Source organism: Schistocerca cancellata, chromosome 5 (genome assembly GCF_023864275.1).
Source record: "Schistocerca cancellata isolate TAMUIC-IGC-003103 chromosome 5, iqSchCanc2.1, whole genome shotgun sequence".
Taxonomy (NCBI): domain Eukaryota; kingdom Metazoa; phylum Arthropoda; class Insecta; order Orthoptera; family Acrididae; genus Schistocerca; species Schistocerca cancellata.
Genome location: NC_064630.1, coordinates 234,796,018 through 234,868,106, shown reverse-complemented (window position 1 = coordinate 234,868,106; position 72,089 = coordinate 234,796,018).

The following is a 72,089-nucleotide window of genomic DNA, read 5'->3' as shown; positions in this document are numbered from 1 at the left end:
ATGTCTGGCGCCAGGCACGGCGTTTCTTCGCAGTAAGCAGGTTGCGGATGTGTCGTTGTAATTGCCGGTGGCGGGTAAGTGTATCCCAGTCACGAGTGTGGAGAAAAAAGCAGTAGAGACGGCGGGAATCTCGAAGGAGAAGGACGGCCTGTGGAGGCAGGGCGGGGTGGTGAGGGTGGATGGCTTTGGTGGGGATATGGGTGGCGACTGCGTCAGACAAGGTCTGGTGCAGGAAGGCAGCAGTGCGAGAGATATCATCAGGAGATTGGAGGGTAAGGTCGTGCCCGTCAACCTGGGTGTGAATGGAGTCCCGGTAGGCATCACAGTTGGCATGGGAGTAATCATGGACAAGTTTAGGAGGAACGTCAGGGCGAGGAGCATTGAGGGGATGGCGACCATTAGAGATAGTAAGGAGAACAGGAGCATGGTCACTGCCAATGAGGTCAAAGACATCTGCGGTGATGCGTCCAAGGAGGTTGGGAGAGGCAAGGACCACATCAGGAGTGTTGTTGGATTCGGGTCGGGTGTGCTGAGGCAGGGGAACCAGGTCTCCCTGGAGGGTAGTGAGAAACTGATGCCACCGCTAGAGGTTGGCTGGATCATGGCTGTGGATATTGAGTTCAGCGGCAATCACATAGGTGGAGAAGGTGTGGTAAATGTGGGCCAGGAAATCGTATGGGATGGGGGTGCGAGGGTGGACATAAATGGTGTCACAGGTTATGGTAAGGGTGTGGAAGAAGAGGCTGAGGGTGAGATGCTCGGCAGGATTGTTAAGGAGAGGTTGGGGCCGGACAGGGAGGTGCTTGAGGTGGCCTATAGCAACTCCGCCACGCACCAGAGGGTATGGGTTATCGGTGCGGTGAAGGGTGTAAGGAGCCACGGAGATGGAGATACGGGGTTGAGGGAAGGTTTCATTTAGGACGAAGGCATCCACACGGTGCTGATGGAGGGTGTGGAGGAAAAGGAGTTTGTGGGTGGACAGGGAGCGAATGTTGTGGTGCAGGATACAGTAGGGTTGTTGTACCATGGGAGGGGAGAGTTATAGGAGGGTGGTGAGGGTGGTGAAGGTGAAGTGGGCCTGGTTGTGGGAGTATGTGGCATAGGTGGTAAGATGGAACGGGCAGCGAGGGCGATTTGGGAAAAGGTGTGGGAGCGCTGGAAGGGGTGGATGTTTTGGAGCACAATGGTGATGAAACGGATGATGTCCTCGGCAGTAGGTGGAGGGCAGAGCGAGTTGTTGGGGTGGATGGGGACATCAACTGGACGGACAGGGACAGTGAGCTCAGGGGTGACTGGGGGAAGTTTCGCTTTACACTTCGAGGAGTAGGTAGGATGTGGTTCGTTGCAAGTGTTGCAGGAGGGGGGAGAGGTGAGGTTGGGGCACTTCTTGAGGAAGTGTGAAGCTTTTCAGTGGGGACAAGTAGGCCGGTTCTTGCAGGCAGAGGTAACGTGGTCGTTGTATGTGAGACAGCGTTGGCAGCGGTAGAATTGGACTGGGGAACGGGAGGGGTCCACCTTATGACGGCGATTGTAGATAAGGGCTCCCTCGGTGAGGAGGCGGTCAATGGAGGAGGAGGATTCGGTGAATATCCGCATGAGAAAAGTCGGCCCGGCATCATTGAAGATGCGACGGGCCGAAAAAACGGTCCGTTTTAACATGGGTAATGTATCACGAAGCAAATACCGTTCACACACGCGGAATATTATATGATACCACGTACTTATACGTTTGTGAGTATTACAGCGCCATCTATCACAAAGTGAAAAAGTGGTCCAGCTAAAACCTTCATATTTCTTTACGTACTACACGAATATGTAAGAAAAATGTGGGTTCCTATTTAAAAAAACGCAGTTGATATCCGTTTGACCTATGGCAGCGCCATCTAGCGGGCCAACCATGGCGCCATCTGGTTTCCCTCTTCAAGCTAGATAAGTTTCGTTCTTTGTAGTTTTTTCGTTTGATGCTTATTTCGTGAGATATTTGGCCGGGTCACAATCAATCGACCACCCTGTATAATGACATTGCAACAAACAACACTACCATGATAGCTTTGTCTGTTACGTTATGTCGTTACATTTATGTTCACGAACATGGTGACGCCAGCCTGAAGATGAGTTCTATCCGAAACGCGTCAAATAAAGTTATTGGTTTATCAGCTCGTGATTTCGTACTTAGTGACCAATATGCAGTTGTAGACTACTCCTATTGATTTGCAGTTGTAACCTCCCCACAAATATATTTGTATAAAAATATGAACCATGAACCAAGTGTAACCTCCCCACAAACTATAATTTAAATGAATTTTTTAATATTGTAACCTCTGAACAAAATTGGCTCCCATTTATGATCTCTATGCTGAAATGCATTCACATTTAATGTAACCACAAAATTCAATTCGTAAATCCGGAAATAATAAAAAAAATTCAGTAACCTGGTTAATTTTATGACGACAGCAGCGCTGCGCCTCGGCCCTGTATTCTGAATATAAAAGGAAAAATTCTTACCTCAATAAAAACTGCGAATATATATCTGCTCTTACGTAAAAACTTTTCGGCACAGCTTCGTGCAATGGTGGCCTATATTTTTTTCTGATTCTTGGAAGGAATAATCATGCATTGGAAATAGTCTTTAAATTGAAACGAATGCTTTTCTTAAGAAAAAAATTACTTTATATTATAAAAATTATTATTGGGGCATTTTTTTAAAAGGAAATTAATTGCAGTTAATATACATTACTAGATATGCGCAAGGCTGCTTCTTTACCTTCTACAATAATACTCATCCTCCGAAGTCCCGACCAGAGCAGACTGCCGACATGCGCAGGCACGCGCTGACTACTGTCGACTACTCATGACTACTGCAGACAACTGAAGACTAACGGCGACAGACGCCGACTCGCGACAAGCAACAACTAACTACATACTACTCTCTGGTCAGAGACTTTGCCATGGCTCGCCCATCGCCGGTAACGCATACGTCTTACATAACCCTCCACTGGGGGGCAAAAATTTGGCAGCGATGGTGAGTCATTGGGACTTGCCATGAACAACAAATTTTTCTTAATTAACTAAGTTTACAATCCCAGAATATATACATATATATAAGTGCAGAACATGAAAAAATATAGTGCACATGCACTGAGTACAGAACATATCAAGCAAAGACAAAATGTATACACAATGAGTACAAATCATATTAACAAATGACATAAAGTGCACACGCACTGTAGTACTGAACATATCAGGAAATCACAAATGTATAGGCAATGAGTACAAATCATGTTAACAAAATGACAAAAGTGCACACGCACTGTATATACTTTTTTTACTATTTTACAAGAACTAGGATAGGAAAGGGAAGCACTGCATCATGGTTGTAGCACTTTAGGTTGCACGCAGCTGCATTGAAAGTCCATATCTTTCTACAGAAGCATAACACCAAGTGAGACAATCTGAAGTTCTTTTCCTTGAAGTATTAATCAGTGTAGCCAAGACACTGAAATGTCGTAGTAATATTCCATGTTATCATTTTGGTAGTACATTAGGTACACCAAACAGTGGGACCATAATAACATCTCCATCGCTCAAGGTGGTGGACAGCATGTCGTGTCAACACCACGTTCTTGTAAGGTACACCAACGTAGAATTAGAGCAAAAACCAAATATAGTGCTCCATGATCATGAGGATAGACAGGACAAACGGATATGGCAGTAATTTCTGGTAATTAGGTCAGAAGGTGAAGGACATTAAGTCACATACTAGTCTTCATTGAGAATTACACTAGTCTAACAACTGATTTGAGTGATTGGTGGCACTCGTCGCCCAGTTACTGAACATTTCTGTACCATGTATGAAGTATTACAAAATAATGTTCATAAGTAATCTGTTTACAGAGAACATTGGCACTCATTGGCCAGTTACAAACCATCAGAAGTCATCATTCAAAACAGGAGCTAATGAATGGCATAGTATTAACATAATTCACTTAGTTATAGTAATCATTGGTACTCATTGGCCAGTTACAAAACATATAGCAAGTATTGAATAGTATAAAACATTTTTCATCATTCAAGTGACATACGACATATTTAAAATAATAATTGGCACTCATTGGCCTGTTACAAAGTATGCTTATATTTTTATAAAACTTTATTCAGTATTATTCAGACGTTATCATTCAAAATGAGAGTCAATTATTGGCATAGCATTTATAGAGTATAACAAAAATATTATTTACAGAAATTATTGGCATAGTATTTATGCATTATTACAAAGCATCATTCAGTATTACTCAGAACTGATCATTGCAGTGACATAGGACATATTTAAAATGTAACACACTCTAACTATTACTCAAGGTCTGTGGTTAGAAAACATTACGCAGAACTCACAATTCAAGTGACATAGCACATAGTGAAAATGTAACATACTGTAACTATTACTCAAGGTCTGTGGTTAGAAAACATTATTCAGTATAACTCAGAATTCATCATTCAAATGACATATTACTCAGAACTGATCATTCAAGTGACATAGGACATATTGAAAATGTAACATACTGTAACAATTATTCAAGGTCTGTGACTAAAAAACATCATACAGTATTACTGAGAACTCTCTTAAACTGGTAGCATTATTTGGGATTGGTAATACATTTTTTTGTGCTAGCAATGCATTGCGTTGAGATCGATAATTTATTACTGGGGCATAGCAATATTTGCTTTTGAGTTATTGCTGCAAATGAAGATGTGTAACGTCATTCGTCATGAGTCAGCTGTAGCAAGGTTATGAAACAAATAGAGTATATGTGATCACATTCATGAATGACACACACAAATGGGTAAGAAAAAATGCAAGTACTAGAACTGGTTTAATGATTAACTGCTTATAGTACATTAATTTCATGAATAATTTCTCCTGCAAAAAATACAAAATGGATTATTAAACTGAAAGAAGAAACGCATATTATGCTGAAAAGTAGTGAACTTCGAATTAACAGGTAGTGAAATGTGTATAAAATATATATGTTCTGTAGCTGTCCTTTCCAAAACCTTCAGTCATCATACCATGCGACATAAGACATACTGTCAAAACGAACTGCAACAAATACTTAAATAACTACATAGCATTTCTTAACTAACAGTAAATATATAAACTTCATCATTATTTTCAACTGCAAAGAAAAACTTCAGTATCATTACTATCATCACCTGCAAAGAAAAACTTCATTATCCTTATTAGAATATTCTGCATCACTATTCATCATCATTCATTATCATCTGCAAAAAAATCACTTCATTATTCAGTATACAACTATTTCTTATTTCTAGCATATTTCATTACTAAAACTGAGATGTGTAGTTCTGTCTGACAGTCTGCATCAATCGCCTCGTATTCTGAAAGAAAAAATTAGTTAAGACTGCTATCATACGGTGTGTATAGTATATTCTTGTTAATGCTTGTTAATTCTGATCCATTTACTCTTCTTGGCGAGGTATTTCATCTTCTCTCGTTCATTTCGAACGTGAAATTCCATTTCTGTTTAATGTATTTCTTTTACACGTTATTTCTTTCTGAAAATAATGAACAATGATTAATGTCTTGCATTTAAATCATATACCCATTAAATAAAAACTGGTTTCTAGTGATAATTGAGCATACAGCATAGCATGACAGAAAACGTAATATGTCAAAAACATAGACAGTGTTCAGAGGCAAAAATGTACACAGAGTATCACAATGTAGCAACAAAAAAAAAAAAAAAATGTAAAGTAGTCACAATGTTGAGCTATCATAAGGCATAATGTCAAAGTCAACTGGTGTCTGTTACATCTGAAATATTTCATAATGCATACAAACAAAACAGTAAAACAATCATACATACATGAAAAATGGAAAATGTGCACAATCTGATGTGTAACGACAAGAAGAGCGACCTGCTAACCTTACCTTGCCGGGCACTTGCCAAGAAAAAATACGATAATCATCAGTAAGTAGTCATGGTCATAAAAAATTAGGAAATGGCATTACAGTAAATCATAAAGTATGTTCATTCAATAAAGTGTTTGATGTTGGAGACATGGTGATTGCCCTTACTTTTTCTGGTTCTCAAAGTTTCTACGTGTACTACATTGGGGTGAGGAATGCTGCGAATTCGATATGGACCTGCCTATAGAAACTCTAATTTACTGCATCTACTCTTTCCTCTGTTGGATAAATAGTGTGTACGTACTAATATCTTCTGTCCACTGTGAAAGTCACGGCGTGTACAAACCTGTTTTTGCTGTCTTCTCCGGCGCTGTGCGGCTCGTTTGATGTTGTTCAGCGCAATGTCAATTATTTCATGGTGTCGTAGTCGACGAGATGTAGGAAAGGTTACTAATTCTTTAATTTTGTTAGGTGGTTCAACATTTTTCAGTATAACAGACGGAGATAGCATTGTAGATTCATTTGGTATGGAATTAATTACATCCTGGAATGAGAGTATGTATGTGTCCCAATCAATATGTTTTTTATAGCAGTATATTCTACACAATTTACCAATTTCTTTCATTAATCGTTCACAAGGGTTCGAAGAAGCATGGTACCTGGATATATAGATCGGAGAAATGTTTCTAGCTCGTAACATACGTGTCCATATAGCAGATCGAAACTGTGGTCCATTGTCGGAAATTACTTTCAACACATGCCCTACACGAAATAGAAAATGTTTTACAAATGCTTTCGAAACAGTTTTAGTAGTAGCTTTGCGTAACGGAGTGAAGGTAACAAATTTTGAAGTGAGTTCAACAGCGACAAAGATGTAGCAAAAACCTCTATTAGTTCTGGGAATCGGACCAAAAATGTCTACAGTGGCCATATGTCTCAATTTAACAGGTACAGTGGGATATAATGGAGGAATATGTGAAGTCGTGTCTGATTTAGCTTTCTAGCAGATTTTACATGACGCTAAAACTCGTCGAATACTTTTCTCCATGTTGGTAAAATAACAGTTCTGTCTCAGTGTAAGAAAACATTTTCTGGCTCCGTAATGTGCGTAACTTAAATGAGTATATCAGATTAATTTGTTAACAAGCTCGTCAGGAATGCATAATAACTAATTGTTGCTGTCAGGGTGAGAGCGGCGAAACAGAATGTCATTGCGTACAGTGTAATGGTTTCTCATGGTAACATTATTCCTACCTTGCCAAAGATGTTTAATCTCTTTCCATACGTTGTCTTTACTCTGCTCTTGTGCTATATCTTATAATGACGACGAAATGAAATTTTCAGATGCAACTTGTTGAATGTACATGACGCTGAAATTTGCTTTGCAGAAGTTGATTGCAATGTCTTGCTAATTGTTGCTGAGAGAACGCGATAGTGCGTCAGCTACAATATTTTGTGTACCGGGCATGTGAACAATTGTAAAATTAAATTCCTGCAAATAAAGTTTCCATCTTCTTAATCTGTCGAGTGTAAATTTAGCGGAAGGTAAAAACTGTATAGCTCTATGGTCTGTGTAAACGGTGGTGTGTCTTCCATAAAGAAAATGCCGAAATCTCGTAAATGACCATACGACACATAATGTTTCAAGTTCTGTAACAGAATAATTGCGTTCAGCAGGTAACAGAATGTGACTCGCAAAGGCTATGTTTTTAATTACTATAGTCCCATCTTCTTCAATTTCCTGAAAAATGTGTACGCCTAATGCGGTGTTAGAACTGTCGGTGGCAATGGAAAAATTTCTAGTAAGATCTGGATGCGATAAAAATGGTGCATTCAACAAAGCATGTTTCAGGTTCATAAATTCAGAATGTGCTTGCTTATCCCAGGACCAAATAGTGTTTTTACCTGTCAATTGACATAATCTAGGGGTGTCTAAAGCAGAGTAATGAATAAATTTACGAAAAAAGTTAATTAAACCCACAAAGCTGCGTAGTTGTTTCTTCGTCGTAGGAACAGTAATGTCACGTAAAGCTTGAAGTTTTTCCGGGTCAGGCGTAATGCCCTCTGCTGAAATTACATGTCCAAGAAATTTTATAGAAGTTTTACCAAAGTGCGATTTACTGAGATTAACTGTGAGTCCTTGTGCACGAAAAGTTTGCAACAGTTGTTCAAGAATCAGATTGTGTTCAGACCAGTTAGCTTCTGCAATAAGAATGTCGTCTACGTACGTTGTGATTCTGTATTTCGATGCAAAAGCGTGTATCGGATGTCGTCAAAAGTAATAACATTTTCGTGAACAAGATTCTCTGTGTCAAAAGTATTGTTTGCGTTACTGGAAGATGCAACCTGTACTGTATGTAGTCAAATTCTATCTGATGTGCTATTATTTTCGGGAGGATGCTGTGGCATTTCAACTATTTGTACGGTTCTGTTATTTCTTCCTGACGTATTACGTTCGGGATGATATCTACTGTCTGGTTCATTCATGATAATCTGTTGTTGCGGATGAGTCTGCTGCTGATAAGACCGACTGTTAGTAAACGTACGCTGAAAATTGTGTTCATTACTTTTACGTCTATCATAATACTCATTTCTATACGGTGCATTGCGATAGGAATTGAAATGATGTGTTTTCTGTACGTACTGATTTCCTTGTTGCTGTGCGTTACCATTTGTTGGAGCTGACGCTATACGTGTAGGTGGTGAAACATTAAAGCTTGGTTGACCTTGTACATTACATTGTTGGTTAGGTATGCTAACCGGCTGGTTTTGTTGCTATTGCGGTGAGAAACCTCTATTGTTACCAAAATGCGTTCGCTGTTGCTGATAATTTTACTCATACTGATGATTAAATTTTTGTCTGGTATTAAAGTTCTCATGGTTGTCATTTCTGGAGCGTCTAATGAAAACTGTCACTTTCGGTAAAACTTGTCTAATCGGGTTTTCTTTACTCATTCTTAATTATAGATAGATCGATAGTTAAAGAGCTGTTTTAATAGATATAAAGGATAGTAGAAGAGAAGGCAGCAGTGCAGAAAACTAAAGATGAAATAGCACTACTACGGCTCGGGGCCCTGTGCACGCTACGGCACATATTCATTAAAGCGTAATGAATCCCCTGAGGTCGATTACGCGCTACAAATAAATTTTGGTTTCTGTGTTACAGGCAATGGCGGTGAAAATTCAAAAGCAAGTTGTTGTATCCAGTCCAATGCTAGTTTCTGCATTACAGGCCAAACTGATGAAAATACAAAAGCAAATTGTCGTATCCACTCTAAAGCGTGACTGTGTGTTCTGTCATTTTTAAATACTTTAAATTTTCTCAGGGATAGATAATGCTTGTAATCAAAATTATCGTCTCTGTATGTCTGAACAGGTTCAGGATTGTATGAGAATCTATTTGTCTGTGATTGTTCGGAATCTAAGTCACGTACTCTCTGTAAATTACCTAAATTATACTGGTTGTGTGAGGGTGACAAATGTTCGGAATGTGCCGTATGCTGTGACGTGTTAGTGAGTGAAACTATTTTCATTTCTGTCACTTTAAAACATTCGTCAATTTGGCTATTCTGTTGTTCAAATTTCTTATCGACTTCCGTATCTAGAGTGTGTGAAACTTCTGCTGACATTAAACTCGTCGCGTAACTGTGTCGCAGTTTCAGAACATTGTTCAGTGACTGCACTACTTTCATCTCTAACTGATTCTGTTGTGGCTGCATGTGTGTTATTTAATTCTTGTGCAACAGATCTAATTTCTTCACTACTGTTCGTAGCACAAGTCTTTGTATCCTCACGTAATTGTTCTTCAGTATCATGACGTTGCACAGTAACGGCTGTAATCTGTTCATTAAGTTGTTTGTTCTGTTCATTAAGGTTGTTGTGTTTTTCGTTCGATAGTTTGAAACTCTCATACCACTGTTTGAGCATTTCAATAAGTTGTTTGAAATTGTTGTCTATTATTTCATTCAACTGTTTGGAATTGTTGTCAAGTTTTTCATTAAGTGGTTTATTCGATTCATTAAGGTTATCTTGTTTTTCATTTCCCAATAATGCCACAACTCGATCCGTGCCAAAATTACCTACTCTATTCTCTGTGCTGTTTGATGGTGTATCTGCTTTTGTCGCGTTTTGTGTAACCAGTTGGTCATTCTCTGATTCTTGAAAAGTTTCGCCACTTGGATGTGCACTGTTATTCACTACACCGGAATTAAATAAATATGACGTATTCTGATTACACTGTTCATTTTCGTTAGAAATATTTATCTGTTCGTTACGTAAGTTTTGCAAACCGGGTGTGTCAAACTGGGCAGCGTTCATTGTAACAGAACGTGCCGCGTCATCAATTGTCATTAAATTAACAGAGGAAACAATTGAATTTGTTTGTTCCTCATTAGCATTAGAATCATTACTAGTGGTCGGTACGCACTGACTGTCTGTATTTGAAGGATTGTCGTCGCATTTTTCATTGAGTTGTTTGCACGATACATTAAGTTGTTTAATATGGTTGTCGTGTTTTTCATTCAACTGTTTGGAATTTTCATTAAGGTTGTCTTGTTTTTCATTAATTTGTTTGAAATTGTTGTTTAGTGTTTCATTCCACTGTCCGAGATTTTCATTACGTTGTTTGTACGATTCATGAATTCGTTCGAGTTTTTCATCAAGTTGTTTGTACTCATTGTCTATTTTTTTATTGAGTTGTTGTAATAATGCCATAACTTTACCCCACCCAAAATCATCGGCTCTGTTCTCTATACTGTGTAATGGTGTATCTGCATTTGTCACGTTTTCTGTAAGCATTTGGTTATTCTGTGATTCACAAAAAGGTACATTGTTCATTTTCGTTAGAAAAATTTTGTTCATTACGTAAATTTTGCAAACCGGGTGTGTCAAGCTGGGCAGCGTTCATTGTAACAGAACGTGCCGCGTCATCCATTGTCGTTAAATTAACAGACGACACAATTGAATTTATTTGCTCATCACTAGGATCAAAGTCAATATTAGTGGTCGGTACGCACTGATTGTCTGTAAATGGAGGACTGTCACTATTACACTGAGTGTTGCAAGTACTATCGATCAAATTATTCGAGTCGGCTATTTCGCTCATTGCACATCGCGATGTACTGTTAACAGTTTTTCGCGGCATTTTTCACAAATGAAACAAAGACAATGCAAAAAATCCAACAAACACAATTACAAGAAAGAGCAACAAATTACCGATGATCTGTGAAAGCAAGAGTGACAAATTAGTAAATGCGTTGCGCCAGATGCAAACTACATTTAACTAAATGAGAGCAGATATATGACTACTTCTCAGAGATTCACAAAGAAATACGATCCTTGCCGGATGTCGCCAAGTGTAACCTCCCCACAAATATATTTTTATAAAAATATGAACCATGAACCAAGTGTAACCTCCCCACAAAATATAATTTAAATGAATTTTTTAATATTGTAACCTCTGAACAAAATTGGCTCCCATTTATGATCTCTATGCTGAAATGCATTCACATTTAATGTAACCACAAAATTCAATTCGTAAATCCGGAAATAATAAAAAAAAAATTCATTAACCTAGTTAATTTTATGACGACAGCAGCGCTGCGCCTCAGCCCTGTATTCTGAATAAAAAAGGAAAAATTCTTACCTCAATAAAAACTGCGAATATATATCTGCTCTTACGTAAAAACTTTTCGGCACAGCTTCGTGCAATGCTGGCCTATATTTTTTTCTGATTCTTGGAAGGAATGATCATGCATTGGAAATAGTCTTTAAATTGAAACGAATGCTTTTCTTAAAAAAAATTACTTTATATTACAAAAATTATTATTGGGGCATTTTTTTTTAAAGGAAATTAATGACACTTAATATACATTACTAGATATGCGCAAGGCTGCTTCTTTACCTTATAGAATAATACTCATCCTCCAAAATCTCGACCAGAGCAGACTGCCGACACGCGCAGGCACGCGCCTACTACTGTCGACTACTCAAGACTACTGCACACAACTGAAGACTAACGGCGACAGACGCCGACTCGCGACAAGCAACAACTAACTACATACTACTCTCTGGTCAGAGACTCTGCCATGGCTCGCTCATCGCCGGCAACGCATACGTCTTACACAGTATGATGGCATTCTTCCTACGTGATCTACTGAAAGAAAGACTCTAATACGATACAGTTCTTGCAGGCGCAATTTGAGCACTCTGTCACAGCCGAGAAACAATGCACTAGGCACGCTCGGTGCAGGCTGCAGTGAGGATTTCGTAGGTTCTGAAGTCGTACGGTGCACTCGGAGATATATACTTATGGCACTTGCGATGTCTCTGGGCTCACTGGCGAGCGCTGCGTTCTGCAAGTACGAAGGCGACACTTCCGATGCTAAGTCGAGACGTCGCTCTGGCTGGCGACCTGCTTCGGTCCTATAAAGGCTACCCGACGGAGGAATACCAGAAAATTGTCTGGCATGATGAGACTCGCGGACGCAAGCTAGTACCGGCTGCATTCGCTGAATATGGCGTCCACAATACGGCTTCGGATCTCGCAGGCAGTGATGAGACAACGTGCAGGAGTGCGACAGCGTGGCAACCCGCAAGACTATTGTTGTGGCATGTTGCTAGACGACGAGGCACCAGAACGCGACGGAATTGGCTAGCAATGAGTTCGTATCTCGTAGAGCTTCGAATGAAGAATGAAAACAATCATGAGGTGAGTGAGAAAGAGATATCGTAAAGTAATGGTAAACTCACCGGAGACATTATGAGTCACTCCCTTAAACGATCATGTACTGTGCCGCACTGGAGCACTGCGCATGTGATCGTCCTCAGCTGGCTTTAAGTCATGGCAGTGAAGCGGTGTTTATACGGCAGTCGGTTTGATGGATTCAGTCCAGTAGGCTTGCTCATGGTGGGGCGTGAGAGAATATGGCCGAAAGGAGCTATTGCGTTTATACGAGACCATGATCACACCACTTTGCGCAGTTTGAACACCCTCTTCTTTATATAAGCTGTTAGAGGGCTCCTCGTTGACTAATCTTAAAAAAAAACTGCAGAGGAAGGGAAGTCATAGCGCCGAATTCCAAGAAATTCGGACACAGATGCTGGCGTATTGACTGAAGTAAGACACTTAACTGAAGAGTGGAAATGTAACACAGATCTATTTCGGGACAGCACACACGGTCGTTAGACGAGTATCTGACACGGTAAAATTTTTGTTCGGTGGGGAGTTAGTTATTTTGTTGACAACAATGTCACTGGCCACCATTTTGCAGAGCCTGTTTCATTGGGCTGCAGAAACTGCGCAGACTTGTAGAGAGGAGACAGAAGTTTGTCTTAAGTCGGAATGCCTACAGCCGTCCTTACGATGTTATTTATTATATGGCTACCAGTTTCGATGCTTCAGTGCACTACCTTCAGGCCTTAACTGATGATGAGGGGGTTAGCTCCAGTCGTGTACACGAGTAATCATTGTCCGACGTCTACTATTTGGTTTTTGTAGACTTCCTGTAACAACGATATTTGTCTCCAACTGTCAACTACTAGCTGACTAGAGAAACACTTAAAATAAAACGCCCAAAAATATATTTGGCCAAATCATTCGTTCGATTTGTCCAGAATGTTCTTGAAACAAGTCGCGAACAATTGTGGCAGTTGACAGGGGGCATTGCCGCGCGGTAATAGCCGAGCGGTCTAAGGCGCTGCAGTCATGGACTGTGCCGCTGATCCTGGCGGAGGTCCGAGTCCTCCCTCGGGCATGGGTGTGTGTGTTTGTCCTTAGGGTAGTTAAGGTTAAGTAGTGTGTAAGTCTAGGGACTGATGACCTTAGCAGTTAATTCCCATAAGATTTCACACACGTTTCACACACACACACACACACACACACACACACACAGGGTGCATTGTCTTCCAGAAAAGTTCTGTCGTTGTTTGGCAACATGAAGTTCATGAATGACTTCGAATGATCTCCAAGTAACCGAACACAGTCTTTTCCTGCCAATGGTCGGTTCAGTTGGACCAGGAGACCCGGTCCATTCCATGTAAACACAGCTACCGCCATTATGGAGCTACTACCAGCTTACACAGTACCTTGTTGACAACATGGGCCCATCGTTTCGTGGGGTCTGCGCAACAAATGAACCCGACCATCTGTTGTAACCAACTGAAATCGAATGTTATCTGATCTTGTCACTGTTTTAAACTCGTCTAGGGTCCAACCGAAATGGTCACGAGCCCAGGAAAGTCACTGCAGGCGATTTCGAGCTTTTAGCGAAAGCACTCGTGCCGGTTGTCTGCTGCCATAGCCCATTAAGTCCTACCGGATATGTTCAACATACATCCCACATTGATTTCTGTGGTTATTTCACGCAGAGTTGCTAGCAAACGCCGCTGCTCTTGGTCGTTAATCGAAGGCGGTCGGCCACTATTTTGTCCGTGGTCAGAAGTAATACTTGAAACCCGGTATTCTCGGCACACGTTTAACACTGTAGATCTCGGAGTATTGAATTCCCTAACGTTTTCCGAAGTGCAATGTTCCATGTCTCTAGCTCCAACATTCCATGTCGTGCCACCGTAAACACTTCGGAAACCTTTTCATATTAATCAGCTGATTATAAATGACAGCTCCTCCAATGCTCTGCCCTTTTATATCTTTGTACACCTTACTACCTCCATATGTATACGTGCATATTGCAGTCCCATGTCTTTTGCCCCGTCAGTGCGTATTTCGGTATGGAACATTCTAGTAAATATGGGTTAATTTGGAACAGTGATTCATTTCATAGTAATATGATACCGCTATTTATTATCATGTGTAAGCTGCAAAACTCATGTCTTATTTCTTCTATGGGTACTTCTGTCCTGCTAGTTATCTGTTGCACTAAAGCTTTATTGAAGCCTATGGGGAGCAAACTGACCAGTCCAACCGATGCAGTTCGTTTTTGCATCCAAAGGGATACGTCAAAAACTCAGTGGACTTTGACGGTACTACATACTTATTGTTAACTTTTCTTTCGAAATACGTTGACACCTTGTTGGAAATCTAATTTGTTTTCCAAATTCACCTTGCACCACATCTTGCTGCTGGGGTAATCTCTTTTGTAAACCTCTCAGACTAGAGATGCCCAGGAAAAATTTATGGGGTTGCTTCGTCACCACTTTCGACGAGATAAATAAATGATGAAAGTGTAGAATCGGTACATTAGACAACTTTAAATTGCTGTGGACTGCCACATAAATACAACTCGTGATGGTTGTGGTTACTTCTGAGCTGCATATGAAATCAGCACTGCTGGATATCTTCCTACTTAAACATTCCTCGCAATGTGGCGGCAAGAATGCTTACCTCTTCAATCCCTGCGCTCACCGCTGGCGTGGCCCAAGAAAAGTTGGACAGTCAATACTGTAACTCATTATACCAACCTACTGTGCTACTGAATTAAGTGCAAATTTTCGTTTAAGGACCAGACGGTGACTGGATTATCTGCGGCACAGGGAGCAGGGGTGGACTCAACTTCGCAATTTATGCTGGCATTTACGGCAAGTGTTCAGGTCATTTCACTGACGCGGTGATAGCGGATGCGAGTGCTGCGCTTTGCATACTGTTACGACAACGCTAAAAGTATAGTAGTGACGTCTTCCGTGAGCAGAGAAATAAGAGCGATAGTACAGCACCATCTTGTGGTCTGTAGAGCAAAATACACTCCTGGAAATGGAAAAAAGAACACATTGACACCGGTGTTCAAAATGGCTCTGAGCACTATGGGACTCAACTGCTGTGGTCATAAGTCCCCTAGAACTTAGAACTACTTAAACCTAACTAACCTAAGGACAGCACACAACACCCAGCCATCACGAGGCAGAGAAAATCCCTGACCCCGCCGGGAATCGAACCCGGGAACCCGGGCGTGGGAAGCGAGAACGCTACCGCACGACCACGAGATGCGGGCGACACCGGTGTGTCAGACCCACCATACTTGCTCCGGACACTGCGAGAGGGCTGTACAAGCAATGATCACACGCACGGCACAGCGGATACACCAGGAACCGCGGTGTTGGCCGTCGAATGGCGGTAGCTGCGCAGCATTTGTGCACCGCCACCGTCAGTGTCAGCCAGTTTGCCGTGGCATACGGAGCTCCATCGCAGTCTTTAACACTGGTAGCATGCCGCGACAGCGGGGATGTGAACCGTATGTGCAGTTGACGGACTTTGAGCGAGGGCGTATAGTGGGCATGCGGGAGGCCAGGTGGACGTACCGCCGAATTGCTCAACACGTGGGGCGTGAGGTCTCCACAGTACATCGATGTTGTCGCCAGTGGTCGGCGGAAGGTGCACGTGCCCGTCGACCTGGGACCGGACCGCAGCGACGCACGGATGCACGCCAAGACCGTAGGATCCTACGCAGTGCCGTAGGGGACCGCACCGCCACTTCCCAGCAAATTAGGGACACTGTTGCTCCTGGGGTATCGGCGAGGACCATTCGCAACCGTCTCCATGAAGCTTGGCTACGGTCCCGCACACCGTTAGGCCGTCTTCCGCTCACGCCCCAACATCGTGCAGCCCGCCTCCAGTGGTGTCGCGACAGGCGTGAATGGAGGGACGAATGGAGACGTGTCGTCTTCAGCGATGAGAGTCGCTTCTGCCTTGGTGCCAATGATGGTCGTATGCGTGTTTGGCGCCGTGCAGGTGAGCGCCACAATCAGGACTGCATACGACCGAGGCACACAGGGCCAACACCCGGCATCATGGTGTGGGGAGCGATCTCCTACACTGGCCGTACACCACTGGTGATCGTCGAGGGGACACTGAATAGTGCACGGTACATCCAAACCGTCATCGAACCCATCGTTCTACCATTCCTAGACCGGCAAGGGAACTTGCTGTTCCAACAGGACAATGCACGTCCGCATGTATCCCGTGCCACCCAACGTGGTCTAGAAGGTGTAAGTCAACTACCCTGGCCAGCAAGATCTCCGGATCTGTCCCCCATTGAGCATGTTTGGGACTGGATGAAGCGTCGTCTCACGCGGTCTGCACGTCCAGCACGAACGCTGGTCAAACTGAGGCGCCAGGTGGAAATGGCATGGCAAGCCGTTCCACAGGACTACATCCAGCATCTCTACGATCGTCTCCATTGGAGAATAGCAGCCTGCATTGCTGCGAAAGGTGGATATACACTGTACTAGTGCCGACATTGTGCATGCTCTGTTGCCTGTGTCTATGTGCCTGTGGTTCTGTCAGTGTGATCATGTGATGTATCTGACCCCAGGAATGTGTCAATAAAGTTTCCCCTTCCTGGGACAATGAATTCACGGTGTTCTTATTTCAATTTCCAGGAGTGTATATGATGACTAGTGTGTCTTCTGACTACAATTTCTTTGTGAAGACACATTGTGTATAACAGTGAATATTTAATGTAATTAAAATTGCCTTAAAGATAAATCCAGCGCTGTTCTCTACTCAGAACTCTTGCTATTAATATTATTAACTGGTAGCATTTTGATCTGCAATTACACCTATTTCATGTGGGTTTGTTTAAATATGGAAAGGCAACGAAAGGTAGATAGTGAGTGCATATATTTTAAAGATCGATTGGGGACACAAGTATTTCGTGATTGAGTCAAATAATAAGGTAATGCGTATAGTTCGCAATGCAATAATATCACTTCTCAAAGAATACAATATAAAACATCATTATGAGACTTAACGTTCTCAGACTTATTACAAATTGACCGGAAGGCAACGGTTAGAAGTCTATGCATCTTTGAAAAGTGGCTTGAACTTTGTTGTTGTCTAAGAAAGTAAATGCTGGACAAGAAGCAGCAACTCGCGCTGGTTCCCACGTGGCCCTCTAAGTGGAAAAACATGGAAAACCATTTATTGACGTCGATTTGATAAAGTATTGCGTGATTAACATTTGAAGAATTTGCCCAGAAAAAAGCTAATTTATTTAAAAGCATCAGTGTGTCAGCAAACACTGTGACTGAAGAGTAAATGATACTGCTGAAAATATATTAACTTAATTGTCTGAGGAAGCTCGACACTTGTAGAGGTCCTCTTTGGCTCTGCGTGCATGAGTCAACAGATCCTGCACAAGTGTTAATTGTTGTTCGAGGGATAAACATTTACGGAGAGGTCGTGGGAGGAAAAAATTATAAAGAAGTGTAAAATACTGTTAAAAAAAGCTGTCTTCAATGGAAAATCTTAAGGTTTATCAGAAATGATGGTAGAAAACCATATGTGTAAAATATAAAGTTGTCATTGCCCTCGTGTCAAAGGCAGGACGACGGTGGATCAAGACCGTTAATCGTACATTGGTTTATTCAACAACAGTCTTCGTGCGAGAAATGTATATCAGAAGTTTTAAAGCCAGTCATGTCCACTGTTAAGTGTATAAGATCACATGCTCTTAGTCATCGTCAGTTCCACGAGATAGCTTAAGTGATTAAAGAAAGTAACTTACCATACTACTAGCTACTGTCTGATTTGTACTCTCATATTAAATCCTTTCGACAAAATATTGTTTCTTTTCAGTCTCAACTGAACAAACAATGTTTCACACATTTCAATACGTGCCACAGATCCAGTCCGCAATCGGAGACTCCATTTCTTGTAGATTTTGCAATTCATAATAAAATTTTATTTTAATCTCCTTTTCCCGATTTTGATGCAATTGCAAATGATATCAAGATGATTGAAAAATTCTTTTAACACCCATATAGAAACTCTTGCCCCAGAACTTCGGATGAAATGGTTCATTGAAATGAAGCGATTTATGTAAAGATAACTGTTTAATTCCATCATTGCTGAATTTTTGTAAGAAACTACCTCTCACACAGTTCGATGAGTTGCAAAAGTTTGCTTGTGTCTTTTTTCCCGTTTTCGGCACTCCTTATCTCTGTGAAAAAGCATTCTCTAAAATCAAATATACAAAAAATACACTCCTGGAAATGGAAAAAAGAACACATTGACACCGGTGTGTCAGACCCACCATACTTGCTCCGGACACTGCGAGAGGGCTGTACAAGCAATGATCACACGCACGGCACAGCGGACACACCAGGAACCGCGGTGTTGGCCGTCGAATGGCGCTAGCTGCGCAGCATTTGTGCACCGCCGCCGTCAGTGTCAGCCAGTTTGCCGTGGCATACGGAGCTCCATCGCAGTCTTTAACACTGGTAGCATACCGCGACAGCGTGGACGTGAACCGTATGTGCAGTTGACGGACTTTGAGCGAGGGCGTATAGTGGGCATGCGGGAGGCCGGGTGGACGTACCGCCGAATTGCTCAACACGTGGGGCGTGAGGTCTCCACAGTACATCAATGTTGTCGCCAGTGGTCGGCGGAAGGTGCACGTGCCCGTCGACCTGGGACCGGACCGCAGCGACGCACGGATGCACGCCAAGACCGTAGGATCCTACGCAGTGCCGTAGGGGACCGCACCGCCACTTCCCAGCAAATTAGTGACACTGTTGCTCCTGGGGTATCGGCGAGGACCATTCGCAACCGTCTCCATGAAGCTGGGCTACGGTCCCGCACACCGTTAGGCCGTCTTCCGCTCACGCCCCAACATCGTGCAGCCCGCCTCCAGTGGTGTCGCGACAGGCGTGAACGGAGGGACGAATGGAGACGTGTCGTCTTCAGCGATGAGAGTCGCTTGTGCCTTGGTGCCAATGATGGTCGTATGCGTGTTTGGCGCCGTGCAGGTGAGCGCCACAATCAGGACTGCATACGACCGAGGCACACAGGGCCAACACCCGGCATCATGGTGTGGGGAGCGATCTCCTACACTGGCCGTACACCACTGGTGATCGTCGAGGGGACACTGAATAGTGCACGGTACATCCAAACCGTCATCGAACCCATCGTTCTACCATTCCTAGACCGGCAAGGGAACTTGCTGTTCCAACATGACAATGCACATCCGCATGTATCCCGTGCCACCCAACGTGGTCTAGAAGGTGTAAGTCAACTACCCTGGCCAGCAAGATCTCCGGATCTGTCCCCCATTGAGCATGTTTGGGACTGGATGAAGCGTCGTCTCACGCGGTCTGCACGTCCAGCACGAACGCTGGTCCAACTGAGGCGCCAGGTGGAAATGGCATGGCAAGCCGTTCCACAGGACTACATCCAGCATCTCTACGATCGTCTCCATGGGAGAAGAGCAGCCTGCATTGCTGCGAAAGGTGGATATACACTGTACTAGTGCCGACATTGTGCATGCTCTGTTGCCTGTGTCTATGTGCTTGTGGTTCTGTCAGTGTGATCATGTGATGTATCTGACCCCAGGAATGTGTCAATAAAGTTTCCCCTTCCTGGGACAATGAATTCACGGTGTTCTTATTTCAATTTCCAGGAGTGTATTTACGCGCCCAAATTTACTGATGAGCATTTGAAGTCTCTGGTGACCATTTTCACTAGTAAACGTCATATATAACCGCAAACAACTGTAAGTGGAAGATACAGATAAATCTCATTAATCATAATTACAATGCTTAAATTCATTATGTGAATTGCCATATTTGTTACATAGGTACGGTAAATTTCCAGGAAATCTCATATAATTAATTACAATTGAAATATTCAGTTATATTGTACGTGTCAGTTAATGCCTACATCTGCATCTAGGTGATTACTCTGCTGTTCACAATAAAGAGCCTGGCAGAGGGTTCAGTAAACCACCTTCAAGCTGTCTCTGTACCGTTCCACTCCCGAATGGCGCGATGGAAAAACGAGCACTTAAATTTTTCTCTGCTAGCCCTGATTTCTCTTATTTTATCGTGATGATCACTTCTCCCTATGTATTTGGGTGCCAACAGAATGTTTTCGCAATAAGAGGAGAAAAGTGGTGATTAAAATTTCATGAGATGATCCCGTCGCGACGAAAAAGTCCTTTGTTTTCATGATTGCCACTCCAATTAACGTATCATGTCTCTGGTACTGTCTCCCCTATTTCGCGATAATACAAAACGAGCAGCCCTTCTTTGAACTTTTTCGATGTCATCCGTCAGTCCCACCTGATGGAGATCCCATACCGCACAGCAATAGTCTAGAATAAGGCAGACAAGTGTGGTGTAAGCAGTCTCCTTAGCAGAGCTGTTGCACCTTCTAAGTGTTCTGTCAATGAATCGCAGTCGTAATATAAAAACAACTGATTATTGTACGTTTTTTCTATGATTTATATGCATTGTAAGTTTTACACTACACAGTGTTACTTCGATTAATGAGTCGTTTGTGAATTGTACTCATAATGAACACTTGTTAAGTGAGACATTTTTCCCCGTAGCAATCTCTGTAGAATAGGACCCCAGATCATTTCTTATGTGATCTGGGATAGGACCATGCGTACCATTCCGAAGAAATAGATACGCAAACAGGTTTATAACACAGTTTTGCAATTTTTGTTCTATAGCTTAGTTCATCGTATTTTAGAAATTTTTATTTACGAAGGAAGTTGCCTATTTACGCTTGTGCTTACACTATGTCGAAAAATAAAATATAATTACATTTAATTAATTTCGTAAAGTGCGTAGCTACCACCTTATGGGCATCTTTAACGAATTCGTGTTAATTAAAAACAAATCACAATTTGAATTCGTAAATAGATACAGCAAGGGAGAGGGGTACCATACGTTGACGAAGAAAAGGTATTGCAACGTCGTTCTGTAGAATGTGCAACATCGCAGCGGAAGCCCGAGCAATGGTACAGGTGACACTCACTACGGCGCGAGGAGCGCTGCACGAGCAGTATAGGTTGCTGAGCACATTGTCGGAGCTTCTATTTCTCAGGGCGGTGGTTTATAGGAGACGGCTTGACATAGTGTTTATTTATAGTGCCTAAAGTGACCGATGCAAGTCAGAAGAAGGTTTTCAAAATGGTTAATAAAGATGAAAAAATAATTACACAAAATAGACACTTCACGTCAATGATGGATTGTTAAGCGATTTAGTTTCTTACATTTTCGTCTACTCGTTGCGCGAATTACTTGTTATGGGAGTTGCTCGATAAACAAAGTTCGACTGCAGTAAAACAAAATTACGATGGTCCACATTACCGCGAGCCGTATTGACAATGTTTACGAGCCGGTGATGGCCCGCGGCGGTAGTTTGGTGAGCTGTAGACTTCATTTGTCGAACTACACTTCCCTTCCTGAGTGACGGTCATTTTCAACTGAACGCCCACCATTGGTGATGTCCCCTCCGCTAGATGTGCCCTCTGTGCAAGAACAAGACAACGTAATTCGTGCATAATATAAAGGGGAAATGCAATATTCGATTTTTATGCAAAAATGTGAACCGCCTGAGGTCGATATTATCGGTTAGGGCAACATATTGAAGAATACTGTAGAGTTTTAAAAATATTAAAGCTCTCTCGATATCCTACTGTGCGAGAACGGTATCACTAAAAAAGAGGCAGGTCCTGCCGAGACCGAGAGGAGTTCAATTCGCTCCGAAAGAATTTCCGGAACCAACTGCAAAGGGTAAGGGAGAAAAGTTCAGTGAATGGGCTACAATACGTTTGTGGAGGCACCGTGTGGTGCTTTGCGAAATAAAATTCATGACTGATCAGTAAACGCCAGATAACACGCTGTCCACAATAGCAGAGGATATGAAGACCCTGGTATCATCACTGAAAGGTGAAATGTTTTTTGTACTTGTAGTAGTTCTCAAAACTCTTTTTGCGACTGTTGTCACAGCACGGCCATAAGACGATGTGAGGTTTCAGTCAGTAATCAGTAAATAACAGTTTTGTTACGTTTGTACCAGTTGTTATAGTAGACAAATGCGTGGGAAACAGTACATATACCAAGATTACACAGTTCGCTTGATTAATTTGTAATTGGTGGTTGTAGTTTACGAATACATGCTGCCGTGAGGGAGCCCTTGGTCCAAGGGAGCCCATACCCTGAAGTCAAAGTGCCGCCGCGTCCTATCTCCCCTAGCACTTCGGAACAGGAAAAATTAATACAGTGTAGTCAAATGGTTTTCTTTCAAGAAAGTGCTTTAAAAATCGTTATTATGCAGTTTTTTAACAGGGTCAGAACTGGAACATTTTTGTAGCTGCTTGAAAGTCGCCTTTCGGTTGTCAAAGTGTTAAAAAAAACCATATGCTCAGGTTTAAACCCTCCCCTCTCCTACCAATTATCAAATGAGTGACCTTGCCCCAGACCACTGAAATGTTCGCTGGTAGCTTTTCGGCTTGTTTTGAACTATCTGCACAATGCCTGCTTGTATTTTGCAAGACGTGCAATTCAGTCGCAATGTAAGCGAGTGCCCACGTCGCTGACCGCTGAAATGTTCCCTATGTAGCCAGAGTTCTAACTGACGCTTTCCGGACTTAATCATTGCACAATATTTTTGTGAATGGGTAGGTTTCTCACTTGAGCGCAATATACTGACGCAGTGTGATTGTGTGAATAATACTGAGCGTGTAAAGTCGGTTGACTGGTTGCTTGATCTGGGTGAGGGGACCAAACAGCGAGGTCATAAGCCTCTTCGAATTAGATAATGTTGGGCGTGCCCTTTCGAAGGAATCATCCCGGTATTTGCCTGAAGCGATTTAGGGAAATCACGGAAAACCTAAATCAAGATGACCGGACGCTGGTTTGAACCGTCGTCCTGCCGAATGCGAGTCCTGTGTGATAACCACTACGGCACCTCGCTCGGTGTATAAAGACGACTTAACGCTTTGTCGTAGGTATGAGGTAAAAAACTTTAAGAATAAAAAACCGATGATGGGAGATAGGCTTCTGAGAATGACAACCAGTAATAAATTACTTATCTACTTCTATAGGTATACATTAGAAGCAGGACAGATGATGCCTACCTGTGGATGCGACCTGCAAGTATCAAGTCCGTAGATGCAGGTCGCAAATGAATACGAAACAACTATTAAACAAACTGCTATTAGATACGAAGAAAGAAATATCGGACATTCAGATGCAGTGAGACACTGAGCGAACCAAACGGTGCAGATGGAAATATGTGCTGGAGTCTGCTAGTCCACAACAGTTGACTTAACTGCCTCGACTACCGGAGCACATTCCCCGTCCGATCCATCTTCATCTGCTGCAGGCTAATGAGTTGCCCCCTATCCATTAATTAACTTGCTAGCAGTCTAATTGTATTCCCGTAAGAGTTCGTATACTTCAGTGCGTGTACACTGAAATATCATAACGGCGTTTGGTGTATATATATTACATATGCATGCATGTCCGGAAGAACAGACATCATTCATTTACATTGAAAAACCATAAACGACACTTGTACACGTGCTTAATATCGTGTAGGGCCCTCGCGAGCATGTAGAAGTGCCACAACACGACGTGGCGTGGACTCGACTAATGTCTGAAGTAGCGCTGGAGGAAAATGACACCATGAATCCTGCAGGGCTGTCCACAAATCCGTAAGAGTACGATGAGGTGGAGATCTCTTCTAAACAACAAGGTATCCCATACATGCTCAATAATATTTTTATCTGGGAAGTTTGGTGGCCATAGGACATGTTTAAACTCAAAAGAGCCACTCTGTAGCAATTCTGGACGTGTGATATGTCGCACTGTCCTGCTGGAATTTGCCAAGTCCGTCGGAATGCACAATGGACATGAATGGACGCAGGTGATCAGACAGGATGCTTACGTACGTGTCACCTGTCAGTGTCGTATCTAGACGTATCAAAGATCGCATATCACTCTAGTTGCACGTGGCCCACACCATGACAGAGCCTCCACCAATTTGAACAGTCCCCTGCTGACATGCAGGGTCCATGGATTTATGCAGTTGTCCCCATACCAGTAAATGTCCATCCACTCGATAAAATTTGAAACGGGGTCCGACCAGGCGACATGTTTCCAGTTAACAACAGTCCAATGTCGGTGTTGGAGGGCCCTGACGAGGCTTAAAGCTATGTGTCGTGCAGTCATCAAGGATACACGAGTGGGCCTTCGGCTCCGAAAGCCCATATCGATGATGTTTCGTTTAATGATTCGCACGCTGACACTTGTTGATGGTCCAGCATTGAAATATGGAGCAATTTGCGGAAGGACTGCACTTCTATCACGCTCAACGATTATCTTGAGTCGTCGTTGGTGCCATTCTTGCAGAGTCTTTTTCCGGACGCACCGATGTCAGAGAAGTGTTTTACCAGATTCCTGATAGTCACGGTACATCGTGAAATGTTCTTGCGGTAAAATCCACACTTTATCGATTCTTTGGAGATGTTGTGTCCCATCGGTCGTGCGCCGACTATAGCACCACGTTCAAACTAAGTTATACTTTGACAACCTGCCATTCTAGCAGCAATAACCGATCTAACAACTGCGCCACACACTTGTTGTCTTATACAGGTGTTGCCGACCTCAGTGCCGTTTTCTGCCTGTTTACATTTCTCAGTATTTGAATACGCATGCCTATATCAGTTTCTTAGGCGCTTCAGTGTATGATACTATTAGAAAACTACGAACTAGCAAGACGAGAAACACCAATACCGAACAGGCAAAATACATCTAGAAGAGACATTTTGCAGACGATCAGAAACTATACTTGAGCTTTCTTTATTTAAAGCAGTTGTTGGTATCCTATTTTTTTAAAGAATTAGTTAAACATTTGAAATTTTTCAAGTGTATCTAGGTGGTGCCCTTTACGATCATTATGACTGATGTGAATAAGGTAATCTATGTCTCCTATATTATGATTGCTGTTTTCTTAAAATGAGTACAATAGGCTGCAATATAACTTGTCTAAAGCGGACATCAAAATCTACCTGTTCATCCTATACAGTAGTGAAAATCGGTAAATAGGCGGGGTTCCTAGGAAAGTATTGTACAATGTCTGATCCATATGTATATCGAGTTCATTATGAAGGTAGTAGACACATCTAAGACATAAAAAACCATGACGGAATTATGTGCTTTCTTTCATTGCACAAGTAACAAATACGACTGTTTCATGTCCTGGTTGAAAATTGTTATAAAGGCACTCACTGTTCTGGTGTTTTATTGCAGTGTTAATACTTAGTTGAACCTCATTCCTTCCGAATTAGCTCAAAAATTCACTTCGACTTTGTTATGGTTTGCAGTTCTTGCACTGAAACTGTCGCCCAATCTCCGTGTACTTCACTTTTCAGCTCACATAAGGCCTCAAATGGCCTCCCGTTGCGATTAACACGCCTTCCAAGTGTTCCCAAATGCTTTCCACAGTATTTATATCAGGGCTATGTGCAGACCAGGGGAAGAAATAGATATCTTTATCTTCAGACCACTTTTTGGTTGTAGCAGAAACATGAACAGATGCTATCTTGTTGAAACATTAGAATTTCATTCCCTAAGTCCTCTTGTATTCTAATAACTTCTGTCTATTGCATCTCAGTTACAAGTTAGAGCAGTGCAATGCTCAGTCAAGCACTGCGTGATTAACTTTACCGCAGGAGACTGCCCAGATCATAACATTTCCACCACCAAAATTTTTGCTTATTCTTGCCTGCTGCTCTGTTCTCAGCAACACTCAGATCCATCTCACCCATCTAAATCAAACTTCTTCTTATTACTGAAGATCACTTTATCCCATGCAGAGGTACAGAACGTATGTATTTCAGCATACCACAATCTATCCTGTTTATGTTTGGGTATCAGAGAAAGTTTCTGCAGTCGTTTCTTGAATACAAGATATTTTCAGCTGACAAAATATGTCGTACACGTGTGGCAGTTCCTGACAACTGAAAATCAGCAGCAAGTTGAGAAGAGTGACAGTTTGTGGGCCTTTCCTTTCGCGAAAATAGCGGTTTCGAAGCTACAGATAATTTTCTGCTACATTTTCCGTTCTGTTCATATTGAGCGCCCAACTGATGAAATTATAAATCACTGTACTCGAACGATTTGCCTGCTTGACTGCTTGACGATTAGCGTGTCGCATTTCATTCCATGTACCGATTTTTGCGTTTTCATCTCATGGTAACTGTATTCCGTGTGACAACGTCACAATCATGGCTTATGTACACAATACGTACTGTCGCTAATAGTGTCTGTTTCCTGTCAGCAGGAAACGTACGTACGCACACGCAAACTCCACAAACAGCCGACTATCTTAGTACCGAGTCGCACCCTGCACTACCTGAGTCGTTGAAGTTGTAACGTAGCTACAGCCAATATTGCCTACGTTCATCTGTGAAACAGGACTCGATAAGCAACCTGAGCTGTCAGTAAACGGAAACTAACCTGCATAACACTGTCTGCGTGTTGTATGAGTGTCAAATTCACTGTAATTTAAGCCCTCAACAGATCATTCATTAAGAACTAACATTAGGCTAAGCTATCGACGTTTTTGAACAAGAATTTACAAGTGATACAAAATCTGACTCATGCCACGGAATTTACTGGACTGGAGTACATAACATGCTGTGGTGTGTCACTGTCTCTGTTTCGCTCTACGTTTTATACTCACCTCTTTATATGACTACCTTTTTCCATGTGGTTTACAGCAATGCGCAGCACTGTGCAGCGGCAGCGGCTGAAGCTTATTGTTACTAAGAATGAATTTAACAAAGAGGAGTTTGCATGGTTCCTGTTAACTACTAAACATCTTTTGAGAAGGAATTTCCTTAATTAAGTCTAATTAACTTCAGAATCATCATGAAGAAGTAGTAAAAATGACAAAGACAAATGGCACATGTATCATTAAAGGCTGAGTGCCAGATTAACAAATTATTTCAATTTCAAAGTTACAGTAAAATTTAGTAACCAAAACATATTATTTAGATGTGGAGAATAATTACTATTATTTGGAGGATAAGGAGGCTTCTTTCACAGACAAGCAAAACACGGAATTATTGCAAACTCAGACTAACAATCACGAGCCTAATCCTGCAATTGCTTTTGCGCTATGCCTGCAAATTTTATCTTGAATTCCATCTTCAAGCGTAGCTAAACCATCTAAACCACTCCTGGCTATGTAAATGAAATCAGGCCTTGAGTGTGGTAAGATCTGCCATCACCGACGTGAGGGCAGCGTGACACGTCTTCTGTCTCCGAGCTCTCGACAGCCACTACTCTTCCCCTCTCGCAGACGGACCTCGTCTCACAAAAATGTTTACAATCGCTGTCCCCTTTTTCGACCTCACATTGTCAATACCGATATCTGAGTGCTTACTAAGTGCAAAGAATAGCTTAATTTGGATATATTGTTTTATGTAATAGATAGTTCTGACACACTCCTCACAATGTCTTGTTATACAGGGTGCCCATTTGTCTTGACCACCCTAAATAACCATTGGTCCAGATGCAAATTACAAAATGTTTCAAGCATATGTTCTTTAGCCGTCAGGGAGACATCGATCAGCATTATTGCCTTCGTTGTAGCTTTGTTTTTTATAAAGATATGAATAGCAGTATGACTTTTTTAAATGGCACCCTGTATTTTTTATTCGGTAATTCATTTCCACTCCTAAAGACCTATTCAAAAACGTATCACAGTGTACCATTCACTGAAACACAACGTTATTAATTACATAAAACAACATTGGCTTTTAGCCCCGGATCATAAACTCGTCCACTTGCTGGAGTTGTCAGATAACAAATGAAAACCAAGTAAAAACATAACTCAAAATTGACTTCGACTCTTCTGTACCATATAACATTCAAAGGCGCTCAAAGTGGTGACCCTGGACACCGATGCGCTGGTGCACTCGTTGAATGAAAGAATTATTTACTTCTTTCAGTGTTGCCAGCTGAAGAGAATTACAAGGAATTACGAGCAAACACGATACGTTCCTGCATTTCCTCTGGAGTTATTGGAATATCGCGATAAACCACGTCTTTAATGCATCCCCAAAGAAAAGAGTCAAGAGGGTTTAAATCAGGAGACCTAGCAAGCCAAGTAACTGTTCCTCCTCGATCAATCCATCTGGAAGGATACCTTCGGTTGAGAACACGACGTACACGCAAGGGATTGTGTGCTGGACATCCATCATGTTGACACCACATAAGCCTTCTGGATCTTAGTGTCACTTCATCCAGAAGAGGAAGAACAATTCGAAGTTGGCATACGCTGCCGTTTAGACTACCATTGATGCAATAAGCGCAATACTACCAAGCATCCTACACCAGACGTTAACTCTCCATTGATGCTGATGTTCCACCTGTCTAAGCCATCGTGGGTTGTCGCTGGACCAATAATGCATGTTCCTTGTATTTACCTGTGCTTTGTTTGAGAAGGAGCATTCATCGGTAAATAAAACACTGCAGAAAAAGTTCGGTTCCGCGAGGATTTGTTGCTGTGCCCACTGACAGAACTGTACACGATTCTGGAAATCATTCCCATGCAATTCTTGATATAGGTGTACATAGTAAGGATGGAACTGGTGACGTGTAAGAATACCATGTACACTGGTTTTAGGAATTCCAATCTCGTGTTCAAGCTGTCGTGTGCTCACATGTGAATTCATAGCAACGGAATCGAGAACAGTAACTTCGGCACCTTTGTCTGTGTGAGTGCTGCGACGATTGCGTTGTCGTGGGTTGAAAAATGGTTCAAATGGCTCTGAGCACTATGGGACTTAACTACTGTGCTCATCAGTCACCTAGAACTTAGAACTACTTAAACCTAACTAACCTAAGGACATCACACACATCCATGCCCGAGGCAGGATTCGAACCTGCGACCGTAGCAGTCGCGCGGTTCCGGACTGCGCGCCTAGAACCGCTAGACCACCGCGGCCGGCGTGGGTTGAAGCTTCCCGTTTCCTGAAGCGTCGCATCAACACGAGAAAACATCCTATGGGTTCTTGACAGGATATCGCTGCTCTCTGTACTGTTCCGCTGTATACGTAGCATTTCTCTTACCTTCAACAACAACAACAACAACAAAACAAAAGTAATGTCGATGCAGTTTGTAAGAAGGAAAGCCTTTAGTGTATACCTACTCTACACAACAGTATTTAAAAGGACTAAACTACTGTACTAAATGCACTCGTACATAAGAAAACAGTTTTGCAGTTATTGTTCTTCTAACTTACTTTCCCCATAGATGAGTAGCATTTCAACCTTCTCTTCGTTGGTGTACATTCTACTCACACAACTCTTCAACTGACGATGATTGACAGAATAACGGGTGTGCTTTCTACGTATGTTTACATTTGTGCTCTGTTAACGTCAGCACGTGGTTATGTTCCATTAGCCGGCCGGAGAGGCCGTGCGGTTCTAGGCGCTACAGTCTGGAACCGCGCAGGTTCGAATCCAGCCTCGGGCATGGATGTGTGCGATGTCCTTAGGTTAGTTAGATCTAAGTAGTTCTAAGTTCTATGGGATTGATGACCTCACAAGTTAAGTCCCATAGTTCTCAGAGCCATTTGAACCATTTTGTGTTCCATTACCCCGAGTACCTGCACTAAGCACTGGGAGCATCAACGTCAGTGTTGTTTTATGTAATTAATAACGTTGTGTTTCCGTGAATGGTACACTGTGATACACCTTTGAATAGGTCATTACGAAAGGAAATGAATTTAAGAAATAAAAAATAAAGGGTACCATTTAAAAAAGTCATACCGGTGTTCATATCTTTGTAAAAAGCAAAGCTACAATAACGAAGACAGTGTTGCTGATTGATGTCCCTCTGACATTTGCTTGAAAAATTTTGTAATTTGCATCTGGACAAACAGTTATTTAGGGTGGTCAAAATAAATGGGACACCCTGTATACACTACAGGTGACATCAAATGTGATAATGTTTGAATGCATTTGTGAGTGTCCTGGATATCGTACTGTTGCATATACACTGTGCACAACTACTGCGACCGAAAATGTTGATCTTCCTAAAAATATTCATGCATTTATACTGATATCCACTATTGTATTAAATTTCTGGCAGGCACCATATTTAATGTTAACTGCATCTAACGTAGAGTACGTAAGTTTTTTTATGATGAAGGTCATTGACAGTACGGGAGACTATTCTCGTGTCGTTCTTGGTGAAAGATTGACCAATCTGCGCTTTTGTATGCGTTTGGCGATAATTTCAGTGAGTTGTTGTGGTCTTCAGTCCTGAAACTGGTTTCATGCAGCTCTCCGTGCTACCCTATCCTGTGCAAGCTTCTTCATCTCCCAGTACTTACTGCAAGCTACATCCTTCAGAATCTGCTTAGTGTATTCATCTCTTGGTCTCCCTCTACGATTTTTACTCTCCAAGCTGGCCTTCAGTGCTAAATTTGTGATCCCTTGATGCCTCAGACCATATCCTACCAACCGGTCCCTTCTTCTTGTCAAGTTGTGCCACAAACTCCTCTTCTCCCCAATTCTATTCAATACCTCCTCATAAATGATGTGATCTACCCATCTAATCTTCAGCATTCTTCTGTAGCACCACATTTCGAAAGCTTCTATTCTCTTCTAGTCTAAACTATTTATCGTCCATGTTTCACTTCCAGAGATGGATACACTCCATACAAATACTTTCAGAAACAACTTTCTGACACTTAAATCTATACTCGATGTTAACAAATTTCTCTTCTTCAGAAACGCTTTCCTTGCCATTACCAGTCTACATTTTATATCCTCTGTACTTCTACCATCATCATTTATTTTGCTTCCCAAATAGCAAAACCCCTTTACTACTTTAAGTGTCTCATTTTCTAATCTAATTCACTCAGCATCACTCGACTTAATTCGACTACATTCCATTATCCTCGTTTTGCTTTTGTTGATCTTCAACTTATATTCTCCTTTCAACACACGGTCCATGCCGTTCAACTACTCTTCCAAGTCCTTTGCTGTCTCTAACAGAATTACAATGTCATCGGCGAACCTCAAAGTTTTTATTTCTTCTTCATGGATTTTAATACCTACTCCGAAATTTTCTTTTGTTTCATTTACTGCTTGCTCTCCCTTTCGTGCCCCTCGAGTCTTATAACTGCCATCTGGGTTCTGTACAAATTGTAAATCGCCTTTCGATCCCTGTATTTTACCCCTGCCACCTTAAGAATTTGAAAGAGGGTATTCCAGTCAACACTGTCAAAAGCTTTCTCTAAGTCTACAAATGCTAGAAACGTAGGTTTGCCTTTCCTTAATCTTTCTTCTAAGATAAGTCTCAAGGTCAGTATTGGATCACGTATTCCAATATTTCTACGGAATCCAAACTGACCTTCCCCGAGGTCGGCTTCTATCAGTTTTTCCATTGGTCTGTCGAGAAGTCGCGTTAGTATTTTGCAGCTGTGACATATTAAACTGATAGTTGGGTAATTTTCACATCTGTCACCACCTGCTTTCTTTGGGATTGGAATTATTATATTCTTTTTGAAGTCTGAGGATATTTCGCCTGTCTGATACATCCTGCTCACCAGATGGTAGAGTTCTGTCAGGACTGCTTCTCCCAAGGCCGTCAGTAGTTGTAATGGAATGTTGTCTACTCCCGGGGCCTTGTTTCGACTCAGGTCTTTCAGTGCTCTGTCAAACTATTCATCTACATCTACATCCATACTCCGCAAGCCACCTGACGGTGTGTGCCGGAGGGTACCTTGAATACCTCTATCGGTTCTCCCTTCTATTCCAGTCTCGTTTTGTTCGTGGAAAGAAGGATTGTCCGTATGCTTCTGTGTGGGCTCTAATCTCTCTGATTATATCCTCATGGTCTCTTCGCGAGATATACGTAGGAAGGAGCAATATACTGCTTGACTCTTCGGTGAAGGTATGTTCTCGAAACTTCAACAAAAGCCCGTACCGAGCTACTGAGCGTCTCTCCTGCAGAGTCTTCCACTGGATCTTACCTATCATCTCCGTAACGCTTTAGCGATTACTAAATGATCCTGTAACGAAGCGCGCTGCTGTCCGTTTGATCTTCTCTATGTCTTGTATCAACCCTATCTGGTACGGATCCCACACTGCTGAGCAGTATTCAAGCAGTGGGTGAACAAGCGTACTGTAACCTACTTTCTTTGTTTTCGGATTGCATTTCCTTAGGATTCTTCCAATGAATCTCAGTCTGGCATCTGCTTTACCGACGATCAACTTTATATGCTCATTGCATTTTAAATCACTCCTGATGTGTACTCCCAGATAATTTATGGAATTAACTGCTTCCAGTTGCTGACCTGCTATATTGTAGCTAAATGACATGGCATCTTTCTTTCTGTGTATTCGCAGCACATTACACTTGTCTACACTGAGATTCAATTGCCATCCCCTGCACCATGCGTCAATTCGCTGCAGATCCTTCTGCATTTCAGTACAATTTTCCATTGTTACAACCTCGCGATGCACCACAGCATAATCTGCAAAAAGCCTCAGTGAACTTCCGATGTCATCCACAAGGTCATTTGTGTATATTGTGAATAGCAACGGTTCTATAACACTCCCCTGCGGCACACCTGAAATCACTCTTACTTCTGAAGACTTCTGTCCATTGAGAATGACATGCTGCGTTCTGTTATCTAGGAACTCTTCAATCCAATCACACAATTGGTCTGATAGTCCATATGCTCTTACTTTGTTCATTAAACGACTGTGGGGAACTGTATCGAACGCCTTGCGGAAGTCAAGAAACACGGCATCTACCTGTGAACCCGTGTCTATGGCCCTCTGGGTCTCGTGGACGAATAGCGCGAGCTGAGTGTCACACGACCGTCCTTTTCGAAACCCATGCTGATTCCTACAGAGTAGATTTCTAGTCTCCAGAAAAGTCATTAAACTCGAACATAATACGTGTTCCAAAATTCTACAACTGATCGACGTTAGAGATATAGGTCTATAGTTCTGCACATCTGTTCGGCGTCCCTTCTTGAAAACGGGGATGACCTGTGCCCTTTTCCAATTCTTTGAAACGCTACGCTCTTCTAGAGACCTACGGTACACCGCTGCAAGAAGGGGGGCAAATTCCTTCACGTACTCTTGTAAAATCGAAGTGGTATCCCATCAGGTCCAGCGGCCTTTCCTCATTTGAGCGATTTTAATTGTTTCTCTATCCCTCTGTCGTCTATTTCGATATCTACCATTTTGTCATCTGTGCGACAATCTAGAGAAGGAGCTACAGTGCAGTCTTCCTCTGTGAAACAGCTTTGGAAAAAGACATTTAGTATTTCGGCCTTTAGTCTCTCATCCTCTGTTTCAGTACCATTTTGGTCACAGAGTGTCTGGACTTTTTTTTTTTTATCCTCGTACCGCTTTGACATAAGACCAAAATTTCTTAGGATTTCCTGCCAAGTCAGTACGTAGAACTTTACTTTCGAATTCATTGAACGCCTCTCGCATAGCCCTCTTCACACTACATTTCGCTTCGCGTAATTTTTGTTTGTCTCTTCACGCAGTATCGTATCTCCCATTTCATCTTCATCTACATTGTCTTCCATTTTCAGTGAGTAAGTTGCTTTAAAAGAAACTCTTCAGACCGTGAAACGTTGCGTGCTTTGCTCGCGGCTCAGCCTGTCCTCACGGCAGATTATACGCACACGTGCGCACACAGCGTACAGCCACGCCGCCAGTTTCTCGCGCGACGCGCTGTTCGCTGGCGCCGGTCGCGCCGCCGCACGCAAACTTCGCAGTCGGCGGCGATAATTCAGGTCTCGCACTTTGTTTGCCGTGGTGCGGCGCTGCGTCGCGTGGCACAGCGGCGCTTCGCAGTTCATCTGCCTCGCTATTCATCTCGCTGCACACAATGGCCACCCCCGCGGGGTGCTTTTTTTTTTCGCCCTGCTCTGCCACACACACCCTCCACCCACCCCTTTCCATCGCAGCGTTGAAGAAGGTGGTCCGCACTCCACTAACAAGCTCAGTGTGCCGCGGCCCACCTAACTCCGTCCGCCAGGTGTGTGTGCGCCGACTCAGAGCTGCTAACCTGGCGTCCACTCTCGTTAATTTGGTCTGGCCGCGCCATTCTACGTGACGGCCTCATGATGCCACTGCTCCCGGCGTGACCTCGGCACATTATTAAATTGCTGTTATGAAATACGTTCCGTTCCAAAAAAATTATTATTAACTCTTTACACGAGCTGGTAAACAACATTCCTGGTGTAATTTTGAATATATATACACTGAGCAGGTATTAGAAAAACATGTTCTAAACTATGTTCAAGCAAATTCAGCTACGATGTAAGTCGTGTTAAACATGAATTAAATAGTAAAACCAAAGACAAACTGACACAAAAATCCTTTAAAAAATAATGTGCATCGCTCCTTTATCTTAATATAAGTAGTAATGTTTTGAGGCAAGCGTCAGGGACCGCTAAGAAAAAAAGAAAGAAAATAGTTAACAGCAGCTATCCTTTCTAAAAAGTATACTTTCATTATTGCAGGATATAAGCCTCCCCTATTTGGCGTCATCTTTTCCAGTCTTGCGCGCCGCGCATCCGTACCTCAGAATATTTACTTACACTACTGGCTATTAAAATTGCTACACCAAGACGAAATGCAGATGACAAACGGGTATTCATTGGACAAATATACTGTATTATACTAGAACTGACATGTGATTACATTTTCACGCAATTTGGCTGAATAGATCCTGAAGAATCAGTACCCAGTTAATCAATAGTAGTGACTGGCGTATTGTGACGAGCCAGTTCCTCGCCCACCATTGACCAGACGTTTTCAATTGGTGAGAGATCTGGAAAATGTACTGGCCAGGGCAGCAGTCGAATATTTTCTGTATCCAGAAAGGCCCGTACAGGACAGGGATCGAATGAAGGGTAGAGCCACGGGTCATAACACACCTGAAACGCAACGTCCAACAAGACGTGACCGAGACGTGTAACCAATGGCACCCCATACCATCACGCCGGGTGATACGCCAGTATGGCGATGACGAATACGCGCTTCCAATGTGCGTTCACCGCGATGTCGCCAAACACGGATGCGACATCATGATGCTGTAAACAGAACCTGGATTCATCCGAAAAAATGACGTTTTGCCATTCGTGCATCCAGGTTCGTCGTTGAGTACACCATCGCAGGCGCTCCTGTCTGTGATGCAGCGTCAAGGGTAAACGCAGTCATGGTCTCCGAGCTGATAGTCCATGCTGCTGCAAACATCGTCGAACTGTTCGTGCAGATGGTTGTTGTCTTGCAAACGTCCCCATCTGTTGACTCAGGGATCGAGACGTGGCTGCACGATGCGTTAGAGCCACGCGGGTAAGATGCGTGTCATCTCGACTGCTAGTGATACGAAGCCGTAGGGATCCAGCATGGCGTTGCGTATTACCCTCCTGAACCCACCGATTTCATATTCTGCTAACCGTCATTGGATCTCGACCAACGCGAGCAGCAATGTCGCGATACGATAAACCGCAACCGCAATCGCGATAGGCTACAATCCGACCTTTATCAAAGTCGGAAACGTGATGGTACGCATATCTCCTCCTTACACGAGGCATAACAACAACTTTTCACCAGGCAACGCCGGTCAACTACCGTTTGTGTATGAGAAATCGGTTGGAAACTTTCCCCATGGCCGCACGTTGTAGGTGTCGCCACCGGCGCCAACCTTGTGTGAATACTCTGAAAAGCTAATTATTTGCGTATCGCAGCATCTGCTTCCTGTCGGTTAAATTTCGCGTCTGTAGGACGTCATCTTCGTGGCGTAGCAATTTTAATTGCGAGTAGTCTATTATATAAAACATGAGAACCAAACTGTCTTTCATTACCCTTTTTTATTAAAGATTAGAGTTACCTGTTAATCTTATATCCGATTTGCACGCCGGCCGGAGTGGCCGAGCGGTTCTACGCGCTTCAGTCTGGAACCGCACGACCGCTGCGGTCACAGATTCGAATCCTGCCTCTGGCATGGATAAGTGTGATGTCCTTAGGTTAGTTAGGTTTAAGTACGTCTAAGATCTAGGGCAGTGATGACCTCAGATGGTAAGTCCCATAGTGCTCAGAGCCATTTGAGGGGATTTTTACATAAGTACCTACGGACTTTGTTTCATGCGCTAGTCTGTCTTACGAGGCCTATGTCCCACAGTGGTTTGACAACAGAGCACTAACTCATGCATCATTAAACCGTGGTAGTGATTCGCGCGGTACGCGTTATGCGACGTGTGGGGCGTGAGCAAATGCAGCGACGCGAACGGTCAGTCGCATGAGGGCAGGCGCCGTTATTTTACGGTTGTGTCTATATTGCGAACTTTTCGGATAAATTTATGAAGACTACTTAGACTCAGCTATCTGATACTGTTGTTTTGATATTTACCTACGTTGCTAGGTAGCTTAGCACTCCGTCTTCGTACCACAAGTGGCCCATCGGCTGAGGATGCGGATAGGAGGGGCGTGTATTCAGCACACCACTCTCCCGGTCGTTATGGTCGTTTTCTTTGATCGGACCCGCCAACATTTGGTCAAGTAGCTCCTCAACTGGCATCACGAGACTAAGTTAAGTGCACCCCGAAAAACGGCAACAGCGCATAGCAGCCCGGATGATCACCCATGCAAGTGCCGGCCACTCCCGACAGCGCTTAACTTCGCTGATCTGATGGGAACCGGTGTATCCACTGCGGCAAGGCCGTTGCTTGTCTAGGTAGCTTCCTTGTATTTAAATTCATACTCTATCACTTTTAGAAGCATTCTGTTTTTATTTTATATATTTATCGGTCCCTTTTTTGTGTCAAGACTTTTGAAATTTTTAATTTAAGTTTTATTTCGTGCTTTTTAAACTTTGTATTTTACTAGTAGGCACTGAATGATCGACATTCTATCCCCAGCACAACACAAATACTTTCCGTGGTGAAAGACGAATTTGTGACGTGAGATCTTTTTTGTTTTTAAATTACGGCTTACGTGTTTTTTTTTCTTAATTCATACATAATTTAGATAACCTAAGCAAGTCGTGATAATTCCAGATCAAGTCGGAAGAACGTGGGCTACCATGGCGCTCTCTTGTAGTAGGCTGCCTGAACTATTTGGAGAAAATCGTTTGATTTAATATGGAATTGTAGCTCTCATAAAGAATGACAAGAAATTATGCGAGATGATTTGTTTATCTTTTACAGTTGAGTCAATCTCTCTTTTTCTGCTTTGAGGTGCTGAAACGGGCTACTTCAAAAGAGAAAAATCAACATCGTTGGTCAACGGCAAAAGAAAAAAACATATGTTCTCCCGAACTCTTATTTAGACCTTTTTGAGACCTACAATCTGGTACTTTGGGACTTCATGTAGCTTTAATGTATTACGCTGCGTACATCAAGACAGCACGCTGGCGGCAAATGTTTTTACTTAATTTATCTGATGAACTTCAAACTACTGAAAGAGAGGGAGAGGGAGAGGGAGAGGGAGAAGGAGAGGGAGAGAAAATGACCTGGATTAAATTAGAACATTTCGTTTTGGAGCTACAATGCCACACACACACACACAGACACACACACACACACACGTGTTAAACTTACAACACCCCTATGTTTTCGTCGGTGTTAAAAGGAGAGAGAGATAGAGAGATATAAACTATCTGGTCAAAGGTAGCCGCACACGCTGTGTAGTGCAGGACCGGTCACTATATGTCACTAGACGGGGTCGCGCCAAGATACAAGGACGCACGCAATATTTTATTGTCATTAGAGAACCAGTAGTCACAGAATGCTCGGTCAGCATACCTCAGTGACGTGAAACGTGGACCAGTCGTTGGTTGTCTCTAAGGCCGCCCCACTCAACTAGTGGTGATGTGATCGTAAAATGCTCGTCGGAAGATCCGTACCTATAGCCTGAAAGTTGTCCAAGTCACAACAGTGCCCAAGAAAGGAAATACGAGTAATCCGCTAAGTTACTGACCTTTATCGCTAACTTCGACTTGCAGAAGGATTTTGTAATAGCTACTGTTGTGGATTACTTCGAAGAAAACGATAAATTGACAAACAGCCAACGAAGATTCAGAAAATATCGTTCTAGTGAAACTCAAATAGCTCTTTTTTCAGTGATATAGACAAGGTATGTTAAGTGGACTCCATGTTTTTACATTTCCAGAAGGTTTTTAATACCGTTCTTCGCAAGCGACTTCTAACCAAATTGCATGTCTATGAAGCACCATCTCAGACGTGCGACTAAGTTCGTGATTTCCTGTCAGAAACGACACAGTTCGTAGTAACTGACGCAGAGTCATCGAGTAAAACAGAAGTTGGCCTAATGTCAACCGTTCCCCTAGGAAGTGTTGTAGGCCCTCTGCTATTCGTAACCTACATAAACGATTTAGGGGGCAATCAGAGCAGCCCTCTAAGATTGCTTGCAGATGATACTGCGAATTACTGTCTTTTAAAGTTATCAGATGATCAAAAAAAATTACAAAACGGTAAGCTATCTGTATGGTGCGACAAGTGGCAGTTGACTCTAAATAATGAAACGTTTAAACTTATCCTCTTGTGTGCTAAAAGGAATCCGCTAAATTTCGGTCTCGGGATACAACACAAAACTCTAAAGGTTGTTAATTCAGGTAACTGCTTACGAACTACAGTGACGAATAACTTAAAATGGAACGATTACATAGATAATGTTGTGGGGAAAGCTTACCATAGATAGTGATTATAGACAGAACACTCATAAAATGAAGTAGTTATGCTAAAGAGACTGCCTACACTGCGCTTGACCGACCTCTTTTGGAGTACTGCTGTGCGGTTTGGGATCCGTATCAGATAGCAATGACGGAGGACATCGAAAAGGTTCAAAGAAGCGCAGCCTCGTTTTGTATCACCTCAAAAGAGAGGAGAGGGTGCCACGGATATGATACGCGAATTGAGGTGGCAGTCATTAAAGCAAAGGAGATTTCAATGCAAAAGGATCTTCTCAACGCCGGCCGCTGTGGCCGAGCGGTTCTAGGCAGCCACGAGTGCTGCACTTGAGTTCCAGTACAGCACTCGCGGCTGCCGCATCATGGTCGCGAAGTGGCGCCGAGGCAGTTCCAGGTAAGTTTTATAGTCTGACGATAAATTATGGATTTGTAATTTTAGCTTGACAATGTCCACAATGGACAAACGGTAGTTACTGTTTCTCTGAAGAAGGTTGGATTATCCCGACTGAAAGCTAGGTAAATTCTAGGCAAATGGTGCAACTGGGGCTATTAATTATTAAAATTAAAATTAATACTTTCGTGAATACCACAGTTATATTTTGATTATTTCAGCTCCTTGTCTCTTTTAGAGGTGGAAATGCGTGTCTTTACCTTACAAAGGGAGTTTTCTTTCTTTACCACGCTACCAACGACAAAATTTATTGAAAAATACACTCCTGGAAATTGAAATAAGAACACCGTGAATTCATTGTCCCAGGAAGGGGAAACTTTATTGACACATTCCTGGGGTCAGATACATCACATGATCACACTGACAGAACCACAGGAACATAGACACAGGCAACAGAGCATGCACAATGTCGGCACTAGTACAGTGTATATCCACCTTTCGCAGCAATGCAGGCTGCTATTCTCCCATGGAGACGATCGTAGAGATGCTGGATGTAGTCCTGTGGAACGGCTTGCCATGCCATTTCCACCTGGCGCCTCAGTTTGACCAGCGTTCGTGCTGGACGTGCAGACCGCGTGAGACGACGCTTCATACAGTCCCAAACATGCTCAATGGGGGACAGATCCGGAGATCTTGCTGGCCAGGGTAGTTGACTTACACCTTCTAGAGCACGTTGGGTGGCACCGGATACATGCGGACGTGCATTGTCCTGTTGGAACAGCAAATTCCCTTGCCGGTCTAGGAATGGTAGAACGATGGGTTCGATGACGGTTTGGATGTACCGTGCACTATTCAGTGTCCCCTCGACGATCACCAGTGGTGTACGGCCAGTGTAGGAGATCGCTCCCCACACCATGATGCCGGGTTTTGGCCCTGTGTGCCTCGGTCGTATGCAGTCCTGATTGTGGCGCTCACCTGCACGGCGCCAGACACGCATACGACCATCATTGGCACCAAGGCAGAAGCGACTCTCATCGCTGAAGACGACACGTCTCCATTCGTCCCTCCATTCACGCCTGTCGCGACACCACTGGAGGCGGGCTGCACGATGTTGGGGCGTGAGCGGAAGACGGCCTAACGGTGTACGGGACCGTAGCCCAGCTTCATGGAGACGGTTGCGAATGGTCCTCGCCGATACCCCAGGAGCAACAGTGTCCCTAATTTGCTGGGAAGTGGCGTTGCGGTCCCCTACGGCACTGCGTAGGATCCTACGGTCTTGGCGTGCATCCGTGCGTCGCTGCGGTCCGGTCCCAGGTCGACGGGCACGTGCACCTTCCGCCGACCACTGGCAACAACATCGATGTGCTGTGGAGACCTCACGCCCCACGTGTTGAGCAATTCGGCGGTACGTCCACCCGGCCTCCCGCATGCCCACTATACGCCCTCGCTCAAAGTCCGTCAACTGCACATACGGTTCACGTCCACGCTGTCGCGGCATGCTACCAGTGTTAAAGACTGCGATGGAGCTCCGTATGCCACGGCAAACTGGCTGACACTGACGGCGGCGGTGTACAAATGCTGCGCAGCTAGCGCCATTCGACGGCCAACACAGAGGTTCCTGGTGTGTCCCCTGTGCCGTGCGTGTGATCATTGCTTGTACAGCCCTCTCGCAGTGTCCGGAGCAAGTATGGTGGGTCTGACACACCGGTGTCAATGTGTTCTTTTTTCCATTTCCAGGAGTGTACTTTGTGAGATGGTTGCTTATCTCTCACTTCCAATTAAGAAGAAGATAACCGTCACGAAGTGTGGGAAGTAAATACCGGCTGTTTATGATTAAAGTGAGCTACTCGCGGAGATACAGAGTGGGCTGTAATTGTCGTATCACCGCGAAACTTGGTAGATATTTTAAATCACTATGCAGAGCCGATCTACTCTGGATAAAAGTCAGTTCCAGCTTTGGCAACAAAGTGAAAATCCTGTGCTATGAATGCAAGGAAAACGTACAGAAATGTTTCCATATGTAATCGATTAGGAATGGTACGTGGGTAGAAAGCGTCATAAAGTATGGGTCAAGCATAATATTGATATTATTATTAACTGCTGCTTACACAGTTTGTGCAGTGTGATCATTCGTTGGCAAGTTGCTGTACAGCGCCACATCTGCAACTTGTGGCAAAATTGGAACTATTTATTTTTCAAGCATGAAATGGTTGTGCATTACCGCATTAGCATATCTACTGAGTTTCTCTGTCATACGATGATTACGGCCATATTGGAACTCCATGAGTAGCTGAGTTTCAGTCATAACCACCCGGTATGTCTGACATCAGTGTTACCAACATATTCCCTATCGCATGAACTCACTGACTGCTATAAAATTGTCTCGAGGGTCACACATGATCTCTTTGTCACTGTCACTGCCACACTCGGCCCACCTTCAGCTGAGCTGCCTTGTTTTCAATCAGTAGTTCGCGACGTAATTATTAAATCATTAGAGTGGGTATACATTATAACGACGTAGTACCTATTAATTTGCTTCGTGTAACGTTCGTTCACACTATAGACATATTAACTGTGTGACTCAGTGCATCGTAATAGCATGAGCAGACACTCACCAATAATTCTTTTGGGACTCATGCAAATTAAAAGTTAATGATTACTTGATGAATTAATGTGAGGACGGTTGTGCTACGAAAATAAAGAGTTATTATACAAGTGTCAAAACGAAAATTCAGTGGAATTTTACTCTCATACAAATCTAACTATAATATTTAATCTGGGAAAAGAAATATGGAAGCACTTCCCTTAGGCAATGTGTTTGAATTGTGTATGATGTTGTCGTACTGATGCTTTAATTATTTTATAGTAATTAAAATATCGTGTCGCATAAGGTGGGAGCTATTAGACTCTCATTGTTTGGACGTTCTAATCGACTGAGATACAGTATGTGATCGAAAGTATTCGGACACTCCAAAAAACATAAGTTTTTCATATTAGGTGCATTGTCCTGCCACCTACTGCCAGGTACTCCATATAAGCGACATCAGTACTTATTAGACATCGTGAGAGAACAGAGTGAGGGCGCCCCGCGGAACTCACGGACTTTGAATGTGATCAGATAGTTGGGTGTCACTTGAGTCATAAGTCTGTACGCGAGATTTCCACACTCCTAAACATAGCTAGGTACACTGATCCCAATGTGATAGTGGAGTGGAAACGTGAAAGGACACGTACAGCACAAAACGTATTGGCCGACCTCGTATATTGACTGACAGAGACCGCCAACAGTTGAAGAGGTTCGTAATGTGTAGTAGGCAGACATCTATCCAGAGCATCTCAGAGAAATTCCAAACTGCGTCAGGATCCACTGCAAGTACTAGGACAGTTAGGCGGGAGGTGATAAAACTTTGATTTCATGGTCGAGTGGCTGCTCTTAAGCCACGCATCACTCCGGTGAATGCCAAACGACGCCTCGCTTGGTGCAAGAAGCGAAACCATTGGACGATTGAACAGTGGAAAAACGTTGTGTGTAGTAACGGATCACGGTACACAATGTGGCGATCGGATGGCAGGGTGTGGGTATGGCGAATGCCTGACGAGCGTCATCTGCCAGCGTGTGCTGTGCTCAAAATGGTTCAAGTGGCACTAAGCACTATGGGACTTAACATCTGAGGTCATCAGTCTCCTAGACTTAGAACTACTTAAACCGAACTAACCTAAGGACATCACACACATCCATGCCCGAGGCAGGATTCGAACCTGCGACCGTAGCAGCAGCGCGATTCTGGACTGAAGCGCCTAGAACCGCTCGGCCACAGCGGCCGGTGTGTGTAGTGCCAACAGTAAAATTCGGAGGCGGTGGTGTTATGGTGTAGTCGTGTTTTTCATGGAGGGGGCTTGTACCCTTTGTTGTTTTACGTGACACTATCACAGCACAGGCCTACATTGATGTTTTAAGCACCTTCTTGCTTCTACCTGTTGAAGAGCGATTCGGGGATGGCGATTGCATCTTTCAACACGATCGAGCACCTGTTCATAACGCACGGCGTGTGGGGGAGTGGTTACACGACAATAACATCCCTGTAAAGGACTGGCCTGCACAGAATCCTGACCTGAATCCTATAGAACACCTTTGGGATCTTTTGGGACGTCGACTTCGTGCCTGGCCTCACTGCCCGACAGCGATACCTCTCCTCATTGCAGCACTTCGTGAAGAATGAGCTGCTATTCCCCAAAAAACCTTCCACCACCTGACTAAACGTATGCGTGCGAGAGCGGAAGCTGTTATCAAGGCTAAGAGTGGGCCAACACAATATCGATTTTGAGCATTACCGATGGAGGGCGCCATGAACATAAGTCATTTTCAGTCAGGTGTCGGATAATCTTTATCACATAGTGTATTTTAGGTACTTCAATATCCTATTTTTAAAAAGTGTTTGAAAACGTGTGGTACAGTTCTGTGTAAGATGTTTGATTTAATTAACTCATGGACGCTATTTCAATGTTGATCCATTATCTTACTGTCATTCAGCGTGCGTTCTGACTGTCGATAAATGGTAGCTATGCCAACTACGTGATTGCTAAACAGGGGAAAACATGTATCCCTTGTTCACATCTGATGGGGGAGAACATTGGTCGAGCCACAACTGCACCTCCAACATCTCGACTGTTTTTAAGAGGAATTTCCTGTTTATTTGAATGACCGATACTGAAAGGATAAAGTAGTGCGAGAGTATCGTCACGGAGAGTGTTCCCTACTGCAGCTGTCATTGCAGCCACCAAATTCTTCTCGTCTTCGCAGTAACGACAGACAAATGAGCCAATCCCCGTGTCTTCTCTCCCATCCGGCGTCTTCAGTGGTGCGTAGAATATCTCCTAAATTCCGCACTGAATTATTTCAAACAGGCTGCATGCCGCAGTGCCTGGCGTTCAGTTTGTCTCTTTTTGTTTTCCTTGTACCTTCGCAGTCTTCGTCGTTTTCCTCAGAAACAGAATGCACCCTGCGGCAGCTGCAAAAGAGGGCTTTGAACCCGGCAGGCAGATCGGCAACAGGCGGCGACAGGGAGTGGCACGGGGTGGTGGTGGGCGTGTGGGTGAGGGTGGGGGGTGGAGGTGGAGGCGGTGGCCGCCATTAAGATTTTATGCGGCCCTGAACTGAACTGCCGGGCCCTTCCAGACGTCGCCCGTGCAGAAAGGGCGGACCCTTCCGCCGACGACACGTCGCCCGGCACTGCCCGGAATGTCGGATGAGGTGGAGAAATCTGAGACGGGCAAAGCACTCGCAGAAAAGGGCCAAGCGCGATAGTCCGTCCTCCACTTGCGAGAACCTCTGGGGAAAGGCCTTACGCCACGTGTGCTCCACGAATAGCAAACAGGTAAAAAGTTAAGCTGTCGTCAACCTGAAGGCTTGTTTCAGCTCCGCACATCTTTACTCACTGCTGAAATATTTGATATGCCTAAACCCATTTTCGTTGTTTAGCGAGAAGGCCATTCTTTCTCTGTTTAAAAGCGTTTGATACCGTCAACTCTGGTGTACTATTCAGAAAAATGCGACAGCTAAAATTATCAGCCAGTAAGTTGGAGTGCTTTGATAACTACTTAAAAGCAGACAGCAACGTATTCCCTGTTGGAATGAGAAGTGGGCCTGGCAGCATCTTCTCTCAAGAATGGCACCCAGATGTGTCCTGGGTCTACTATTCTTTTCCTCATATGACGATGAACTCTTGTCGGTTCTTTCCTCCCCCAAATATAATTTCCGCAAAGCATTAAGTGCGGTTCAGCAGTATGACTTGGGTGTCGGGATTCTTGAGAGGCAAGCCGCTGTAAGATTTTCTCTTATTTGTTAGATTTCACAGAAAATACTCGTATGCTTTGTTCTTGAAAAAAACAATCGAAGAATTAATTTGTCGTAACCTTTAAAACAAATGCAGCCGCTGCAGTTGTAAATCTTTACTTAATAAACTAGTGTAATTTCTCAGAAATCTTTGAGGAACTGGCACCAGTAAATTTTCCAATTTAGACAGGAAAAATGAATTTCAGAACCTTCATCCGCAACAAATATTTTTAAGACCAAAGAACAAATGAAGAAAAAATTAACACTTACGAGTGTAGAATTCCAAATGCGTTAAGTAAAGTAGACGACACCATTGCCAGTTCTAGAGAAAAAGATTTAGCAACACCAGACGTGATTAGAAATGTTTTACAAAACTTTAATTTCAATAACAATCAAACTGGCTCAATTCAAAAACAACTGACAGTTTACCCAGGTCGATGCCCAAAATACAGCGTCGTGGCCTTCATGATCTGGCCAGATCCAAACACCTTCACTCAAATGCAGCATTTTCAGTTACCACGTTACTTGAACAACTGTTAATGAAAACGGGGAGACGCCACTTGCTCGTGGCGGCGGCCTACCATACCGAAGTTACACGCACAAGAAAACACGCCGGTGAGACACGCCTCGTGCCAGAGCGCCTTACGATACAGAGACACACAAGTTAACCTCTATAACAGAGAAAATAAAATAAATTACACATCACTTTTAGTTTTACTTTTTATGAGTGCAGCGCGCAATGAAAGTCACAAGAACTGTAAATTAATTCAGTGGTATCAATTTGAAAAACAGTAATGCGCAACTTAACACACATATAATTGACGGCCGCAATGACTTCTCGCACAGCCGTGAAACTGGAAAATTAGCCATTAAGTAGCTTTAATTTAAATGCGAGCTGAGTTTCCACTTTGCGTGGGCACATTTGAACTTCTATAACAGTAAGGTCGACCGCGCAGCTTTTGCTCAAAGTTTTCGAAAAGCGGTCCTCAGGATGGCACTTAACTAGATTGGCCGTAACAACACTGTCTTCGTAGTAACTAATAAACCTAACTGATGCTCACAGTTACCGATCAGTATAAAGCCGTTAAACCCACTCCCAGGACGACGCCTTCCTTCGTCAGAGCGTCGGCAGCTGTGTATTACGGTGCACTTCCCCGGCTACGAAGGTAAGAGCTCCTTCCTTTTCGGCAGACGGCTCTCTCTATCTCTCCCCTGCCCAAGGAAGCTCACGTGTCCGACATGCAAGTCGCTCAGCACACATCAGGCACGCCCTGTCTCTTTGTAGGCCTCTGCTGCAACGCAGACATCAGTTCTGCACTAGTTCATGGTTTAAAAAGGCATTTACATACCGTGTGAGCGCTCTCTGTCGACAGTTATCCGGTCCAAAACTCTCAGCCGCGTTTACAATCTACGTTTAAGAAACGACCGTATCAGTTTCTATGCTGACGAGACTGCCGCACGCTCCTCGGTACCTGTCCTGAAGATATCTGATCTGAACGTCCACATGAATAGTGATTCGTCTACAGCTGTATGATCGACACAAAACTGGTTCAAAATGGTTCAAATGGCTCTAAGCACTACGGGACTCAACTTCCGAGGTCATCAGTCCCTTAGACTTAGAAGTACTTAAACTTAACTAACCTAAGGACATCACATACATCAATGCCCTAGGCAGGATTCGAACCTGCGACCGTAGCAGCCGCGTGGTTCCGGACTGAAGCGCCTAGAACCGCTCGACCACAGCGGCTCGCTCACAAAACTGGGATTTGAACTACATAAATGCGACAAAGTCTTAATACCTTTAGTATTCCATCGTATATTATTGCCGGCCGAAGTGGCCGAGCGGTTCTAGGCGCTACAGTCTGGAACCGCGCGACCCTACCGTCGCAGATTCGAATCCTGCCTCTGGCATGGATGTGTGTGATGTCCTTAGGTTAGTTAGGTTTAAGTAGTTCTAAGTTCTACGGGACTGATGACCTCATATGTTAAGTCCCATAGTGCTCAGCAGCATTTGGGATGAACATCTCAGCTGAGTGGAAAATGCTATCGTCACTTGCAGGAAGACTTCCGCTTGACTCTATACACTTAAAAAGTATCGTAACATACAATGAGAGGATAAAAGTCACGGGATAGCGATATGCACGTATACAGATGGCAGCAGTGTCGAGTACACACGGTATAAAAGAGCAGTGCACTGGCGAAGCTGTCACTGGTATTTAGGTGAAGCATGTGGAAAGTGTCCGTTGGATTATGGCCACACGACGGGAGATAACGGACTTTGAACGTGGAATGGAATTTGGAGCGAGAAGGGTGGGACATACCACTGCGGAAATCGTTAGGGAATTTAACGTACGCAGATCCAACGTGTTACAGTGTGCCGGAAATACCAGATTTCTGGAATTAACTCACACCACGGACCACGGAATGGCCGATGGCTTTCACTTAACAACCGAGAGCAGCAGCGTTAGCGTAGATTGGGCAATGCTAACAGACCAGCAACGCTACATGAAATAACCGCAGAAATCAATGTTAGAGGTACGACGAACGGCGTTAGTACAGTGCGGCGAAATCTAGCGTTAGTGAGCTATGACAGCAATGACAGGAGTGTCTGCCTTTGCTAATAGCACGACGTCGCTTTCGACGCCTCTCCTGGGCTTGTGGCCATATCGGTAGACTCTTCGTGACTGAAAAACAGTGACCTCGTTAGATGAGTCCAAATTTCAGTTCATACGAGCTAATGGTAGGGTTCGAGAGTGATGCAGATCCCGCGAAACCATAGACGCATGTTGTCAACGAAGCACCGTGCAAGATGGTGGTGGCCCCATAATGGTGTGGCCTGTCTTTACATGAAATGGACTGGGTCTTCTGGTTAAACTGAGCCGATCACGGACTGGAAATGGTTATGGTCGCCTACTTCATTCGCAGACATGTAAGTGGATACATATTTCCAAAGAACGATGAAATTTTTATGGATGACAATGTGCCATTACACGAGACCGTAATTGTTTGTGACTGGTTTGAAGAACATTCTGGACAGTTCGAGCGAATTATCTGACCACCCAGATCGCCCGACACGGGACATAATCTAGAGATCAGTTGTTACACAAAATCCTGCACCGACAACAATTTCGCAATTATGTACGGGTATAGAGGCAGCATGGGTTAATATTCCTGCAGGGAACTTCCAGCGATTTTTTGAGTCTTGATACGTCTAGTAGCGGCTCTGCTCCGGGCCAAATGATGTCCGACATGTAATTATGAGGAATCCCATGTCTTTCTTCACGTCTGTTATGTCAACAGACTGGAAAGGAAAACTTGTGCAGTCACTCGTTCCACTGAACTTTCGGTATTGCGAAGTAATCCAACAAGACAAGAGTAGTAATACTACAGAATTAGAACAAACCGTCACTGAATAGTGCTCGCCGCGGTGGCCGAGCGGTTCTAGGCGCTTCAGTCCGGAGCCGTGTGACTGCCTCGTGCATGGATGTGTGTCATGTCCTTAAGTTAGTTAGGTTTAAAGAGTTTTAAGTTATAGGGGATTGTTGACCTCAGAGGTGAAGTCCCATAGTGCTCAGCATCATTTGAAGCACCTGACTGAATAGTAGCGTGTGTTACATCTTCTACGTGCATCTATATGACATTGCCAGTGCTTCATACGCCTAGTTAGATTTGTTGCGGACACTTACGTAACTTTCACGCCCTATGTGGACATCGACAGCTCCTCAATGGAAAATGATTTTCCTGCAAAGCGAACTCAATACTGCCCTGTAACAGGGAAAGTATGAACTTACTTAGTTCGGAACCGCACAGCTGATGTTACCGAAGCCATGCTGTATCCCCACTGCACGGAAAGGCGAAGAGCCGAAGAGCCCCTCTTCCATGCTCAACTGCCAATCACTTCGTTATTCTGATGTAAGTATACATCCGGCAGACCTTATACAACGAAGAGACAAAGAAACTGGTATAGGCATGCGTGTTGAAATACAGAGATATGTAAACAGGCAGAATACAGCGCTGCGGTCGGCAACGAGTATATAAGACAAGTGTCTGGCGCAGTTGTTAGATCGGTTACTGCTGCTACAAAGGCAGGTTAACAAGATTTAAGTTCGTTGTAGTCAGCACTTGAGCGATGGAACTCAGCATCTCCGAGGTAGCGATGAAGTGGGGATTTTTCCATACGACCATTTCACGAGCGTACCGTGAATATCAGGAATCTGGCAAAACATGAGTCCTCCGACATCGCTGTGGCCAGAAGAAGATTCCGCAAGAACGGTACCAGAGACGACTGAAGAGAATCGATCACCGTGGTAGAACTGCAACTCTTCCGCAATCTGCTGCAGATTTCAAAGCTGGGCCATCAACAAGCGTCAGCTTTCGAGTCATTCAACGAAACGAACGATATGGGTTTTCGGGGCCGTAGGCCCAATAGTGTACCCTTGACGACCGGACGACACAAAGCTTTACATTCCGGCTGGGCCCTTCAACACAGGCATTGGACTGGTGATGACTGGAAACACGTTGCTTGGTCGGACGAGTCTCATTTCAAATTGTATCGAGTGGATTTAGGTGTATGGATGTGGAGCCAATTTTATTAATCAAGCTTGTGGAGGCTGCGTAATGGCGTAGGACGTGTGAAATTGGAGTGGTGTGGAACCCCGGATACGTCTATGTACGACTGACAGTTGACACGTACGTAAGCATCCTGTCTGATCATCTGCATGCATTCATGTCCATTATGCATTCCGACGGACTTTGGTAATTTCAGCAGGACAATGCTACACCCAACATGTCCATAAGTGCTACAGAGAGGCTCCAGGAACACTCTTCTGAGGTTAAACACTTCCGCAGGCCAACAAACTCCCCAGAAACTAACATTATCGAACATACCAATGGTGCCTTGCAACGTGCTGTTCAGAAGAGATCTTCACCCCCCTCGTACTCTTACGGATTATGGACAGCCTTGCAGCATTCACGGTGTCAGTTCCCTCCAGCACTACTCCAGGCATTAGTCGAGTCCATACCACGTCGTGTTGCGGCATTTCTGCGTGGTCGTGGGGGCCGTACGCGATATTAGGCAGCTATACCAGTTTCTTTGGTTGTTCAGTGTGTATCAAAAACTATCGATATTAATAAAAAATCCAAAATTTTCGGTTTATTTAGAGTAACTGATGCCATTTAATCCCTAGTCGTCGCAGTGATGATAATGTATGACTAGGATACACGTTGTACTGTCAGATATGGGTGTGGATGAAGGAGAGTAAAAGTGGTACTTAAGTGTAACCTAGGAATGGACAGAGAAATTTCAAATAAACATAATACATACATGGAGTACCACGTAGCAAAAACATGATCTGGTAAGGATGAGACTTACGTCGTGTTTCTGTAAGAGCGTGCAAGAACTTAACAGGCCATAGGGGATGCACCACTGAACAAACTGAGGTAGGGAACCTGGGGTCAGAGAAGCCAGCTTAAGGAGGTAACAGGAATAAAACGCATTACTGTATACTTTTCTATTTACACTAGTAACGATTAACTCCAAACAGCATCACTGCCACAACTGACATACCATTTGTATCGCATCTTAAAACATGTGCGGAAAGTGACTGCCATTTACCTCAATACAAGCATGACATTGTCGACCAAGATTCTGATGCACTCTAACGAGTATCCCTGATGAATTTCGAATCATATCACAGGCATCTCCAATTCTGGCCACTAATTCCATCTCCGTATCCGCTCGTATCTCATACTCAAGTGACTTTTGATATCCCTATACGAAATAGTCAAGGGGATTCAGGTCAGGTGAACCCGCAGAACATGAAGAGGATCATCACTTCCAATCCAGTGACCAGGAAATACAGCATTTATATGGTTGCGGACATCCACACGTAAGTGAGGCGGCGCACTGTTATGTTGTATCAACATGCTCTCACGAACAGGCGAGGGTACGTTCTCCAAAGACTCTGGTAGAACTCTTTGCACGAACCTCAAGTACAGACAGCCAGGCAGAAGATGTAGCCCAGTAAAATCGTCGCCTACAATACCGGCACAGATATTAACAGCAAAAGGTACTTGATGGTGTGACTCTACTACAACGTGACTGCTTTCTTCGTCCATCACAAGGCTATAGCTGCTGTTCGAAATACCATCACGATTAAATGAGCCCTCGTCAGTAAACAGGGTGATTTGGAGGAAATCACGTCGATCAATGAATGCTGCAACAACCACTGACACAATGCGACTCTTAGTGCAAAGCCAGTCAAAAGCATTGCATGGACTCGTTGCAGGTGATATGAGTGTAATTGTTGTTCGTGGGGTACTCGCCTTACTCTGGTACGTGCAGCGCCCGTTTCACGTGCAATATGACGAGTACTTACAGGGGGATCCGCAGCAACAGGTCGCGGCACCTCCTGTTCCAAATCATGTGTGCGATCGGTCCTCACGTTGCCATGTCGCTTGTTTTTACTTTCCAGGCAGCCAGTCTCTCGCATTCATCGATCGAGAGAAATGAACTCTCTTTGTGACACATCATGCCTGTTAGGAGTTCCCTGTGCCGTCTTTCGGCTGCGAGAACATTGTTATGTACTTCCCTACACACAAGATGCATGTCAATGAGTTCTGCGGAACTTTAACAGTACTGCTGCACCGTATTGTACTGTACGTCTCTGAATAGCGTTGAGTAATGAATGGGCCTGTCGTTGGTTCATAGGACTTTATGTCATGGAACAATATAAATACGATACAACAGAGACACCTTATGGACAAGTAAAGTAAAAAAAGAAAAAAAGAAAAAGAAAACTAGCATCATGATTTGCTAGAAATCAGGTTCTTCCTCCTTCTTTCCTTGCAGGAAATAAAGAATGTACATGTAAATAAATAGCACAGTTTGTTTAAAAGTGTATGTATGTTAGTTGTGAATAAGCAGGAGAACAGTAATACTAGACAAAGCGGTACACAAGTTTGCTTCCATATCTCTTTATGTTGCCGGCCGTACTGGCCGTGCGGTTCTAGGCGCTACAGTCTGGAACTGAGCGACCGCTACGGTCGCAGGTTCGAATCCTGCCTCGGGCATGGATGTGTGTGATGTCCTTAGGTTAATTAGGTTTAATTAGTTCTAAGTTCTAGGCGACTGATGACCTCAGAAGTTAAGTCGCAAAGTGCTCAGAGCCAGCCATCTCGTTATGTTGGCTTCTCTGACCCCAGGTTACCTGTCTCAGATTGTTCCGGATGTCAGTATAGAATCCGCTGTTTTCGGCGTTGCTGGGCCATCCGGTGAGAGTCCCGACGAAGTTTCGTCCTTAGAGTAACAGCGTAAAGGGACGGCATATGCGATCACCAAAAAAGTCTCTGATAGACAGTTATATATTGCGCTTTTAACGCTTATTGTTGCACGTATTGGGGGAACTGTAAATTCTGTATATAGGTAAATTTCGTACTAAATTAATTTTACCACGAATTTACAAATGGCTTTATTTAATAATTTCTAAACCCCATTCACATTCTTAAAACTAGTACGTAAATAAATTTTATGCTGTGCACAGGTTTGATTAGCCTTTTGTGTCTCATAGAGTAGACTAGATGAAATGTACCTTAAGATAGACAACTTAACTTACGTCACCTATACCCTAGATGTGGATGGTGTGAGTTCTCTTGGCTGTCTTAATTTACAACAAATATTCTCCAGGCCGGGTCTATTTTAACCATCTGATGTAAGTCTGGGATAAATATGTTACCTGGAAGTCAGATAGTTTGTAATAACATCCAGTACAAAGCACCTCGTTCTGGGTACGGACGTAAAGCGAGAATTTCATTATCGATTTTGGGGTGTGTTTCATTTCATAGCCGTAAAGTTGACCGTCTCTACATGTTTGTGACAGTCAAAGATATGTACAGGATGATTCACAAGTCCTCCTGACATCGCCTGCAGCGCTTTTCCTGGGCTCGTGATCATATCGGTTGGGCCCTAGACGGCTGGGAAGCCGTGGACTGGTCAGTTGAGTCCCGATTTCAGTTGGCAAGAGCTGATGGTAGGGATGGAATGTGGCGAAGACCCCACGAAGCCTTAGACCCAAATTATCAACAAGGTAGTGCGTAAGATGGTGGTTGCTCCATAATGGTGTGGAATGTTTTCGCTTAGAACTGTTTGGGTTCTCTGGTCAAACTGAACGGATAGTTGACGGGAAGTTATTATGTTGCGTTACTTGGGGACCACTTCCAGCCATTCATTGACTTGCGTGATCCAAAACAACGACGGACATGCGGTTGACATTGGGCCACAGTTATTCGCGATTGGTTTGGAGAACATTCTGAACAGTCCGAGAGAATGACATGACCGCCCACATCGCCCGCAAAGAATGCCATAGAATATTTGTGGGACGAAATCGAAAGGTCAGTTCGTGTACAAAATCCTGGGCCTACGACACATTCGCATTTATGGATGGCTGTAGACGCAGCATGGCTCAGTATTTCTGCAGGGGAATTCTAAAGACTTGTTGAGTCCCTGGCACCTCGAGTTGCTGTTCTACGCTGGAAAACGGAGGGTCCGGCACGACGTTAGGAAGTATCTCATGACTTCTGTCGCCTCCGTATATTCAAAGACAGTTTTGGAAAATTAGCTTTCATCGCCAGGGTTATAATTAAACGATGCCTGTAAGGCCAAATACGTAAGAAAATGGTCTAGATAAACCCAAGTACGCTAACACTTTAATTAATTCGGTGTGTTGAATACTTCTCTATTGATATGCTTTGTTTGAATGGACTATTTTGCTGCAGCTATCACTACAACGTTTTGCAACAGTTCTGTTGACGCTCCCGTTCTGAGAAGCCGTGGTCGATTCATGGAAGCATATTCCAACGTTTCGTCCTCGTCCACAGAGGACGTTTTGAGAGCTGAAACACTGGCATCTGAGCCCAGAAGTCATTACAGAAGTAAATACTGCTGGATAATGCATTTACTGTATCATTGTCACAGTTACCTCACCAGAGATCGAATTTGCTTCAGGCTTATGAGAACAATTTAATTATTATAGCAATTGTACCTGAATATGGAAACTGGCCTCGTGACGGCACTGGTATTGCGAATGAATTAAGCTGCAATGGGAGACAGCCAGATTATTTTCATGGTGTCTGTCAATACGTGTTTTAAGTGATGATAAACGATACTGACGTGTAATTAATTGTTTTAAGAGACCACATTCGTCGCCTGTCACAGAGTTCACAACATTATTTGAGGAGACGGATGAAAGGCAACACTGGTCGGCAGACAGTAAAGAAGGCCGCGCCAAATGGAAGGTGAAGTGAAGCGTTTTGTTTCACAAGTGCCATCCTGAGAGCCCATCACACTCAAGGGCCCTTCCCGACACAGTGCGAGCGTTAAAAGAGGGGAATGGGGCGGGAATTGCTGGGTTCCATCCTGCCTCTGGAAACGGGTTTCTCCAGCGAGCAACTGGAAAGCTTACGGCTGATGGGAAGTGGCACGTTATTGTACAGCTGCAAAAATTTTTTTATATATATTCCAAATGTCACGAATAGAGTAATGTCCATTTACACAAAAAACTACTGTGCCCGTTACCGTTATTCAGAACTGAATGTCGTCAGAACTAACCGTCTGAAAAATTAATCAGTTGTTGGATGCTATGTGCTTGATGAAAATGAACACATGTTCACTTTGTTTACCCACAATGCCCTAAAAGCATATATACCTGACAACCTGGTCGATATAGCACTCATTACTTCCTGGCAGCTGTTGCATACAGTTCCAAACAGCCGCCTCATGATCAAAATACTAGCATACGGAATATCAGATCAGCTATGTGATGGTAGTGAAGAGAACAGAAGTACCGAGTACAGCGTGTTATTCATAATGAAGAGGAATCCGCAGACATAAAAGTGACTTTGGGCATACCCCGTGATGGTGTTATAAAACAATTACTGCTCACCATATGCACGACTAAGCTAGCAGATAACGTCAGAAGCTCCGTGAGACCGTTCGCGGCTGATGTTCTTGTACACAGAGGCATGATCACGTCAGGAAGTTTCTGGGAAATGCTGGAAAACCTGCAGAGGATGTCAGCTTCGCACGAGGTTCGCAGTTGCCCTCAACGTAAAGAAATGCATCGTGCTGATCACAATTAGGGGGAAAGCTTGATTACTGTACTATCGCAGGAATGAGTATCACTCACTGAAAGCAGTCACATTCATTAACTATCTAGGATTACGGTGACGGAGTGATGTAAACTGAGACGAGAACATATAATCTATCGTAGAAGAGCAGATGACCGACTAACACTCATTGGTAGGATCCTTGGGAAGTGTAGTCCTCCCATAAACGAGGTAGCTTACAGAACACTTATTTGACCGATACCTGACTATTTCCAGTCACTCTGGGGTCCTTACGAGATCAGATTGACAAATTAAATGGAGATGATCCCACAAAGAGCAGTGCTTTAGGTCGCAGGTTGGTCTATTAAGTTTGACAGCATAGCGGAGGTGATCAACTTCAGCGGCAGACCTACAAGAGAAGATTTATACACTAGGATATAATTTTCAGTTAAAATTACAGAGCGTACGTTCCTAAAAGAGTCGAGCAATACATTTCTTCCTGCATCGTACTCGTATATCACGTGAAAAGACCATGAAGGCACGATTAGTTTTGAGCACGCAAAGAGATATACTAACAGTCATATTTTCCGCACCTTTCACACAAATGTAACAGGAAAGGGAGGAAGTTGTGGCGATACACAAAGTATCCTCCATCACATTCCATATGATGACGTGCGTAGCGTACAACATGTCCATTCAAAAAAATAAAGTTGGTGGTTTTATGTTTCTCGGTTTTCCAGTCGCGTAAGATTTGTTTGTGTGCTCAAGCTTTCAACGAATTCCTCTGTCGCCGTCAGGAGTTAACTGTCGTACTAACACGCTGTGTAGTATTTTCGTAATTGGCAGAATTACGCCAAGGTGACGTCATGGAGACAGGAAATCTCAATATGCTACTAGAGATTGTACCGATCCCTGTGGTGGAGGAATGTCAGTAGTAATGCTGATTCTGTCAGATGATACATAGCTTATTTCTCTACAGCCCTTCAACATCGGTCGCCCGTTTCCCCCCAGCATCAGAATAAGCTTCACCAACTTTAACCGGGCCACGGCTGCCCCCCCCCTCCCCCCGCTCACGCCCTCCTAAGTAGTGCATTTAAACCCAGAACTTCTAGAGGGAATTTAGCTGAGTTATCTATCTGCCATCTAACACAATCGGCATCACTACAAATGTTTCTCCATCACAGACTTTGATATTACGTCTGGTAACTTATGGAAGTTAGGTGACCTGGTGACGTCTCCCTGACATAGGTCGACCAACTCTATGTGAAAGTATTACTCGGCCTGTTAGTGGAGCAGCTGATTCCTGACAATGAACACAAAGGAAGTCATTAAAAGCCTAAGTAGACAAATAAATCTGACACGGGAAGAAAATCGGGAAATATTCATCCAACATAGTGCTAGAGATCTCTGACATGTTGAGTACCTGAAACTACGTTTTAAAAGTATATGACAGTGTTAGCAGACACATCTGGGCCTCACCAGAGTTCAGCAACAACTGCCATTTCCGACAGAGGCGTATTTGTTTTAAGACAACACACTGCGCGTAATTAGTAGATGGCGAATAGGAATTTTGGATAACACTATTTTTGGGTGAAGACCAACTTAAAAAATAAATCAAAAGAATACAGTTTTAAATAGCACGTCACGCAGAACCACTGTTTAGTATTAACTGATTGAATTTTGTTGACAAGTAGAGAATTTTTATTATTTATTTATTTATTTTTTGCTACTCTATTTAAAACCTTCATATGTTGTGTATTTGTCAGACACTCAAAGAATTAGGGCTATCGCTTTTGTGGCGTTTCTCTTATCGTGAGGCGTGTAGGAATAATTAGAAAATACTCGTATATGTCTACTCACACATTTCCAGTATGAGCGTTCCTGAAATTATGAGACTCTTTCGGTCAGGTGAAACTACCCGCTTATTTAAGTCCCCAAGATATACACAAATAATGATTGAACTGAAATGTTCACTAATATGCCCTGTATCTGTATCTGTCTCCGTTAAAATCACTTCTTCTTTACGCGCAAATGAACTTCAGTTTCCCTCTGTAGCTCTTCCTAAGCGTAAAGATTTTTCACTGTTTCACAAAATAGCTTTCTATATCTACACTACTAGTCATTTCCTGTCCTGTTACACTCGCAAATACAGCGAGGGGAAGACGACTGTCTATGTGCCTCCTTATGAGCCCTAATTTCTTGTACCTTATATTCGTGATCCTTAAGCGTAATGTATTTTGGCAGCAGTAGAGTCGAACAGCCACTAACTTCAGTTCTCTAAATTTTGTCGGTAGTGTTTCTGAAAAAAAAAAACTTCGCCTTCCCTCCAGGGATTCCCACCTGAGTTTCTGAACAATCCCCGTAACACTTTCGTATTGTTCGAACCTACCGGAAACAAATCTAGCAGCCCGCCTGTGAAGTGTTTCGATGTCATCCTTTAATCCGACCAGGTACGGATCCAAGCAGTACTCTAGGCCGCACCAACGTCCTGTATTCGGTCTCTTTTACAGATGAACCAAATTTTCCTAAAAATCTCTCAATAAGCCGAAGTCGCCTTTCCTTCCACAGTCCTCACATGATCGATCCATTTCATACTGCTTTGCAACGATACACTCAGACACTTAAATGACGTGACTCCGTCAAGAACGACACTACTATTGCTGTATCCGTATATTACGGTTTCTCATTTCCTGCTCATCCGCATTAACTTACATTTTTCCACTTTTAGTGACAGCCGCGACTCATCGCATCAACTATAAATTTTGTCTAATTCATCTTGTATCTTTGTCCAGTTATTCGACACCCTATCGCACACCACATCTTTATCAGCAATCAAGCGTAGACTGCTGGCTACCCTGTCTGCCAAGTAATATATGTGTATAGTAAGCAACAGCGGTCCTATCACACTTCACTGGGGTACTCCTGACGTTACCCTTGTATCAGATAAGATCTCGCTGTCGAGGATGGGATATTGGGTTACATAACTTATAAAGTCTTCGAGCCGCTCACATATCTGTGAACCTATTCCATATGCTCGCACGTTCGTTAACAGCCTGCAATGGAGCAGCGTGTCAAATGTTTTCCGCATATTAGGAAATCTGGAACCTGCCTTTTGCCCTTCATCCCTAGTTCGCAGTATGTCATAGGAGGAAAGGACAAGCTGAGCTTCGGACTGTGATGCTTTCTAAAACCTTTCTGATTCGTGGACATAAGCTTCTCGGTCTCAGCTCCTACTCGCTTCCTTCATTCCGCTTATGTTACAGATAACAGGAGCAGACCCACTCGCCGCCTTCCAGGCGGGATACAAAATAGATAGTGATGAGTTAGGAGAAACACTGCCAGTGGCGTTAATGACATCCCTCAAAATTACTGAAATCAAATTATGGAGCAGCCACAGGTCGAATACAACTTAACTCGTTGACATGTTTCGCTTGTCAGATGCGAACATCGATCATCTTAGGGAATTCGGTAGCCAACGGCCATGCGTCAAACCCATATACGTGTAACATGTGGCAGTTGGCTACAAAATTTCTTAAGATATTCTGCTCCACACTTTGATCTCTAACAGTAGCTGTTCCCCCTGTAGGGGGTGCCTGCGCTCGCTGCTACCAAAATCTCTGAGGGAGCCAGCCACAACTGAACTATTAGACCTGGCGTGCAAGATATATCGGACAGGAGAAATACCCTAAAGATCAAGGAGAGTGGAGTAATTCCAATTCTAAAGAAAGGTGCTGACATCTTTGAATACTACCCAACTATCAGTTTAATAAGTCATGCTTTTAAAATACTGAACGAATTATTTACATACAAAAATGAATAAATTGGTGGAAACCGACCTCTAGGAAGATCAGTTCGGGTTACAAAGAAATGTGGGAACACGCGACGCAGTGCTAAACCTACGACGTATCTAACAAGACAGTTTACAGAGAGGTAAACATTTCCAGAATGAGATTTTCACTCTGCAGCGGAGTGTGCGCTGATATGAAACTTCCTGGCAGATTAAAACTGTGTGCCCGACCGAGACTCGAACTCGGGACCTTTGCCTTTCGCGGGCAAGTGCTCTACCAACTGAGCTACCGAAGCACGACTCACGCCCGGTCTCACAGCTTACTGGCAGAAGTGAAGCTGTGAGACCGGGCGTGAGTCGTGCTTCGGTAGCTCAGTTGGTAGAGCACTTGCCCGCGAAAGGCAAAGGTCCCGAGTTCGAGTCTCGGTCGGGCACACAGTTTTAATCTGCCAGGAAGTTTCAGGTAAACATTTGTTTACAGCAATTGCATATTTACTGACAGCCTTTAACAATGTTGACTGGAATACGTCTTTGGAGACCTGAGGACAGTAGGTTATTTATACGCACGTGGAAACCAGACTTCAGCTTTAAAAGTCAAAGGACATGAAAGGGCAGCAGTGGTTGAGAGGAGAGTAACACATTGGGTTGTGACTTAGCTCCAATGTAATTTAGTCTGTATATTGAGCGAGCTATCAAAGAATCCAAGGAGAAATGTAGAATGGGAATAAAAATCAGGAAGAAGAAATGAAATGTTTGAGATTTGCCGACTATACCGTAACGCTGTCAGAGACAGCGAATTACTTGGAAAGCAGCTGAACAAACTGATAATGTCTTGAAAGGATTTCGTAAGATGAACATTAACAAATTTAAAACAAAAGTAACGGGGTATAGTCGTATTAAATTATGTGATGCTAAAGCAATTATGTTAGAAAATGAGATGCTAAATGTAGTAAATGAGTTTTGCTATTTAGGCAGAAAGTTAACTGATAATGGCCGAAGTAGAGGATGACTGACAATAGCACGAAAAACATTGCTTGAAGACAAGAAATCCTTAACGCCTGATATAAATCAAGCTAACGGTCTTGCCGCAGTTGTAACACCGGCTCCTGTCAGATCACAGAAGTTAAGCGCTGTCGAGCTGGGCTAGCACTTGGGTGGGTGACAATCCGGTATGCCGAGCGCTGTTGGCAAGCGGGGTGCAGTCAGCCCTTGTGAGGCTATTTGGTTGAGAAGTAGCGGATTCGGGCTTGTAAACTGACATACGGCGGGAGAGCTGTGTGTTGGCCACGTGACCCTCCATACCCGCATCCTATGAGGCCTGTGGGCTGAAGATGACACGGCGGCCGGTTGGGCCGTTGGTGTTTCATGGTCTTTTCGGGCGGAGTTTGATTTAATATAAATGTAGGTGTTAATAAGTCTTTTAAGAAGGTTACCGTACAGAGTATAATACTGTACAGAAGTGACAAGCAGTTGACATAGGAACAGCATAGAAGCTTCCAGGATGTGGTGCTACGGAACAATGCTGAAAATTGGATGGGTAGATCGAGGTACTAATGAGGCGACAGTGAATCGAATTACAAAAAAAGCAATTTATGGCACAAGTTGACAAAGAAGGTTGTTGTTGTTGTTGTTGTTGTGGTCTTCAGTCCTGAGACTGGTTTGATGCAGCTCTCCATGCTACTCTATCCTGTGCAAGCTTCTTCATCTCCCAGTACCTACTGCAACCTACATCCTTCTGAATCTGCTTAGTGTATTCATCTCTTGGTCTCCCCCTACGATTTTTACCCTCCACGCTGCCCTCCAATACTAAATTGGTGATCCCTTGATGCCTCAGAACATGTCCTACCAACTGATCCCTTCTTCGGGTCAAGTTGTGCCACAAACTTCTCTTCTCTCCAATCCTATTCAATACTTCCTCATTAGTTATGTGATCTACCCATCTAATCTTCAGCATTCTTCTGTAGCACCACATTTCTAAAGCTTCTATTCTCTTCTTACTTGAGACAAAGAAGGTGTCGGCCATAAATTGAGGCACAAGAAAGCCTTGGTTAGGAAATGGAGGAAAGTGTGGGGGATTTAAAATTGTTAAGGAGACAAAGGGCTGAATACAGTAAATATGCTCAAATGGATGTAGGTTGCAGTACTTATTCTGAGATGAAGAGGCTTGAACAGTATAGAGTAGCGTCCAGAGCTGCACCGAAAAAGTCTTGAGACCTGACTTGAAGACTATTACAACAAAATAGGGATAGAGATACACAGAACAAGATATTTGCAACATAGGATGAGAGGCGAGAGATATCTTTTACTATGATTCGTTTCTGAAATAAAGATATGTGGGAACTTCAAAAAATAAATTACGCGTTACATTGCCGACTAAATAATTTTCCTTGAATGCTGCATTACATCTCATAGCTACACACACACATGAGACAATTTTAACTATAGTCACCAAGTCTCTGTAAAAGAGTGTCGGAAAGTTCCACCATTCGTTCAGTTCATCTACGACAGAAAGCCGTTACTTGATCACGAAGCAATTCTAGAACCACACTGTGTACATCCTCACTATTGGAAAATCTTTTCCCTCTAGACGCCTTTCAGCTTGTCGAAAAGATGGAAATCGCATGGCATCAGGTCTTTCTTTCTTGCCGTCCAGCATCACCCATGTCTGTGCGACTTTGGTCAAATTGTTGACACCGGTTCACAAATGCTAGACGCGACTTAGTATTTAGCTCATGTATCACCAGAATATGACGGAGAATGCGTATTTTCCCCACTGGTATCCTACAACTCCATGTACATTAACGTCGGAATGCGTTTCCAGTTGAGGCGCCTTGTCCTCCCACACTGTGATGCACCCGTCATCGGCATCGCAGCAGAACTGTCTCTGCAGTAAACCCGGAACACGTGCTCACTTCTGGCAATTGCCACTCTTGTTGCACAATGATCTTAGCGTGGTACGACTCGTGTGACTTACTTTCTGTAGTAGACTATCTATGTAAGTAGCAAAATATCCAGCGGAAGACGTGGAATAAGAGGAATTCCCTACTGTACTGTCACGATCAGAGGTTGCTACATTGACCGCCAAGGGTCTCCAGAGTTGGTGTCATAAGAAGTGTCATGGTGAGATTGGTCGAACTAGCCATCGTGGCTTCTAGCTGCTACAGATCCTCTCCGTGTCTCCGATGCTAGATGCACCGGTTGGTACGCTAGCAGATCGACGAATAACTCCGAAGTCTCCGAACATCCAGTGACCACATTCATTTACCGCTAGGATTACAGTCTCTGTCCCCGGTATAGTTATTTCCTGCACATTCAGAGCTCTACACCTTCTCGATGTTAGAGTTAAAACACGTTGATGCATCAGAGGAAAACTTTGCATCATCGAACTTAATTTATGTTCATTCGTGACTACGTGCTCAGAAACCGTTAACTTATCTAAATCATGGTTTTTGATGTTTGGTGTTCTGTGTAGCGTCCGGACATTGTACACATTGTCTGACCTACGTAGCTGCTAACGAACAATAAGTGCAACAGCAACGTCACTTTACAAGTTGATAGTCAGGAATACTGTTAATTGAAGTAAACTAAGTATGAGTAATGGGTGATAACGTTATAATTTATAAGTGGTAAAATATTAATAATAGAATTTTAAAATGACTGTCACTAATCTGTGCACATTGACAAGTGCTAATGTATGTTTTCTTGTTTGTTTCATGCCACCCTTGTTGTTTTGGATAAAACTTGCAGGTGAGTCTTTAACTACCACGTAAACATTTTATTCTGTTTCAAGGACGCTATCCATTTTCTTAAGGATTCTTTGGTCTCTTCCTATAAGTAAGTACACAATTACTGTCAATTTTAATCATTTTCGACTCTACCTTTACATGCGGTGAGTGTCTGTGTGAAATTTCAGGGGATACAAAAACTTTTACAATCCCTTTATTAGCGCTCTTTCTTGTCTGCCTCTCTGTTCAGTACATATTTGGCAATTGAATGTAAACTGACTTCTTTATTAACTAGAGACTTGAATAGGATGAGGACTCAATATTAACACGCTTTCTTGTTAGTCTCTTTGGTAGGAGTGTTGGGTGGAAGTGAAAAGTCTCGGCTGCTCTATCAGGACTAGCGTATTTTGTGCGTAGTATCTAAATGCGTTCCAGGCGGTACGTTAGCTGATTGACATAGCTAGGCAAAGAGAGGGTAAAGAGGAGATTAATAGAGAGAGGGGAGGAGCAGATCTGTGCAATATGTGACATAGGTGTACATGGGTGAAGCTGTGGGAAAATGCTTATGTATACCGTATGTAAACCATTACTTCAATAAAAAGTATGATATCATAAAAATACTTCAAATGTATTGATAAATTACAGATACAAAAGACTAAAACACAGAAAATACTTATGTAAACACAAAGAAAATATTTTTAGTAGAATTAAAAAGTGTAAAATAGTTTTTCCTAGCCCTATGCATATTCCTAAGTGCAAATAGATAGTCCTGAAGTTTTTGATTGGGAATTTTTAATATTTGTGGGTGACTGTCACGCATGAATTATGTATTGCGTGCGTACCAAGTTTTTCGTTATATGTCTTACAAGTACAGCCATAGGTTTCAAAAATTCACAAGCACAAATTTTCAGGACTAACTGTATGGGTCTAGGAATCTGTACAGTGCTAGGAGAAATTATTTATTACTTTTTAATCCGGTTTAAAAATGTTACATTAAATATTTATCTCTTATTTAAATAGTTTTTCATCTGTAGAAAACTCCGTATTTTCAAAGTTTTCTGTACCAATAAAACTAACATTAAAAGCGGGGAAAAATAAATGATGGGACCAATCCCAAATCCGGCAATGATTAGATAAAAATAACTCCCTCTCCTCTCTCGACTGCACCGCCAACTGAATGTCGGTCGCCCGGCTACACAAATCACGTCACGGAAGACAAAAGCTCGCGATAGCGGCCATTGTGGGCATTTTCTGAGCCCGACTGCATTATATTGCAGTCTGTGTGACGTTTAATCTGATAACAATTAATTTATCTGGCGGGCCCGATGGAAATGATATATTGGCCCCGTGCGCGGTTTGGTCGGGCTGTTTGCTCGTCCGCCAATGGCAGCGCGGCGTGATTCACTGGCTGTAGTTTGCTGGAATACTGTACAGGGCAGTCCTATGGGTCCGTAGATAACTAAGTTCTGGACAGACAGTACCTAACAACGGCCTTAGTGAGTATTCCGTTTCAGTGTAGACAAGAGTGGGGAAACCGTTGTGGCAGCTTTTATTGATTCTGCCCATTCTGATTCTAGGTCTTTGCTCGGCGCCGTATGTATTCAGGGTTTATGGCGTAAATAGTCTCTGCTACACTATCGTACTACGCCCTGAATGATTGTCTGTATGCGATACAATAAACATACCACGCAAAGAATTGTCGCCCTCTGGAAGCATCACACTAATACCGAGCTGAGTCCAGGCTTGAGTCTACGAGGGGTGTTCAATAAATAAAAGAAAACATTTTTTCAGAAATGAGGCTGGTCTTATTCACAATTCCAATACAACATTATTCACCACCCTATTTTTCACATAACCTCCGTTCAATGCGACGGATTTACGCCATTTTACTGGAAGGTCCTGAATTCCCGCCGGGTACCACTCTAATGCTCGACGATGGAGCCAGCGCCTTGCTGCAACGACAAACTCTCCATCATCCACGTACTGTTCCCCGCGAAGTGCATCTTTCATTGGGCAAAACCAGTGGAAGCGGAAAGGTGCGAGGTCCGGCCTATAGGGTGGATGAGGAAGAACAGGCTACTGACATTTGTGAGCTCCGCTCCGGTATGCAAACTTGTGTGAGGTTTATCGTAGTTATGGAGAATGAAAAGTTCGTTTGCATATTTGTGGCGACGAACACGCTGAAGTGTCTTCAATTTTCTAACAGTATTTCAATGCTCTTCAGAGTTGATCGTTGCACTATGAGGGGTGGTATCAAGCAGAATATCCCCTTCAGGGTCCTAGAAGATGTTCTCTATGACTTTGCAGACTGAACGTGCGGCTTTGAACATTTCCTTCGGAGGAGATGTGGTGTGGGGCCACTCTATGGATTGCCATTTTGTTTCTAGTTTGAAGTGATGAACCCGTGTCTCATCACAAGTGACGATGTTTCGATAAAAATATTGTCACGATAATGCGAAAGCAGTTCTGCACAGGTGGTTCTTCGTTGCTCATGATGGTGCTCTGTTAGGCAGCGTGGAAACCAGTGGGGTCACATCTTTGAGAACCCCAGCTGGTGGACGAATGTTGGGCAGCGAAGTCTTCGATCGTGATCTGTCGGTCACCTCCAATGACAGTGTCCGCACGTTCCAACATTGCAGGAATCATAGTTGACTGCACCCGGCCGGCACGCGGGATATCGCACAGGTTTGCGATGCAGAGAAAAGCCTCGTCAACGCCTTACGGTGCTTCTGTTCACTGCCAGATCTCGGTAGACACTCTGCAAGTGGGTATGAATACCGGCGATGCTCTAGTTCTTCGCCAAGAGAATCTGAATGACAGCTCTGTTAGAGATGCCATTTTGAAGGAGCTACATAGAACGCAGCCACAGATCCGAACTTCATGAAATTATAGAGGCTCAAGCGGGAATATTCAACAATGTCCCACAGAAAATTCCGCATTTTTTAACAAAAAGTGACCGAGGAATAAAAGGGAAATATTACTTACTAACGCTACTCGTAGAATCAATTCGTCGAGGAAGTTCGTTCAAAAGCTTAGTCAGGCATGCCAGATCCAGCCAAAGTCACTAAATGATGAATACATCCCGCAAACGTACCAGATATCGGGGATGCTGATAGCTACCTTACACACGCTATTCCAAATAGTCCCAGACGTTTTGCTGCAGGATTCAGTAGGATCGAGTGATTTAGTGGGCCAGCCGGGGTTTGATAAAAAGCCTCGGTGTTGGTATAACCAGAAATACATGTGAGCAGTGTTGGAAAATGGCTCTTATCACCTTGGAAGACAGGAATGCCAACAGAATGCTTGTGGAAGAAAGGGCAATACTTGCTTACTAAGAATGTTGAAATAAATAATCTGGTTCACGTTCAATTAACCTTAAACAGTAGGTCCAAGTCATGGTACGAAAACTGCCGCCGGCCGCTGTGGCCGAGCGGTTCTAGGCGCCTCACTCTGGAACCGCGCGAACGCTACGGTCTCAGGTTCGAATCCTGCCTCGGGCATGGATGTGTGTCATGTCCTTAAGTGAGTTAGGTTTAAATAGTTCTAAGTTTTAGGGGGCTGATGACCTCAGAGGTTAAGTCCCATGATGCTCATAGCCATTTGAACCATTTTTTCGAAAACTGTCTCAAAACATCACAAAACCACATGCAGTGTGAGATACTACATCCAAGCCCTGCGAATTGAGCCCCTCGCTCGTACATCGATGCACCCGACATCTTGCATAATATGGAAAGAGGCGAAATCGCGACTCATCGGACACGCTTTGCGCCTCCAGACTTCTTTTGTGCAGTTTTTGTGTTGCTTGGCACATTGTCGACTTGCAGCTTGTTGTGCCTCTGTGGACGGAAGCACTTTACGAGTCACTCAGCTGTAAATGTCCATTGCGTGCAGTTCCTTTCACAATGATCATTCGTGAACTGTTTGAGATAGACATGAATTCAGTGACACTAGAGATTCCTATCGGGGATGAAACCAATTGTCATGGATGAGGTGTGGCACTGTCCTCCAGCTCCTGGACCTTTCTACTACCACTATTCTCATTTTGTCTTACATGGCTGTGAGTGGTCTATCAGTCGTCCATTAGTCGTCCCTGCACACACCCTAGGCACTCCGCGTCGATGCCGGCCGCGGTGGTCTTGCGGTTCTAGGCGCTGCAGTCCGAAACCGCGGGACTGCTACGGTCGCAGGTTCGAATTGATAAAAAGCCTCGGTGTTGGTATAACCAGAAATACATGTGAGCAGTGTTGGAAAATGGCTCTTATCACCTTGGAAGACAGGAATGCCAACAGAATGCTTGTGGAAGAAAGGGCAATACTTGCTTACTAAGAATGTTGAAATAAATAATCTGGTTCACGTTCAATTAACCTTAAACAGTAGGTCCAAGTCATGGTACGAAAACTGCCGCCGGCCGCTGTGGCCGAGCGGTTCTAGGCGCCTCACTCTGGAACCGCGCGAACGCTACGGTCTCAGGTTCGAATCCTGCCTCGGGCATGGATGTGTGTCATGTCCTTAGGTTAGTTAGATTTAAGTAGTTCTAAGTACTAGGGGACTGATGAACTAAGATGTTAAGTCCCATAGTGCTCAGAGCCATTTGAACCATTTTTTTCCGCGTCGATACGCCAACAAATTAACTATGTTGTCATGGGTAAGACCAAACACGTTAGCTCAATCTGCCAACCTGTCACGCCCCACTGCGCTGATTCCATATAAATGACTGGAATATACGGAGTGTTTAAGATATTTATTGAAAACGGTCCATACAAGAAACATTGCACTTTCTGCGGGGTTATGAACATACCTTGTTGAATAAACTGGAAGCAGTCTTGACCGCTTAACTTTTTTTATGGTGACCGGTTTCGATCTTTTTATCACATCGTCTTCGGACCATGAATGTCTGTACACCACCAGCCACAAAAAAGAGGCTTGCCATGCGCCACCGCCTCCGGCAGACATTCATGGTCCGAAGATGATCTGATAAAAAGATCGAAATCGGTCACCATTAAAAAATTAAGCGATCAAGACTGCTTCCAGTTTATTCATAATTACAGATCGCTGTTTTCCTATATAAGAACTGTGTTCTTTAAAATGTTAAATACTTTATTGGCCTATTTTCCAGAGAGTTGCAGCAAGGAGATAAAGTCTGTTTTAATACAATATTAGTTTTTCTACCAAGTAAGCTGATATATTTAAACCAGCTGTTTACAATCAGTTTAAATCACATTTCTGTCACGTTTAGTCTGGGACCTAGAAACCATCAAAGTGTTAGTGGTGGATGAAACTTGCTGTACATGATACGTCGCTGTCTGCAGATGGATATTCTAGTGTCGGAATGTTGATGTAAGTGAGATGTTCAAATGTGTGCTCATGTTCCTGAGTGCACATCGCAATGCGCCTTCTGAACGACCTGTGGACGGAACGTAACGTCGTCTGTGTGACCGAGCGACAGGCTTTCTCGATGCCCTGTTAGATATCATGTTCCCTTAGACTGCCGACCTTTGCCTAACATCGCCGTATACGTGACAGTTCGGGCTGCACAAATAAAGTTTCAATGTACCGCAGATACTGACGTCCATTAAACATAGCCCACATACCCAGCGAGTGCGCTGACGCGTTGTGATGCTCGGTGAATGCCGACACGATGACGATGACGCAGCCATGGTGTATGTCGTGAGATATTCTGGGTGAAGAGCTCCGGCAGCCGTTACATTCTTACGTGTTGAACAACGAGTTCAGGAAAACAAGTAGCACGAGAATGAGTGGCAGTAAGACGCGAAGACCAGCAAGATGTGAGGAGATGGAGGTGTTTGTTTTAGCTGCAGTCTACCACGATCCTCATGTTAGCTTACCATACGTTGTACAAGAACTGAACAAAAGGTTTCCTGCAAAATGGTCGCGGCACCATAGTCCTCAGATCCGCAAGTTTCTTAGAAGGTGCATTGTGCATTCAGCAACAATGAAATGCATTTGAACAGCTCACTTAAATCAACATTCCACCACCGCAACATCCATCTGCACACAAAAGGTATTATGTACAGCGTGTGGCATCCACAGCTATCACTTTGAAAGTTTCTAGCCCCCAAACTAAATGTGACTTAAATTGATTTGTACACATGAATACATCAGCTACATGAGAGGAAGAAAATAACGTTCTATATTTTTAAAAATGGTCTCTCGCTGCTGTAACTCTCTGGAAAATAAGCCAATAAACTACATTCATAGCCCCTCAGAAAGTGTAACGCTTCTTATGTGAAATGTTTCTCAATAAATATTCCTTTCACTTATTATTTTGTAAGCTATCGAAGCGTACACTTTATCTGAAACGCCCCGTATACCCCAATTCACTGTCATGAGTTAGGTCACCGGTGGAGTTTTACATGACCACCTAGCACAACTGTTGCAAATTCTATATAGTATCTCCAAAGCGACAAGTGTCTCTTTTAAGAGATATCGATTAGTTAACAGGTATGTCAGAAGAGTTTGACATATGACCTGTATAAAGATTTAGTGGTAAAATCTCTGGCCGACGGCATTATTTTAGAAAAGAGCGCGTGATATGTACGAGGCGGTGCTAAGAAGTAATGCCTCCGAATTTTCTATGCGAAACGTTTAGAGCCTTTTAAATAAAACGAACGTTTATAACGTTATGCACCTTTATTGTTAACGTCTAGATATTTATTTCTCATCATAGTCATAGTCATAGAGACCAGTGTCTTGATACCGTCACTGTAAAATGTTTGACTTTGTTGATGAATTCACAACCTCACCTTTGCACGCAGCGCTTCATCGCAGTCAAAGTGAAGGCGACCAAGGTGTTTTTTAAGTTTCAGAAAAAAGATGAAAATCGTATGGAACTAGGCGGAACTGTATGGAGTGTGATCGATAACAGTGAACACGAGGTGTAGGGCTGTGGGAGATGAGGCAGCGTTAGGGTGTGGTCTGACATTGTCACGCTCAAGAAGCGGGTGCTGCATGTGTGGACAAACTCTTCATATTCGTGCTTTCAGTTTTCTGAGGGTCTCCCACTCACCGACATACACTACTGGCCATTAATATCGCTACACCAAGAAGAAATGCAGATCATAAACGGGTATTCATTGGACAAATATGCTATACTAGAACTGACATGTGATTATATTTTCATGCAATTTGGGTGCATAGATCCTGAGAAATCAATGCCTAGAACAACCACCTCTGGCCATAATAACGGCCTTGATACGCCTGGGCATTGAGTCAAACAGAGCTTGGATGGCGTGTACAAGTACAGCTGCCCATGCAGCTTCAATACGATACCACAGTTCATCAAGAGTAGTAACTGGCGTATTGTGACGAGCCAGTTGCTCGGACGCCATTGATAGACGTTTTCAATTGGTGAGAGGTCTGGAGAATGTGCTGGCCAGGGCAGCAGTCGAATATTTTCTGTCTCCAGAAAGGCTCGCACACGACCTGCAACATGTGGTCGTGCATTATCCTGCTGAAATGTAGGGCTTCGCAGGGATCGAATGAAGGGTAGAGCCACGGTTCGTAACACATCTGAAATATAACGTCCACTGTTCAAAGTGCCGTCAATGCGAACAAGAGGCGATGACGCATACACGCTTCCAATGTGCGTTCACTGCGATGTCGCCAAACACGGATGCGACCATCATGATGCTGTAAACAGAATTTGCATTCATCCGAAAAAATGACGTTTTGCCATTCGCGCACCCAGCTTCGTTGTTGAGTACACCATCGCAGGCGCTGCTGTCTGTGGTGCAGCGTCAAGGGCAACCGCAGCCATGGTCTCCGAGCTGATAGTCCATACTGCTGCAAACGTCGTCGAACTCTTCGTGCAGATGGTTGTTGGCTTGCAAACGTCCCCATCTATTGACTTAGGGATCAAGACGTGGCTCCACGATCCGTTACAGCCATGCGGATAAGATACCTGCCATCTCGACTGCTAGTGATACGAGGCCTTTGGGGTCCAGCACGGCGTTCCGTATTACCCTCCTGAACCCACCGATGGAATTCTGCTAACAGTCATTGGATCTCGATCAACGCGAGCACCAATGTCGCGATACGATAAACCGAAATCGCGATAGGCTAGAATCCGACCTTTATCAAAGTTGGACACGTGATGGTACGCATTTCTCCTCCTTACACGAGGCATCAAACAACGTTTCACCAGGTAACGCCGGTTAACTGCTGTTCGTGTATGAGAAATCGATTCGAAACTTTCCTCATGTCAGCACGTTGTAGGTGACGCCACCGGCGCCAATCTTGTGTGAATGCTCTGAAAAGCTAATCATTTGCATATTGCAGCGTCTTCTTCCTGTTGGTTAAATTTCGTGTCTGTAGCACGTCATCAGTGGTTGCCAGTTACGTCAGCGAAGCGGGAGATTCGACCGAGTAACATGGATGACCTGTAACTCCTGAACCAATATGGAAAAAAGAATAAAAGATTCTTAGGCATTTCTTTTCAGCACCCTTACACTTAGGTAGCGTTGGAAGCTGAAACGCAGTCAACTACGAACTACAAGACCAGGATTTGATTGATGAAACCAAAGCTACTCTTGTGTTCTGTAGTTTTGATACCAGATTAAAGCAAACGCCAGTCCTACATGACCATCGGTTTGGACGTTGAGAACTGCACTTCTGTAACAAAACTGGTGGATAAAAGGAATTTTAAAGACAACTAGTATGAGATGGGAGATGGAGTGGACCTTTAGAGCTATGTTAGCAACATGGCGGCCATTTTGGAAGCCGGAAACCACCATCTTGGATGCAACTCGTAATTTTCAAATGTAAAGGGGTCATGTGACATAACCGAGAGATTGAAACTGCACGAGTAAAAAAATGGTGTCATTTGTTGAAGCAAAGCTTTATGCACACT